General features: G+C 42.0%; 1 protein-coding gene across 7 annotated transcripts; it reads left to right on the top strand.

Annotated features, from left to right (window-relative positions):
- The first annotated feature begins 452 nt into the window (after positions 1–452).
- Positions 453–27,898, top strand: LOC129817391 (transmembrane protease serine 2-like). 7 transcript variants are annotated; one of them, XM_055872601.1, is made up of 16 exons: positions 464–585; positions 2,230–2,552; positions 4,315–4,498; positions 4,647–4,702; positions 11,171–11,363; positions 13,988–14,080; positions 14,552–14,668; positions 16,358–16,487; positions 17,024–17,137; positions 17,330–17,370; positions 23,018–23,186; positions 26,239–26,411; positions 26,664–26,759; positions 26,860–27,002; positions 27,240–27,392; positions 27,606–27,898. In XM_055872601.1, exons 4-16 carry the CDS (start codon positions 4,688–4,690, stop codon positions 27,612–27,614), a joined length of 1,446 nt encoding a protein of 481 aa, XP_055728576.1. In that variant the 5' UTR covers positions 464–585; positions 2,230–2,552; positions 4,315–4,498; positions 4,647–4,687; the 3' UTR covers positions 27,615–27,898. The 7 variants fall into 7 exon arrangements, with proteins under 7 accessions (XP_055728550.1, XP_055728576.1, XP_055728583.1 ...); XM_055872608.1 differs by lacking the exon at positions 2,230–2,552 and adding an exon at positions 1,338–1,569; XM_055872627.1 differs by lacking the exon at positions 2,230–2,552 and having other exon boundaries at positions 4,383–4,498.
- Positions 27,899–60,948: the final 33,050 nt, after the last annotated feature.

The following is a 60,948-nucleotide window of genomic DNA, read 5'->3' as shown; positions in this document are numbered from 1 at the left end:
CCACTTCCCTCCAAATGATCTAAAGAAAATCGGTCTGTTGTTATCAAGATTGCCTCAAAAGCCCAGGCTTCTCACGTTCCAATAGTTGAGTCAATGAGACACGTTTTGGAAGGATGGAAGCGAGATAAGTAGCCCAGTGTTTCTTTTTGAGGTTTCATGCGTGGTCATCATGCCATAGGGAATTTAGGACTGACTTGCTGTCAGTAAAAACTTTTATTTTATTACCTCAGTCACCTCTCATCCATGGTTTAATTAAATAAAACAACCAGTTGATTTAACTGAAAGAAGAAAGCAAAAGTTCATCCCACCAATGCCAAAGATATGTCAAGTTGTTCTGTCCCATTAGGCCTATATATTGTTTCCCCTTCTTTCCAGGCAGAGAACTTAGTCATAGTTAAATATTGACTGATACGTAGTGTATCAAAGTCCTGAGGCCATAGAGTTTCAGTGTGTAGACATTTCAAGGGCCTGTTGTGTGTAGCTATCCTCTCAAGAACCTGGTCAAAATGCCTTGCCTGGTTATTGATTAACAGTCAAGAAGAAAGACATAACATGTCCAGAGAACCCGGGGCCTTTGTATACACAGTAAGAACAACTATTTCACCATCTTTTCACGTCATTCTATTGAATTTATTTAGGTAATGTGGGAATGTACTTAGGTAATGGCGGTCCCATGTGGCTCAGTTGCTAAAGCATGTTGCTTGTAAAGCCAGGGCTGTGAATTCGATTCCCATGGGGATCAGTATGAAAAGAAGTGTGAAAAATGGATAAGAACGTCTGCTAAAATACTAAAATGTAATCTAAGAAGGAGAGGTTTTTATGTATATAATAATTGTATAATATTTATTTTTTTGTAACTGATGTATTTTTTCAGTTAGAGTGTAAACAATATATTGCACGTGATTTTATACATTCAAATGGCCTTTTCTCAATTACATACTCCTCGAGTCCACTCTCCTCATCTCCTTCTCAAACCCAATGGAGGGGAAGGTCAGAGAGGGACCTCTGGCATTCTCATCTAATGTGTTTTGAGATGGAGACGAGGAGACAGGATGCGAGGAGTGTGCAATTGAGAAAAGGCCCATGTATGGTCATTGGGGAGACATGTGACCGCCTACTTCCGGTCCTAGACAACAGTGTGTTAGTGCTATCGTTTTCATTGGTCAGAAGCTTTGTGGTCTCGTCATTTTCTTTGGTCAGTATTTGTTAGCGATCCGTGACGGTGGCACTGTATTATCCTCATAGCGGGCAAAGAAGGTGTTTAGTTTGTCTGGAAGCGTGACATCGGTATCCGTGACATTGCTGTTTTTGTTTTTGTTGTCCGTGATTTCCTGTAGATCCTGCCACATACGTCTCATGTCTGAGCCGTTGAATTGAGACTCCACCATGTCCCTGTACCGGCATTTTGTTTGTTTGATTGCCTTGCGGAGGGAATAACTACACTGTTAATATTCAGCCATATCACCAGACCCCTTTCCATGGTTAAATGCGGTGGATCGCGCTATCAGCTTTTCGCGAATGCCACCACCCATCCACGGTTTCTGGTTAGGGTAGGTTGTAATAGTCACAGTGGGTACGACATTTTCAATGCACTTATTTATAAACGCACTCACCGAGTCAGCGTATAGATCGATGTCATTCTCTGAGGTTGACCGGAACATATTCCAGTCCGCGTGGTCAAAACAATCTTGGAGCGTGGCTTCCGATTGGTCAGACTAGCGTTGAATGGTTCTCGTCACTGGTACACACTGTTTGAGTTTCTGCTAATAAGCCGGGACGAGCAAGATGGCGTCGTGGTCAGATTTGCAGAAGGGAGGGTGGGGGAGGGCTTTGTATGCATCAGGGAAGTTAGAGTAGCAGTGGTCAAGAGTATTAGCCCTATGTGTTGTGCAATCAATATGCTGATCAAATTTAGGTAACGCTGATCTCAAGGTAGCTTTGTTAAAATACCCAGCTACAATAAATGCAGCTTCCGGGTATATAGTTTCCAGTTTACATAGAGTCCAGTGAAGTTCCTTGAGGGCCATCTTGGTATTCGCTTGAGGGGGGGGATGTACACAGCTGTGACTATAACTGACACGAATTCTCTTGGTAGGTAGAATGGCCGACATTTGATTGTAAGGAATTCTAGGTCAGGTGAGCAGAAGGACTTGAATTCCTGTTTGATGTTATGATCACACCATGAGTTGTTAATCATAAAGCATACACCCCCGCCCTTCCTCTTCCCAGAGCGGTGTTTATCTCTGTCGGCGCGATGCATGGAGAAGCCCGGTCGATGGACCGATTCTGACAACAAAGCACAAGAGAGCCATGTTTCCGTGAAACAGACAATGACAATCTCTGTCTCTCTGGAAGGCAACCCTTGCTCAAATTTCGTCTACCTTGTTGTCAAGAGACTTGACATTGGCGAGTAGTATGCTCGGGACCAGTGAGCGACGTGCCCGTTTACGAAGCCTGACCAGAAGACTGCTCCTTCTGCCCCTTCTGCGTTGCTGTTGTTTTCGGTCAGGTGCTGGAATTAGATCCCCACCCTTTCCTTCTCAGTGGCTGACGTGAGTAAAATATTTAAACATGTTAATCCTGCTGGCCCAAACGGCATCCCTAGCCGCATCCTCAGAGCAGACCAGCTGGCTGGTGTTTACGGACATATTTAATCACTCCTTATCCCAGTCTGTTGTCCCCATATGCTTCAAGATGGATACCATTGTTCCTGTACCCAAGAAGGCAAAGATAACTGAACTAAATGACTACCGCCCTGTAGCACTCACTTGTCATCATGAAGTGCTTTGAGAGGCTAGTCAAGGATCATATCACCGCCACCTTACCGGACACCCTAGACCCACTTCAGTTTGCGTACCACCCCAACAGGTCTACAGATGATGCAATCGCCATCGCACTGCACACTGCCCTATCCCATCTGGACAAAATAATACCTATGTAAGAATGCTGTTCAGTGACTACAGCTCAGCATTCTACAGCATAGTACCCTCCAAGCTCATCATCAAGCTGGAGGCCCTGGGTCTCAACCCCTCCTTGTGCAACTGGGTTCTGAACTTTGACGGGCTGCCCCCAGGTGGTGAAGGTAGGAAACAACATCTCCACTTCGCTGACCCTCAACACTGGGGCCCCACAAGGGTGTGTGCTCAGCCCTCTCCTGTACTCCCTGTTCACCCACGACTGCGTGGCCATGCACGCCTCCAACTCAATCATCAAGTTTGCAGATGACACTACAGTAATGTGCTTGATCACCAACAACGACGAGACAGCCTACAGGGAGGAGGTGAGGGCACTCGGAGTGTGGTGTCAGGAAAACAACCTCTCAATGTCAACAAAACAAAGGAGATGATCATGGACTTCAGGAAACAGCAGAGGGAGCACCCCCCTATCCACATCAAAGGGACAGCAGTGGAGAAGGTGGAAAGTTTTAAGTTCCTGGGCGTACACATCACAGAGAAACTGAAATGGTCCACCTACACACACAGTGTGGTGAAGAAGGCACCTTAGCGCCTCTTCAACCTCAGGAGGCTGAAGAAGTTTGGCTTGTCACCCAAAACCCTGACAAACTCTTACAGATGCACAATCGAGAGCATCCTGTCGGGCTGTATCACAGCCTGGTGCGGCAACTGCACCGCCCTCAACCGCAAGGCTCTCCAGAGGTTGGTGCGGTCTGCACAACACATCCCCGGGAGCAAATAACCTGCCCTCCATGACACATACAGCACCTGATGTCACAGGAAGGCCATAAAGATCATCAAGGACAACAACCACCCAAGCCACTGCCTATTCACCCCGCTATCATGCAAAAGGCGAGGTCAGTACAGGTGCATCACAGCTGGGCCCGAGAGACTGAAAAACAGCTTGTATCTCAAGGCCATCAGACTGCTAAACAGCAATCACTAACTCAGAGAGGCTGCTGCCTACACTGGACACTTTAATAAATGGATCATTAGTCATTTTAAACAATGCCACTAAATAATGCTACTTGGTAATAATGTTTACATATCTTACATTACTCATATAACATGTATATACTGTATTTTATACCATCTACTGCACCTTGCCTATGCCGCTCGGCCACCGCTCATCCATATATTTATATGTACATATTCTCATTCACCCCTTTAGATGTGTGTGTATTATGTAGTTGTTGGGAATTGTTAGATTACTTGTTAGATATTAATGCACTCTTTGAACTAAAAGCACAAGCATTTCGCTACACTCACATTAACATCTGCTAACCATGTGTATGTGACCAATACATTTTGATTTGATTTGATTTGTTATTACAGCTTTACAACTTGTACCGCCCTACAGTTCAGACTGTTCACACAAACTAAGGTGTGGCTATTTCATGGCTATTTACCATGGCTATTTATTGCAAGGAGTAAAGAGAGAATGGACTGAGTTAGAGGGAGAGAGAATAAGAAGAAAGGACGTCAAATCAGTGTTCAAAAGCAACAGTTGAACTAATCCAAGGTGAATCTGGTAAAGGTGAAAGGTAAAAACTCAAATTTAATCTACTGTAAAAAAAAAAAACTGTTTTACAAAGCTTTGCTGTACATTTATATGACGTTGTTGTTGTATTACCTTGATAAAAAAAATGTTTTACTGTGGCTAATATCAGAAGTTTCTTCAACCTTTTTCAGATTTGATAATATCTCATCGGAACATTGAAAGTGGTGTCGACATGACCAATACACAGGTAACTTCAGTTATACAGTGCATTCGGAAAGTTTTCAGACCCCTTGACTTGTTCCACATTTTGTTACGTTCCAGGCTTATTGTAAAATGTATTAAATAGATTTTTTCCCAATCAATCTACAAACAATACCCCATAATGACAAAGCAAAAACAGGTTTAGAAATTTTTACAAATGTATATAAAAAAAGGAAAAATCTAATTTAAAAAAAAAAAAAATGTAAGAAGCCATAACGAGGCTATATACAGTTGAAGTCGGAAATTTACATACACCTTAGCCAAATACTTTTAAACTCAGTTTTTCACAATTCCTGACATTTAATCAGAGTAAAAATGCCTGTCTGAGGTCAGTTAGGATCACCACTTTGTTTTAAGAACATGAAATGTCAGATTAATATTAGAGAGAATTATTTAGTTCAGCTTATATTTCTTTCATCACATTCCCAGTGGGTCACAAGTTTACATACACTCAATTAGTATTTGGTAGCATTGCCTGGAAATTGTTTAACTTGGGTCAAACGTTTCGGGTAGCCTTCCACAAGCATCCCAAAATAAGTTGGGTGAATTTTGGCCCATTCATCTTGACAGAGCTGGTGTAACTGAGTCAGGTTTGTAGGCCTCCTTGCTTGCACACGCTTCTTCAGTTCTGCCAACAAATTTTCTATGGGAATGAGGTCAGGGCTTTGTGATGACCACTCCAATACCTTGACTTTGTTGTCCTTAAGCCATTTTGCCACAACTTTGGAAGTATGCTTGGGGTCATTGTCCCTTTGGAAGACCCATTTGAGACCAAGCTTTAACTTCCTGACTGATGTCTTGACATGTTGCTTCAATATATCCACATAATTTCCCTTCCTTATCCCATCTATTTTGTGAAGTGCACCAGTCCCCCCTGCAGAAAAGCACCCCCACAACATGATGCTGCCAACCACGTGCTTCACAGTTGGGATGGTGTTCTTCGGCTTGCAAGCGTCTCCCTTTTTCCTCCAAACATAACGATGGTCATCATGTCCAAATAGTTATATTTTTGTTTAATCAGACCAGAGGACATTTCTCCAAAAACTAAAGAACTTTGTCCCCATGTGCAGTTGCAAACCGTAGTCTGTTTTTTTCATTGCGCTTTTGGAGCAGTGGCTTCTTTCTTGCTGAGCGGCCTTTCAGGTTATGTCGATATAGGACTCATTTTACTGTGGAAACAGATACTTTTGTAGCTTCAGCATCTTCACAAGGTCCTTTGCTGTTGTTCTGGAATTGATTTGCACTTTTCGCACCAAAGTACGTTCATCTCTAGGATACAGAACGCATCTCCTTCTTGAGCGGTATGATGGCTGCGTGGTCCCATGGTGTTTATACTTGCGTACTATTGTTTGTACAGATGAACGTGGTACCTTCAGGTGTTTGGAAATTACTCCCAAGGATGAACCAGACTTGTGAAGTTCTACAATTTTTTTATGTGGTCTTGGCTGATTTCTTTGATTTTCCCTTGAAAAAAAGGCACTGAGTTTGAAGGTAGGCCTTGAAATACATCCACAGGTACACCTTCAATTGACTCAAATGATGTCAATAAGCCTATCTTCTTATGGCTAGAGGGCAGTATACTGAATTGGTAGACTAATTGGTAGAATTAGATAGAAAAGACTTTGAAGTTTCTAAAATTGTTAAAATAATATCTGTGAGTGTAACAGAATTGATATGGCAGTAAGAAAGCAGAGGAAAATCAATCCAGAATTTTTTCTGGGGGGGTCACAGGCCTTTCCAATGCAAGTCTATGGGTCTATATATAGAAATTCATCACAGAATATTCCAAGCGGTTTAAAGGCACAGTCATCTTAGTGTATGTAAACTTCTGACCCACTGGAATTGTGATACAGTGAATTATAAGTGAAATAATATGTCTGTAAACAATTTTTGGAAAAATTACTTGTGTCATGCACAAAGTAGATGTCCTTACCAACTTTCCAAACTATAGTTTGTTAACAAGAAATTTGGGGAGATGTTGAAAAACGAGTTTTAATGACTCCAACCTAAGTGTATGTAAACTTCTGACTTCAACTGTACAAGGGGTATCGGTACCAAGTCACTGTGCGGGGGTACTGGTTAGATGAGGCAATTTGTACATGTAGGTAGAGGTGAAGTGACTATGCATAGGTAATAAACAGTGAATAGCAGCAATGTACAAAACAAATGGAGGGGGGTCAATGTAATAGTCAGATGGTCATTTTATTAATTGTTCAGCAGTCTTATGGCTTGGGGGTAGAATCTGTTAACCTTTCTAGGACACATGTTCCGGTAGCGGAAACTCCCCCACAACATTCCGCTGAAAAGGCAGCGCGTGAAATTCAAAAAGATTTTTTAGAAATATTTAACTTTCACACATTAACAAGTCCAATATAGCAAATGAAAGATAAACATCTTGTTAATCTACCCACCGTGTCCGATTTTTAAAATGTTTTACAGCGAAAAAACAACATATATTTATGTTAGCTCACCACCAAATCCAAAAAACACACAGCCATTTTCCCCAGCCAAAGATAGCTTTCACAAAACCCAGAAATAGAGATAAAATGAATCACTAACCTTTGAACATCTTCATCAGATGACACTCATATGACATCATGTTACACAATACATTTTTGTTTTGTTCGATAATGTGCATATTTATATCCACAAATCTCGGTTTACATTGGCGCCATGTTCAGAAATGCCTCCAAAATATCCGGAGTAATAACAGAGAGCCATGTCAAATAACATAAATACTCATCATAAACTTTGATGAAAGATACATGTTTTACATATAATTAAAGATACACTTGTTGTGAATCCAGCCAACATGTCCGATTTTTAAAATGTTTTACAGTGAAAACACAACATATATTTATGTTAGCTCACCACCAAATCCAAAAAACACAGCCATTTTTCCCAGCCAAAGATAGCTTTCACAATACCCAGAATTAGAGATAAAATGAATCACTAAGCTTTGAACATCTTCATCGGATGACACTCATATGACATCATGTTACACAATACATTTATGTTTTGTTCGATAATGTGCATATTTATATCCACAAATCTCGGTTTACATTGGCGCCATGTTCAGAAACGCCTCAAATATCCGGAGTAAAATAACAGAAATACTCATCATAAACTTTGATGAAAGATACATGTTTTACATATAATTAAAGATACACTGGTTCTTAATGCAACCGCTGTGTCAGATTTTTAAAAAACTTTAGTAAAAATCACACCATGCAATAATCTGAGACGGCGCTCAGATAGAAACAACATTTCTCCGCCATGTTGGAGTCAACAGAAATACGAAATTACATCATAAATATTCCCTTACCTTTGATGATCTTTCATCAGAATGCAGTGCCAGGAATCCTAGTTCCACAATAAATCGTTGTTTTGTTCGATAATGTCCATTACTTATGTCGAATTAGCAACTTTAGCTAGCATGTGTAGTACTCGTGTCCAAACACTGGCGCAAGTGAACGCCAACGTCGGACGAAAACTTCAAAAAGTTATATTACAAGTCGAATAAACTGGTCAAACTTAGTTGAGAATCAATCTTCAGGATGTTGTTATCATATATATCCAAAAACGTCCCAACCGGAGCATTTCTTCATGTCTGTAAAAGTAATGGCACACATTGACATCCCATGTCTAGCGTGCGTGACCAGGAACTGGCAATCTGCCAGACCAGTGACTCAAATAGCTCCCATCTGGCCCCACATCACACTAGAGGCTTCATTCCACGTTCTACTGACTGATGACATCTAGTGGAAGGCGTATGAAGTGCAAACAGATCCATAAATTACAGGGATTTGAATAGGCGATGACTTTCACATCGACCCTTTTCAGAATTTTCACTTCCTGTTAGGAAGTTTGCCTGCCATATGAGTTCTGTTATACTCACAGACATAATTCAAACAGTTTATTAAGAAACTTCAGAGTGTTTTCTATCCAATACTAATAATAATATGCATATATTATTATCTGGGACAGAGTAGGAGGCCGTTCAATTTGGGCACCAATTCATCCAAAAGTGAAAATGCTGCCCCCTTTGGTCCTAGAATTGACGCTCCGGTACCACTTGCCGTGCAATAGCAGAGAAAACAGTCTATGACTGAAGTCTCTGACAATTTTATGGGCTTTCCTCTGACATCGCATATTATATAGGTCCTGTATGGCAGGAAGCTTGGCCCCATTGATGTACCTTCTGTAGCGCCTTACGGTCAGATGACGAGCAGTTGCCATACCAGGCGGTGATGCAACCGGTCAGGATGCTCTCAATGGTGCAGCTGTAAAACCTTTTGAGGATCTGGGGACCCATGCCAAATATTTTCAGTCTCCTGAGGGGGAATAGGTTTTGTTGTGCCTTCTTTATGACTATCTTGGTGTGTTTGGACCATGATAGTTCGTTGGTGATGTGGACACCAAGGAACTTGAAACTCTACCCGCTCCACTACAGCCCCGTTGATGTTAATGGGGGCCTGTTCTGCCCGTCTTTTCCTGTAGTACACGATCAGCTCCTTTGTCTTGCTCACATTGAGGGAGAGGTTGTTGTCCTCTGACCTCCTATCTATAGACTGTCTCATCGTTGTCGGTGATCAGGCCTACCACTTGTGTCATCAGCAAACTTAAATGATAGTGTTGGAGTCGTGATTGGCCACGCAGTCGTGAGTGAACAGGGAGGACAGGAGGGGACTAAGTACACACCCCTGAGGGGCCCCAGTGTTGAGGATCAGCATGGCAGATGTGTTGTTACCTACCCTTACCACCTGGGGGCGGCCCTTCATGGTCCTTAGCTTAGTGATGAGCTTTGTGGGTACTATGGTGTTAAACGCTGAGCTGTAGTCAATGAACAGCATTCTTACATAGTTGTTCCTTTTTGTCCAGGTGGGAAAGGGCACTATGGACTGCGATTGAGATTGCTTCTTCTGTGGATCTGTTGGGACGTCCTGCAAATTGGAGTGGGTCTAGGATTTCCGGGAGGATGCTGTTGATCTTCTCAAGCTCTGTCAGGTTGGATCGGGAGCGTTGCTGCACAGCTATTTTCAGGTCTCTCCAGAGATTTTCAATTGGGTTGAAGTCCGGGCTCTGGCTGGGCCACTCAAGGACATTCAGAGGCTTGTCCCGAAGCCACTCCTGTATTGTCTTGGCTGTGTGCTTTGGGTCATTATCTTGTTTGAAGGTGAACCTTTGCCCCAGCCTGAGGTCCTGAGCACTCTGGAGCAGGTTTTCATCAAGGATATCTTTCCCTCGATCCTGTCTAGTCTCCCAGTCCCTGCCGCTGAAAATCATCCCACAGCATGCTGTCACCACCATGCTTCACCGTAGGGATGGTACCAGGTTTCCTCCATACGTGACGCTTGGCATTCAGCCCAAAAAGTTCAATCTTGGTTTCATCAGAGCAGAGAATCTTGTTTCTCATGGTCTAAGAGTCCTTTGTTTGCCTCTTGGCAAACTCCAAGCGGGCTGTCATGTGCCTTTTGCTGAGGAGTGGCTTCTGTCTGGTCACTCTACCATAAAAGGCTTGATTGGTGGAGTGCTGCAGAGATGGGAGAACCTTCCTGAAGGACAACCATCTCCACAGAGGAACTCTGAAGCTCTGTCAGAGTGAACATTGGGTTCTTGGTCACCTCCCTGACCAAGGTCTTTTTCCCCTGATTGCTCAGTTTGGCCAGTCGGCCAGCTCTAGGAAGCGCCTTGGTGGTTCCAAACTTCTTCCATTTAAGAATGATGGAGGGAACTGTGTTCTTGGGGACCTTCAATGCTGCAGACATTGTTTTGTACCATTCCTCAGATCTGTGACTTGACACAATCCGGTTTCAGAGCTCTACGGACAATTCCTTAGACCTCATGGCTTGGTTTTTAAAATGGCATGTGCTGTCAACTGTGGGACCTTATATAGACAGGTGTGTGCCTTTCCAAATCATGTCCAATCAATTGAATTTACCACAGGTGGACTCTAGTCAAGTTGTAGACACATCTCAAGGATGATCAATGGAAACAGGATGCACCTGAGCACAATTTTGGGTCTGAATACTTTATGTAAAAAGTTATTTGTGTTTTTTATTTTTATTTTGTGTGCAAATGTGTTAAAAAACTTATTTTTGCTTTTCCATTATAGGGTAGTGAATAAATTGATGAGGGACATTTTTTTATTTTTTAAATAAGCCTGTAACGTAACAAAATGTGGAAAAATGGAAGGGGTCTGGATGCTTTCCCGAATGCACTGTATATCTGTCGGATTCTAATTTTTTTATACCTGTGGGAAATGGACTGCTACATACAGTACATTGCAATACCAATCATTGAAGTTTAGTGGTAATTGCATGGTAAACATGACACCTCTGTTGTAATGTGTACTGTATGTTACCAAGTCAAAGTGCTCCAATGTATCAAATAATGCATTGATTTCTCTCATTGTAATTAAATGAAAAATCATTCTCCTCTCCGCTTTCCCCAGACACCAGGTCCCCAGTATGTGAACTATGGATTTCAAGAGGGGGCGGGAACTGAGGGAAGACCCCCTGCAAACGCTTCTGCCCTGCAGATGCCCAACGTCCCCCTCTCTATTTACCCTCAGTACACCCCTCAGACCATCAACACCCACCACACATTCACCCCTGGATTACCACATCCTGTCCCAGTACGAAAAGGTACAGTATTTACCCTTCTGCTGATATTCCTCAGTTGATAAACAATGCCAATATATCTGCAGTATACGTTTCATACACTGTCGTTTTTTGCCTTCTATTGTTTATTATAAAACATTGTCTGAGCAGCTTTGAGGTGTTCCATTTGGTCTTCATATCTGTTTTGCCATGGGATGTCTTGTCTTAATCTCTGTTTTGTCATATGCTATTATAAGGTTTACAGTGCCTTCAGAAAGTATTCACACCCCTTGACTTTTTCCACATGTTGTTGTGTTACAGCCTGAATTTAAAATGTATTAAATTGAGATTTTTGGCATTGGCCTACACACAATACCCCATAATGTCAGAATGGAATTATGTTTTTAGAAATGTTTACAAATTAATTAAAATGGAAAGCTGAAATGTCTTGAGTCAAAACGTATTCAACCCTTTTGTTATGGCAAGCCTAAATAATATCAGAAGTATTCATTTGCTTAACAAGTCACATACTAAGTTGCATGGACTTTTGAATGACTACCTCATATCTGTTCCTCACACATACAATTATGTGTACACTCTTAGAAAAAAAAGGTGCAATCTAGAACCAATAAGGGTTCTTTGGTTGTCCCCATAGGAGAACCCTTTGAAGAACCCTTTTTGGTTACTATTTTGGTTTCCATGTAGAACACTTTCCACAGAGGGTTCTACATAGAACCCAAAAGAGTTCTACCTGGAACCAAAAAGGTTAGCCTATGGGGACAGCCAAAGAACCCTTTTTTCTAAGAGTGTAAGGTTCGTCAGTCGAGCAGTGGATTTCAAACACAAAGACCATACAGGTTTTCCAATGCCTTGCAAAGAAGGGCACCTGTTGGTAGAGGGTACACACAAAAAAAGCAAACATTGATTATCACTTTGAGCATGCTGAAGTTATTAATTACATTTTGGATGGCGTATCAGTCACTGCAAAGATACAGGCATCCTTCCTAACTCCGTTGCCGGAGAGGAAGGAAGCCGCTCCGGCAGTTCACCATAAGGCAAGTGGTGACTTTAAAGCAGTTACAGAATTGAATGGCTGTGATAGGAGAAAATTAAAGATGGATTAAAATTGTAGTTTCTCTACAATACTAACATAAATGTCAGGGTTTACTAGGAGTGGTGGGTAGGAGTCAGGCGCAGAGAGCAGAGGGTTCGGTGAAATGTAATTATTTATTCTCCGGCACAAACGGTCACGCCAAATACAGGGCGCATAACACTGACCAGCCCAAACACGGGACAACCAGTCCGGAGAAATCAAAAACGAAAACACATCCCCAACCAACAGAGTGACAAATAATCCCGCACAAACCTAAGCGGGCCTAACAGGTTTAAGTAGACAAAAATCAAGAAAAACAAAAAGGAACAGGTGCCACTAATAAGACTAAAACCAACAGAAAAGGAAAAAGGGATCGGTGGCGGCTAGTAGACCGGCGACGACGACCACCGAGCACCGCCCGAACAGGCAGGGGAGCCACCTTCGGTGGGAGTCGTGACAATAAATGACAGAGTGAAAAGAAAGAAGCCTATACAGAATAAAAATATTCCAAGAACATGGATCCTGTTTGCAATAAGGCATTAAAGTAAAACTGCAAAATATGTGCAAAGAAATTAACTTTATGTACTAAATACAAAGTGTTATGTTTGGGGCAAATCCAACACAACACATCACTGGGTACCATTGTTCATATTTTCAAGCATGGTGGTGGGTATGCTTGCCATCGGTAATGACGAGGCAGGTTTTTTTAGGATAAAAAGAAACGGAACAGAGCTAAGCACAAAATCTTAGAGAAAAATCTGGTTCAGTCAGCTTTCCAGCAGACACTGGTAGACAAATTTACCTTTCAGCAGAACAATAACCAAAAACACAAATTGCTTACCAAGATGACATTGAATGTTCCTGAGTGGCCTAGTTACAGTTTTGACTTAAAACGGCTTGAAAATCTATGGCAAGACTTGAAAATGGCTGTCTAGCAATGATCAATAACCAACTTGACAGAGCTTGACGAATTGTTGTAATAATATTGTGCAAACATTGTACAATCCAGGTGTGCAAAGCTCTTAGAGCAGTGTTTCCCAAAGGTAAGCATGTTTTGGTTTTTGCCCTAAAACTACACAGCAAAGCTTGATGATCGCAGCCAAAGGTGATTATAACATGTATTGACAAAGGGGTGCGAATACGTATGTAAATCATATAGTACTGTATTTCATTTTCAATACATTTGTAAAAATGTCTTTAAACATGTTTTCACTGTCATTATGGGTTATTGTGTGTAGATGGGTGAGAAAACAACAACAATTTAATCCATTTGTAATTCATGCTGTAACACAACAAAATGTGGAAAAAGTCAAGGGGTGTGAATACTTTCTGAAGGCTCTGTATAGCGTGTTAAGTAGTACTGTTTTCACTTAGTAGCAGTCAACATTTGAAGCCACACAAATGCAAAACAAGCATTTCCATGTCTCCAGGGTGACAAAAGTAACCAATGGTCAAATGATATGTAAATATCTAGGTCTTGGGTTGAGAGTTCTATGTTAAAAAGTAGAACAAGAGAGCCTCTAGTTGTTTTTTTAAAAGTGTATTTTAAGTGTTGTTTGTTTCTAATCTCTTTCAGTGGTGAAGAAAAGTCGCTGTAAATGTATTGTGGCCTTAATCCTAAGTGTCTTAGTTCTCCTTGGGGCAGCCGGAGCGTTGGTTTGGTATTTCTGTACGTACAGTCTCCTCTCATACAATATCTCCATTGATGCTCTTGACATAAGTTGACATATTAATAATGTTGACATTCTTGATATGCTTTTTATGAAAAGACTAGTTGACATAAGCAAATTCAACTTGCGAATTCATCTTGCTATCCAAATACACAGTTGTCTACGTAGTTTATAGATGTATCTGGAAGCAAAGGAAAATGACCAAGTAGTTCTTAATCATTGAAAAGGCCAAGAAGAGTAACCTTATAGTCATGGTCAGAGCTGTGATGCACTGTCTTGTGTGTGTGTGTGTGTGTGTGTGTGTGTGTGTGTGTGTGTGTGTGTGTGTGTGTGTGTGTGTGTGTGTGTGTGTGTGTGTGTGTGTGTGTGTGTGTGTGTGTGTGTGTGTGTGTGTGTGTGTGTGTGTGTGTGTGTGTGTGTGTGTGTGTGTGTGTGTGTGTGTGTGTGTGTGTGTGTGTGTGTGTCCACAGTGTCCTACCAGTGTGTGTTGGGGAGGTCCTGTAGCGAGGGAGGTGTGTGTCTGAATGCCTCTCAGTGGTGTGATGGCATCAGAGACTGTCCAGGAGGAGAAGATGAGTCACAGTGCCGTATGTCTCCACTCAATCATGTTTATCATTATAAACTCAGCAAAAAAAGAAATGTCCCTTTTTCAGGACCCTGTCTTTCAAAGATAATTTGTAAAAATCTAAATAACTTCACAGATCTTCATTGTAAAGGGTTTAAACACTGTTTCCAATGCTTGTTCAATAAACAATAAACAATTAATGAACATGCACCTGTGGAACGGTTGTTAAGACACGAACAGCTTACAGACGGTAAGCAATTAAGGTCACAATTCTGAAAACTTAGGACACTAAAGAGGCCTTTCTACTGACTCTGAAAAACACCAAAAGAAAGATGCCCAGGGTCCCTGCTCATCTGTGTGAACATGCCCTAGGCATGCTGCAAGGAGGCATGAGGACTGCAGATGTGGCCAGGACAACAAATTGCAATGTCCGTACTGTGAGACGCCTAAGACAGCACTACAGGGAGACAGGACAGACAGCTGATCGTCCTCACAGTGGCAGACCACGTGTAACAACACCTGCACAGGATCAGTACATCCGAACATCACACCTGCGGGACAGGTACAGGATGGCAACAACAACTGCCCGAGTTACACCGGGAAGGCACAATCCCTCCATCAGTGCTCAGACTGTCTGCAATAGGCTGAGAGAGGCTGGACTGAGGGCTTGTAGGCCTATTGTAAGGCAAGTCCTCACCAGACATCACCGGCAACAACGTCGCCTATGGGCACAAACCCACCGTCGCTGGACCAGACAGGACTGGCAAATAGTGCTCTTCACTGACGAGTTGCAGTTTTGTCTCACCAGGTGTGATGGTCGGATTCGTGTTTATTGTCGAAGGAATGAGCGTTACACCGAGGTCTGTACTCTGGAGCGGGATCGATTTGGAGGTGGAGGGTACCTCATGGTCTGGGGTGGTATGTCACAGCATGATCGGACTGAGCTTGTTGTCATTGCAGGCAATCTCAATGCTGTGCGTTACAGGGAAGACATCCTCCTCCCTCATGTGGTACCCTTCCTGCAGGCTCATCCTGACATGACCCTCCAGCATGACAATGCCACCAGCCATACTGCTTATTCTGTGCGTGATTTCTTGCAAGACAGAAATGTCAGTGTTCTGCCATGGCCAGCGAAGAGCCCAGATCTCAATCCCATTGAGCACATCTGGGACCTGTTGGATCGGAGGGTGAGGGCTAGGTCCATTCCCCCCAGAAATGTCCGGGAACTTGCAGGTGCCTTGGTGGAAGGGTGATGTAACATCTCACAGCAAGAACTGCCAAATCTGGTACAGTCCATGAGGAAGAGATGCACTGCAGTACTTAATGCAGCAGGTGGCCACACCAGATACTGACTGTTACTTTTGATTTTGATCCCCCTTTGTTCAGGGACACATTTTTCCATTTCTGTTAGTCACATGTCTGTGGAACTTGTTCAGTTTATGTCTCAGGTGTTGAATCTTGTTATGTTCATACAAATATTTACAAGTTAAGTTTGCTGAAAAGAAACGCAGTTGACACTGAGGACGTTTCTTTTTTTGCTGAGTGTACTTACAGTATGCTGTTGACCGACGCTGTGTTCAGGAACCCACTGTTAAAATGAATGTAGATATGGGGGTTGTTCACACTTTGCTATGGTTAATTATATGATTTTTGTCTTCATGCTTTTCTCCCTGAACTGAACGCTGTTCTAACATCAGTCTCTACTTTCCAGTACGCCTTCATGGGTCTGGTTTTGAGCTGCAGAGTTACTCATCAGACAGTCAGACGTGGAAGCCAGTGTGTGCTGATAACTGGAATGACAACATTGGCAGGGCCACCTGTCAGCAGATTGGATACAGCAGGTGGGTCACCAGGAGAAATAGGATCACATACTATACATGTCATAGAGGATCAACTGTGATCACTTTCAAATCAAATCTTATTGGTCACATACACATGGTTAGCAGAAGTTAATGCAAGTGTAATGAAATGCTTGTGCTTCTTGTTTCCGACAGTGCAGTAATATCTAACAAGTAATCTAACAATTCCCAACAACTACCTAATACACACAAATCTAAAAGGGGTGAATGAGAATATGTACATAAATATATGGATGAGCGATGGCCGAGCGGCATAGGCAAGGTGCAATAGATGGTGTAAAATACAGTATATACATATGATATGAATAATGTAAGTTATGTAAACATTATTAAAGTGCCATTGTTTCAAGTGGCCAGTGATTTTGTCTCCATGTGGGCAGCAGCCTCGCTGAGTTAGTGATTGCTGTTTAGCAGTCTGATCACTTGTACAGAAGAGTATATTATATTCTGTGCTGAACATTTTGTACATAACATAAATAATATTTGAGGGGCTGACCATACCTATCTCTGTTTCCAAGTGGGTCCTATGTTCGGTTCTCACAAAAGAAACCAGGCTCCTTGGCCGTTGATGGCTATATGAAGCTGTCAGGCTTTGACCCTCATTCCCTTCTACAGGGGCAGCTAACCAGCAGGTGATGAGAACATGAATACATCTCATTCAGTCCAACTTTTTTAACATAACAACATTTAAAAATACAAAATACCTTTTTTGAGTGGGGGGGAATAAATAAAAACAGTCTTCATGTATTGAATTTTCTTTTTTTTATACAGAATTGCTTCTGTAAACCTTTATATGACTCTCATGATGTAATTTCTTCCTGCAGTCCCTACTGCTCATTACAAGCAGTCTCCCTGCAGTGTATTGGTAAGTCATTACTTTACCATAACACTGATTCTCTGCGCAGACACAGCTGACCTTCAGGTTAGGACAAAGCTTATAGAAACTCAGTCAGGAAGGGGAACTCAACAGAAGTTATTTGTATTATCGGCAGCAGCTACTCTTCCAGGGGTTCAGCAAAATTAAGGCAATTATTTAAAAAAAAATAACATTACAATACATTTACAACAGATTTCACAACATATTAAGCGTTTGCCCTCAGGCCCCTACTCTACTACCACATGTCTACAACACAAAATCCATGTGTACGTGTGTGTATAGTGCGTATGTTATCGTGCGTTTGTATGCATGCGTCTGTGCCTGTTTGTGCTGCTTCACAGTCCCCACTGTTCTACAATGTGTATTTTTATGTTTTTTTTTAAATATAATTTTACTGCTTGCATGAGTTACTTGATGTGGAATAGAGTTTCATGTAGCCATGGCTCTATGTAGTACTGTGCACCTCCCATAGTCTGTTCTGGACTTGGGGATTGTGAAGAGACCTCTGGTGACATGTCTTGTGGGGTATGCATGGGTGTCCGAGCTGTGTGCCATTAGATCAAACAGACAGCTCAGTGCATTCAACATGTCAATATCTCTCACAAATACAAGTAGTGATGAAGTCAATCTCTCCTCCACTTTGAGCCAGGAGAGATTGACATGCATATCATTAATGTTAGCTCTCCGTGTCCATCCAAGGGCCAGCTGTGCTGCCGTGTTCTGAGCCAATTGCAATTTTCCTAAGTCCCTCTTTGTGGCACCTGACCACAGGACTGAACAGTAGTCCAAAACTAGGGCCCATAGGACCTGCCTTGTTGATGGTGCTTTTAAAAATGCAGAGCAACGCTTTATTATGGACAGACTTCTCCCCATCTTAGCTATTGTTGTATCAATATGTTTTGACCATGACAGTTTGCAATCCAGGGTTACTCCAAGCAGTTTAGTGGCCTCAACTTGCTCAATTACCACATTATTCATAAAAACATTTAGTTGAGGTTTAGTGAATGATTTTCCGCAAATACAATGCTTCTAGTTTTTTTTTGTATATTTAGGACTAACTTATTCCTTGCCACCCATTATGAAACTAACTGCAGCTTTTGTTAATTGTTGCCTCCATTTCAGTCGATGTGGTAGCTGTCATGTATAGTGTTGAGTCATCCGCATACATAGACACTTTACTCAAAGCCAGTGGCATGTCGTTAGTAAAGATTGAAAAAAGTAAGGGGCCTAGACAGCTGCCCTGGGGAATTCCTGATTCTACCTGGATTTGTTACTTTACTGACTTTATTGTCCCCATGGGGAAATTGTGTTGCAGTGCCATGTACACGTTTAAAGTGGCGTTTAAATACAAAACAAATTGACAATACAACTTTCATAAATTACATACCAATAAAAAGAGACAAGCCTGCTGGCCTTACTGGGTCGATAGGAACATTAGCTTGAGCTATTTAGAGTGATATCTCACCTGGCACAAATTATTATCTAGTTCTGTTTTTTCTGCCGAGGGATGCCCTACACCTGCGCCCAGAGGGGAGTAGTTCAAAGTCTGGGTTCAGGGGGTGGCTTGGGTCTAAAATTATTTTTGGAGCCTTGTGGAGGGCCCTGACCTTAAAGATCTCATCCAGGCCTGTCTGTTTGATTCCAAGTACCTTGCTTGCTGTGGTGATAATCCTTCTCAGCATATTTCTCTGGCTGATGGTGGCATTGCCAAACCAACAAATACAAAAAGTTAAAATACTCCCAATGAAAGATTTGTAAAACAGAGTCCGTATAGTACAATCAACAATATTTTTATCAGCATTATGAGAAAGTACAGTTTCTGTTGACTCTTTTTGTAGATCAGGTCTGTACCTTTACTCCACTGAAACTTATTGTCCAAGAGGATACCCAGATATTTGTATTCCTCTACAATCTCTATTTCTGACCACTGATAGATGTTGCAGAGGTAGGTGTTGTACACTTCCTGAAGTCTATGCACATCTCTTTGGTCTTGTTGGTATTGAGAACCAAGTGTGATTCGTCACACCACTTTACAAAGTAATTTAGGACCGGGTCATGGTGTTCCTCATCATCATGCAACAGGCTGATCAATGCAATTTCATCCGCAAACTGAATGAGGTGTCTGTCAGGATGGGAACTAGTACAACCATTAGTGTACAAGATGTAGAGGAGTGGGGACAAAACACATCCCTGAGGAGAGCCTGTGTTGGCCTACTTCGACCCGCTGTGATCTCTGGCTCAGGAAGTCCAACAGCCACAAAACCAGGAGAGGCTTCCATTATAGAACACCCTCTGTGTTCTGTTAGACAGGTAAATCTTTATCCACAATATAGCACGGGGTGTAAAGCCATAACACAAGGTTTTCCAGCAACAGACTATGAACGATAATGTTAAAAGCCGCACTGAAGTCTAACAAAACAGCCCCCACAATATTTTTATCATCAATTTCTCTCTGCCAATCATCAGTCATATGTGTAAGTGTTGTGATTGTTGAATGTCCGTCCTTCCCTACAAAACGTGCCGAAAGTCTTGTCAATTTGTTTACTGTAAAATAGCAATGTATTTGGTCAAACACAATTTCTTCCAAACGGATTGCTGATTGGTCGGCTTTTTGAGCCAGTAAATGGGGCTTTACAATCCTTAGGTAGAGGAATAAGTTTTGTTTCCCGCTAGGCCTGAGGGCACACACTTTCTAGTAGGCTTAACCCTCCCATTGTCCTTGGGTCAAAATGACCCGCCTTTGTGATCAACCCTCCCGCTGTCCTCGGGTCATTGTGACCCGCCTTTGTGATCAACCCTCCCGCTGTCCTCGGGTCATTGTGACCCGCCTTTGTGATCAACCCTCCTGCTGTCCTCGGGTCATTGTGACCCGCCCTAGTGTTTAAATTGAAGATATTGCAAATAGGAGTGGAAAATTCTCCACTATTATTCTCAGTCATTTTCCATCAAGTTGTCAGACCACAGGGGCTTGTCATTGTTGATGGACAATTATTTTTTCACCTCTTCCACACTTACTTTACAGAATTCAATTTGGTCAGATATACTTGGATGTATATTGTCATCGTTTGTTGCTGGCAGTCACATGATTTCTGAATTTGCAGTACGTTTGCCAACGGTTGTACAGCCATACCTATTTGCCATTTATTTTGCCTCATCCTTCTCATCCATACAATTTTTCAATTCCTCATCAATCCACGGGGATGTAACAGTTTTTACAGTCATCATCAAGAAATGGGTGCATGCTTATTAGTAACTGGGATAAGCAATTTCATAAATGTGTGAAGTGCAGCGTCTGGTTGCTTCTCATTACACATCACGGACCAACAAATTTTCTTTACATCAACATAGGAATCACTACAAAACTTATTACACACTATGTTAGGCCCAGCCTTTGGAACTTTGGTTTTCCTAGATATATCTACTATATTGTGATTACTGCATTCGATGGATTTGGATACTGCTTTCAAACACATTTCTGCAGCATTAGTAAAGATGTGATCAATACATGTTGATGATTTCATTCCTGTGCTGTTTGTAACTACCCTGGTAGGTTGATTGATAACCTGATCCAGGTTGCAGGCGCTAGTTACAGTTTGAAGCTTTCTCTTGAGTAGGCAGCCTGATGAAAGCCAGTCAATATTTAAATCACCCAGAAAATATACCGCTCTATTGATATCACATGCATTTCACACGTCATCCAGATGCTGACTGTTAGCACTTAGCAGCTTCCCACAAGAATGGGCTTTAGGTGAGGCAGATGAACCTGTAGCCATATTACTTCAACAGTATTTAACATGAGATCCTCTCTAAGCCTTACAGGAATGTGGTTCTGAATATAAAAGAGCCACACCTCCACTTTTGGCATTTCTGTATTTTCTGTAGATCTTATAAACATGTATTGCTATCACTGCATCATCAAATGTATTATCTGAGTTTCAGAAATTGTCAGAATATGAATGTCATATTTCATTAACCTTGTTTTTAAGCTGTTAATGTGGGCTAATTTTAACACTTTTCTGGGACGCTTTAATGTTTTTCTTGCTTTACTGGAAGCATAGCAGAGGTAGACATGCTTGGGTTATTTACAGTATGTTAGTGCAGGGTGAGCTCCACACAGTGGAGATTCCTGCTTGGGCACACCACCTCAGTGCTAACAGTGCTAACATAAATAAGTTACTGACATTGTGTCTTCCAACACCCCCGGAATAATGTACATTTGCTGAAGCATTATGACAACTCAGCGACACAATGGTAGAGATTAAATGAGCTGGGCTTGAGTCATTGATAAGTCATTGTCTCAATGCAGCCTTGTAATGCTGTGAAAGGATCCAGGAACCCAAATGATTCGGGTGGATCTCATCCTCATTATTGACAGGAGATTGACAACCTTGACATTTAGATTATCAGTGTTACATGTAGCTGGTTTACTGCTCTGGTCTATAGCTTGACCAGGTACTTTGGGTTGGCTATGGAAACATGAAGATGATATAGTTTCTCTTAAGTAGACAACCAAACTGAAGTAAAAACACTAAATCTAAAAGTGCCACCAGGTGGAAATGTGGAAATGACCCCATCGAAAGCCTATTTTTGATCGTTCTGAAATTGTAGGACTCTGTCAAACAACTAGTTAAAGACCAAAAAACATGTACGATTTCTGTGTCAATATGGGGGAAAGAAAATACTCTTTTGAATTCTAGTTGGTAGGCTAAACTGAAACTGTTGACTCAATCATGCATTTTGTGATAAATGCACGAAATTTGGCACAGACATATAGCCTGTCTACCCATCCAAATTGCTCCCGCCGAACACGCCCGCTAGCGTTTCTTCTTCACATTGACACTGGATTTGCTTTCCTCCCTGACATCTTATTGAATGCAAACAAATTCTGACCATTCTGATTGGTCCCAGATACAGATGGGTTGGACCAGAGCTGGGGCCAGAGCCATCATTAGCTTTGATACTCTAATTGGTTAGAGACGATCTAAACGCTATTTGGTTTTGTACAATGCCCCTCAGTTTGATGTGAGCACAAACTTATAGGATTGCAGCAACAATAACAAAAAAAAGCAATTGGAACTTAGTTGATACCTCAAAGTATTCCAAAGTTCGAGCAAAATGTGTGATGGCACCGGCGCCCATATAGCCGATGTCACCCATATCGGTGGCCATCTTAGGTTCTTAAGGTTTGTCATAGCTTATTAAATCGCCAACTTCTCAACCTCTAAGTATCACAGAAACACAACACCTTGAATGAATAACAGAAAAATGTTCATGATAAATTGCTATGGATAAAATGTATCAAAATAACTTCAAAACATGAAATGTTTTTGTGTTACTGCTTGACAGACAGTCTCTTTGCAATCATTACCAATTTAAAAAATGACCGCCGTTGTCGCTTTAGGGTTACAAATATGTTGGCGCTTTTAGGATTAAAACCCTCTTATCCACCAGAGAAGTGATCCCTGTTTTGTTCAGTTTGAACCAGACTGGCTACCACTCTTTGCCCTAAAGTAGCCTAAAAGACTAGCTGAGATTTGGCTCTGGGTGCCCAGATTACTTTACAGTTAATCTTGGAAATTAGAAAATTGGGTTAGATTCTGTAATGTTTCTCTGTGTGTTGTTGTCTTGCTTCCAGACTGTGGTGTGAGTGTCGCGCCCACTAGGAGCCGTATTGTAGGAGGCGACATAGCGGTGAGCGGGGCTTGGCCCTGGCAAGTCAGTCTGCACTCCAACTACCAACACCAGTGTGGAGGCTCCATCATCAGCCCTGAGTGGATCATCACTGCAGCCCACTGTGTAGAAACGTGAGTGTGACTCAATCTAAACTCGTACCAAAGCTAATTTATTACTTACTACTAAAGACAGAGAGCCGGGTGGTGGACGAGACTCAATCATTTGTTCCTCTCAGAGGAGATTCCTCAAGGGAGGTAGAGGAATATTATAGTTCTCAAAATTTTTATGAAAAAACATACAAAATAAAAATGATTTTAAAAAATCCTTGTAAATTAAGCTACAGCATGATTTTGTGGTGGGAGCACTACAACAATGAAACCAGCAGAGGGACTTACTATTGTCTGTTTCCTCTGCGTCCTTCTATATGAATTAAATAATTTTCTGACTGAACCCATTTCATTTAAACAAAACCTTCCATGCATGTTTGCCCATGTTTGCCCATGGTAGTAGCTACTTTTTGGACTGGATTGCCTAAAACATTGGTTCCCAAACTTTTTAAAAGTCCCGTACCCCTTCAAACATTCAACCTTCAGCTGTGTACCGGGGTCAGCGCACTCTCAAATGTAGTTTTTTGCCATCATTGTAAGCCTGCCACACACACACACACACACACTATACAATACATTTATTTAACATAAGAATGAGTGTGAGTTTGTCACCAGGCTCGTGGGAAGTGACAAAGAGCTCTTATAGGACCAGGGCACAAATATTAATAATCAATAGTTTTGCTCTTTATTTAGCCATCTTACATAAAACCTTATTTGCTCATTAAAAATTGTTAATAACTCACCACAGGTTAATTAGAAGGGTATGCTTGAAAGGATGCACATAACTCTGCAACATTGGGTCATATTGGAGAGAGAGTCTCAGTCTTAAATCATTTTCCACACACAGTCTGTGCCTGTATTTAGTTTTCATGCTAGTGAGGGCCGAGAATCCACTCTCACAGAGGTACGTGGTTGCAAAGGGCATCAATGTCTTAACAGCTTGATTTGCCAAGGCAGGATACTCTGAGCGCAGCCCTAACCAGAAATCTGTCAGTGACTTCTGATTAAATTTAATTTTCACAGAACCGATTGTTGCAATTTCGATGAGGCTCTCATTCAGATATCAGTAAGTAGACTGGAAGCATGAAAGGGATAAAGAATCCAGTTGTTTGTGTCGTCCATTTCGGGAAAGTACCCGCGTAATTGCGCACCCAGCTCACTCAGTTGCTTCGCTATAAATCACGTTTGACATTGTCCGTAAGCTTGAGTTTATTTACACACAAAAACAATCATACAATGACGGAAAGACCTGTGTGTTGTCCTTGTTAATGCAGACAGGAAAGAGCTCCAACTTCTTAATAATAGCCTCAATTTTGTCCTGCACATTGAATGTAGTTGCAGAGAGCAAATGTAATCCTAGATTCAGATCATTCAGGTGAAAAAAAACATCACCCAGATAGGCCAGTCGTGTGAGAAACTCGTCATCATGCAATTTGTCAGACAAATAAAAATTATGGTCAGTAAAGAAAACTTTAAGCGCGTCTCTCAATTTAAAAAACTTGTCAATACTTTGCCACTTGATAACCAGTCCACTTCTGGATGTTGTAAAAGCGTTACATGGTCTCTGCCCATATCATTGCATAATGCAGAAAATACACGAGAGTTCAGGGACCTTGCTTTAACAAAGTGAACCATTTTCACTGTAGTGTCCATAGTTACCACTCCACTATGTCTCCCTGTCATGGTTTTTGCACCATCAGTACAGATACCAACACATCTTGACCACCAAAGTCCATTTGATGTCACAAAGCCGTCCAGTACTTCAAAAATATCCTCATGTTGTCCTGGTTTCCAGTGGTTTGGAAAGGAAGAGGATGTCTTCCTTAATTGACCCCCCATAAACGTAATGGACATATACCAGAAGCTGTGCCAGGCCCGCCACGTCTGTTGACTCATCCAGCTGTAATGCATATAATTCACTGGCTTGTATGCGACGCAAGATTTTTTTTTTAAAACATCTCCTGCCATATCACTGATGCGTCCTGAAACAGTATTGTTTGATAAAGGCATTGTCTGTATAGTTTTTTGGGCCTTTTCCTCCAGCATTGTCCCAGCCATATCCAAGGCAGCAGGAATAATTAAGTCCTCCGCAATAGTATGGGGCTTGCCTGTCCTAGCCACTCGGTAGCTCACAATATAAGACTCGTCTAGCCCCTTCTTATTAAATGGTATTTGTTGCTTTTACACGTCTTACTACTTAAAAGTCGTCTTTATTCTCGCTCAAAAAACTTCTGTGGCTTATTTTTGAAATTGTCATGTTTCGTTTCTAAATGTCTGAGCAAGAGTGAATGTTTCCCACCAGAGAGTAACGGTTAATGTGATTGGATGTTAATTATTTGACACGGCTACCTGTATTTGACATTGTGTTGTTATTTCGCTGAACACTAGATGGTTCACTTTATTTTTGGCTGTCAAACGAGGTTATTCATGCGAGGGAAAAAAGAACTCACCCAAATGTATAGCCCCGTTTGACAATATAAATGTACTGTTTGAAAATGTGAAGAAAAAAAATTATAATTTAACTTACAAACAGGGTTGTCCAACTATTCTGATTTCTTGAAAAAAAAGTAAAAAATAAATGTCTAACCTTTAACGTCAATTATTTAAATATGTTTAAGTTAAATACACATTTTCACAAATGTTGTAGCTTAGACCCTATTTTATATAAACTGAGTTGTTCGTGTTGTGCCCATCATCGGTTGAGACATAGCATACTCTTGAATACAGGGTGGGAGTTTACACGTTTTTAGATCATGTTAAAAGGTTAAAAAATATATATATATTAATAATTAAAATCATTAAATAGTTTGACAACCCTGTTTGTAAGTTTTCAAATGTTATCATACCCAATAAATTTTTTTCACTGATGAACACATGGATGTCTCATGGTAGGGTTGGGTATGCAAAATGGGTCATCTTTGAGCACCTCTATCTCCTGAATATTTTGACATTCATGTCCAAAAAGTCACTTTCTGACCACTTCAACCATTGGTAAAGGTTTTGTTCAAATTAAAGGGTGCAGTCAGAAAATTATTGAAATCATATGGATCAACCCCTCTGTCATTTTGCATGGTAGGCTATCACAGCCCAGTCAGTGGACGGTGTATGCTGGCTATTTGATCCAGATACAGATGGCTTATGCCACTGGCAATACAGTGGGACGCATCATCTCTCACGAAAAATACGACAAGGAGACTAAGGATAATGACATCGCTCTTATGAAACTCAACACACCCCTCACTATGTCAGGTAAGTCACTGGTCGATATCAAACATTTGAAACACATGTTCCAATGGCAAATTACATTGGGGGTTTGGAAAAATAACAGTATGATGTGAATTGTCACAAATGCATAGTAAAGTTGCATTCAACCTTTTCAATTTTGTGAAGGAGCCCTAACACGGTTAATATTATTATTTTTTTTTAATGTCAATGTCAATGTCTCGGAAGTCATATTGGAGTACAACACTCCAAGCCAGTCTTAAATGTTTTGTGTTGTAGATAAGGTGAGACCAGTGTGTCTGCCCAACTCCGGAGTGAATCTGACTCCCCAGCGAGAAGCCTGGATCTCTGGATGGGGGTCCATTAGGAGTGATGGCAAGACAACTTTTATTACAGGACCAATGACAGGTCATCAGAATAAAATCTATTTGTTGTATTAAATATTTATGCTTGACAATCATTGTGATGACTCCAGGGTTGGTGTCAGAAAACCTGCGTCAGGCCCAGATCACCATGTACAGCAGACACACATGTAACGCACCGTTGGTGTACAATAGACGTGTCACCACCTCTATGATCTGTGCTGGGACACTGGCAGGAGGAGTGGACTCATGTCAGGTCAGATTCACACTTAAAATATTTTGTAATAGATATTCATGGGAAGTTTTTTTACTTCCTACTTGATGCAACATGTATTCTTTCTTATTTGATATCATCTTTTGATTTGCTGTTTTCTTATTGTGTTATGATAGAGCGGATGGTGGTATAATGAAGAAATTAACATACTCTGGAAGGTATAAAGTTATGATCCCATGACGTAATGCTAACTTGGGGGGTAACTTTTGTGTCTTGCAGGGAGATAGTGGAGGACCCATGGTGGCCAAGGAGGGTTCATTATGGTGGCTGGTAGGGGACACTAGCTGGGGTATAGGTTGTGCTCTGAAGAACAAGCCAGGAATCTATGGCAATGTCTCCCACTTCCTCCCCTGGATATATGAACAAATGCAGGTAGGTACTAACAGTAACTAACAGTTGATTTATTGTAATATAAGAAAATATAGCATTTTATTGTCTCTTTTCACATACATATGTTTTGCATAACTCCATACAGTACACAAAACATACATAAATATAGAGGGCAAGGGGCTTTACAAATTCTGTGGATCCAGTGAAGCATTATTACCTTTTAACATGTTTTATCCACTTTGAATTTCCTTGCAGAAAAATTGATGGAGATACCAATGATGATGGCCTCTTTTGCTAATCAAATTCACCTGTCTGAAATGTGGCTTCTAAATAAATGACACGTACACTGCTTTCAGGGATGATTTTTGGTGCCTGTTGACTTATAGGCAAAGGGTGGCTACATTGAAGAATCTAAAATATATTTTGATTTGTTTAACACTTTTTTGGTTACTACATGATTCCATGTGTGTTATTTCATAGTTTTGATGTCTTCACTATTATTGTACAATGTAGAAAATGGGAAAAATAAAGAAAAACCCTTGAATGAGTATTTGTGTCCAGACTTTTGACTGGTACTGTACGTATGATTGTCACGTTCCTGACCTGTTTTCCTTTGTCTTGTATTTATTTAGTTGGTCAGGGTGTGAGTTGGGTGGGTTTGTCTATGGTTGATTTTCTATGTTGGGATTTTTGTGTTCGGCCTGGTATGATTCTCAATCAGAGGCAGCTGTCAATCGTTGTCCCTGATTGAGAATCATACTTAGGCAGACTGGGTTTCACGTGTGTTTTGTGGGTGTTTCTTTCCGTGTTTGTGTTTTTCACCACATGGTACTGTACAGGTTTCTGCACTTCGTTTATTTGTTTTGTAATTCAGTGTTCAGTTTTTGTTATATTAAATCATTATGAACACTAACCACTCCGCGTATTGGTCCGATCCGTCTCGCCTCTCCTCGTCCGAGGAGGAGGACGAATATGAAAGCCGTTACAATGATACACAAAAAATGCTAGCAACTGTTTATATCTGTGATTAATAAGGGAGTGTCTGTTTTCTGTGAATTCATTTCCTGGAGCTGTTTCTGTATGGAACACAAAGACATGACTGCTTCCTTATGTGCTCATGTGCCAAGATGTGGACTGGGAGTGACTCAGCTAAGGTTTGTGATACCTCCCTCTCAGACCATTGCTTTGGAAGTGTTTTCTTTTCACCTACTGAAGGGTAAAAGTCCTGAATGTGTTTCTGTGGAAAACATTTATTGAACATATAGCTGTAGCCAGCCTCTAACTCAGTGTTTCCCAAACTCGGCCTTGCGGACCCCTAAAATATTTAGTTTTTTTTGGCCTAGCACTACATGGCTGATTCAAATGATCATAGCTTGATGATTAGTTGGTTATTTGAGTCAGCTATGTAGTGCTAGGAGGCACCCCTTGGGGTCCCCAGGACAGAGTTTGGGAAACCCTCTTCTAGCTGTAAAATTCTACATTTTATTCGTACAGTTGAGGTCAGAAGAGATGAACGTATTTTGGTGTGAAAAGTGCAAATCAATCACAGAACAACAACAAAGTACCTTCTGAAGATCCTGGAGGAAACAGGTCCAAAAGTATCTATATCCACAGTCAAACGAGTCCTATGTCGACATAACCTGAAAGGCCGCTCAGCAAGGAAGAAGACACTGCTCCAAAACCACCATAAAAAAGCCAGACTACGGTTTGCAACTGCACATGGGGACAAAGATCGTACTTTTTGGAGAAATGTCCTCTGGTCTGATGAAACAAAAATAGAACTGTTTGGCCATAATGACCATCGTTATGTTTGGAGGAAAAAGGGGGGAGACTTGCAAGCCGAAGAACACCATCCCAACCGTGAAGCACGGGGGTGGCAGCATCATGTTGTGGGGATGCTTTGCTGCAGGAGGGACTGGTGCACTTCACAAAATAGATGGCATCATGAGGGAGGGAATGTTTATGGATATATTGAAGCAACATCTCAAGACATCAATCAGGAAGTTAAAGCTTGGTCTCAAATGGGTCTTCCAAATGGACAATGATCCCAACGATACTTCCAAAGTTGTGTCAAAATGGCTTAAGGACAACAAAGTTAAGGTATTGGAGTGGCCATCACAAAGCCCTGACCTCAATCCCATATAAAATGTGTGGGCAGAACTGAAAAAGCATGTGTGAGCAAGGAGGCCTATAAACCTGACCCAGTTACACCTGCTCTGTCAGGAGGAATGGGCCAAAATTCACCCAACTTATTTTGGGAAGCTTGTGGAAGGCTACCCGAAACGTTTGACCCAAGTTAAACAATTTCAAGGCAATGCTACCAAATACTAATTGAGTGTATGTAAACTTCTGACTGGGAATGTGATGAAAGAAATATAAGCTGAAATAAATCATTCTCTCTACTATTATTCTGACGTTTCACATTCTTAAAATGAAGTGGTGATCCTAACTGATCTACGACAGAGAATTTTTACTAGGATGTCAGGAATTGTGAAAAACTGAGTTTAAATGTATTTGGCTAAGGTGTATGTAAACTTCCAACTTCAACTGTATGTTTATCAATAAGATATCGTACACACACCAGGGACTGGACCGTACGGAGAGTGCTATGATCAGGTCCCCCCTGTAATCTTATTCATTATAGTTAGGCAAAACTGATCCTAGATCAGCAACTATGCTGAGATAGTTTATGAATTATGGCCATGTAGTTTTGGAAAAAATAGTAAAAGATATAGGCCTACATTTCCTGATCTCACCACAGGGTGGTGCTCTAACATCTACACCAGGAAACAACATTTGATTTTGCAGTGCATACCACCAAGTCAACCCCCGAGCCCTGTTTTGTATTCTGTTGACTTAAATATTTCTCACTTTTCCCTGTGTCTTTCTCTTCTCTCCCCCTCCCCTTTCTCTCTCTCTCCACTCTCTCCTCCCTTCCACTTTTCTTTATCCCTCTCCTTTCTCTCCTCCCCTCTCTACTTTCTCTCCCTCATCAGCATGGCTGCCTAATCACAGCTCATTGAGACTGGCTTGCTAATTGGAAGATGCTCATTCACAGAGGCTGCATCTGCTACCTGTTTGTACCAATTAACAGGCCCATGACACAGCACTGACACCTCTTCAATGGGTTAACAGATGCTGCAATTAGACACTAATTTGAATGGCCGCCCGTTTAGCATGAGGGCCCTCTCTCTCTCTCTCTCTCTCTCTCTCTCTCTCTCTCTCTGAATCTCTCTCTCTCGAGCCGTGGGAAGGGAAACCCTAACTCACCGTTAACGCTCAGTGGGCATCTCGAGTGGCGCAGCAGTCTAAGGCACTGCAGTGCTAGAGGCGTCACTACAGACCCTGGTTCGATCCCAGGCTGTGTAACAGCCGGCCGCGACCGGGAGACACATGAGGTGGCGCACAATTGGCCCAGCGTCGTCCGGGTTAGGGGAGGGTTTGGCTAGGCCGGGATGTTGTCCCATTGCGCTCTAGAGACTCCTTGTGGTGGGCCCGGTGCATGCATGCTGACTTCGGTTGCCAGTTGTATGGTGTTTCTTGCAACACATTGGTGCGGCTGGCTTCCGGGTTAAGCAAGCAGTGCGGCTTGGCTGGGCTGGGTTGTGTTTTGGAGGACGCGTGGCTCTCGACCTTCGCCTCTCCGGGAGTTGCAGCGATGGCACAAGACTAACTACCATTTGGACATCATGAAATTGGGGAGAAAGGGGTTAAAATGTACAACAACAAAATAAACGCTCAGCAATGAGCTAAATGTGCCCTCTCCTTGTTGTGTGATACTCAGTGACTAAGAGTGACTGGCAAGTTAGAAAAGGGGTTATGTACACTGTTAGTTTGGGTAGGTAGATAGAATCATGACTCTTGAGTTTTCAGTTCATCGTTCGCAAGGTAGGGGGTGGTCCAGCGTGCTCTGGGCATTATTGACTCAAATGAACAAAATTAGTTTGTTCTTTGTTCTTTTGACTGAAAAAGTCAAAGATCAGTGTCAGTAAAAAGAGCCGAATGTCTCATCACTACTGTATATCCAGTTTACCGTTTGTCTGTATACTTATTGTGGCAGCACCATTTCACCAAGTCAAATGCCTGTACATGCAAATGTATTGGCGAATAAAGGTGATTCTGATTTGGAAGGCAAGAAGGGATTCAGAACCCTTCTGAATCTGACTAAGCTTTTTTATTGTAGTCGGCCTTTCTTTTAAATAGTGCTTGAGCAGTATTTTTTTTCTTCAACATCAGAGGTTTGAGAAATCTGATACATTTAAAAATATAGGTGTGATAATGTTTTAAACTATATCTACAGTATATGGGAATATTTGTGCGTCATTTTACATATACAGTACTGACATAGTTGCCATGATTTCTGTCTTTGAAATTAGTATTTTCTGTGATTTGATTGAGCAGAGTAGGAGAATAGAAGAGAGTACACAGCAAATCAGCCAGTTTTACCTAGAGTTGATTTTTCAGTGTAACATTTCTAGTGTTGATTAAATTAACTTAACACTTAGTCATGTAAAATAACCCCAGTTCTGGTGTTAATAACCAGAGTTGATTGCGACTGTGTCATTTTTACAATGTGTAGGCTAAAACACACAAAACCATGACCATCATTATCATATTTCCCAGCATGCTCTATTGCATGTTGATTTGAGAATTGTTTGTTTTAATATCTGTGTTTTGCATGTACATTGATTGGTTGATTCATCTTTTGCTACACAAAGATACATAATATACATTGTTCTAAACTAATCCAACATGTTAGTAGATGGACTTGTTGCACCCCTTACTAAAATCATTGTTGCAGTTAAGTGAGTTAGGTAGTCTCATCAACCAACCTATATAGCCCATGGTTTTAACCTACAAATAACTTTAAAACCACCTAACATTTTAATGCACCTGGTATTTTTTATATGTTATAGTGTGCACTGGAGGCAACCTTTTTAAACCATTTTTACTTTCTTATGCTTAAGGCTGTTTTTAAGAAATTTTAAATGGAAATGGGCATACCCCCTTTTAACCCCTAACAAAGTCTATCCTGCTTACGACCCCCCGGCAGTGGCGGGGGAGTCTGGGCCTCCCTCTGGCATGCTGTGCCCTGTGAGGGCACTGGCTGCCTATGTGGAGCGGACACGGTCATTGAAAACAACAGACCAGCTCTTTGTCTGCTATGGTGAGAGTCCTGGGAGCTGGGCTATCAAAGCAGAGGCTCTCACTGGATCGTGGAAACGATTACGACAGCATACCGCCTGGCTGCCATTCCAGTGCTGGGATCTGTGGTGGCACGTTCAACACGAGGTGTGGCTACGTCCTGGTCTCTACTGAGAGGAGTGCGGTGAGATCTGTGCTGCGGCCAGCTGTGCTTCCTCTTGCACCTTTGCTTGGTACTATCGGGGAAATGTGGCACCTCCCTCTGTATGTAACCACGGTTATGTGAGCTATATGCAGGCGCCTCAAAAATGATGTCAAGAACGTGTCGCGGCCATGGGGTCTATATATAGAGGCGGATCCCAGCCGTGATACAGGTACACGGGAGTAAATCTGTAAACCTCACCTCGGATGTATCCCTCTGCCGCGGAGTGATACCAATATATTGGAGTGATCCATATAGCTCACATAACCGTGGTTACATACAGTGGGGAGAACAAGTATTTGATACACTGCCGATTTTGCAGGTTTTCCTACTGCAAAATCTGCAAATCGGCAGTGTATCAAATACTTGTTCTCCCCACTGTACGTAACCTTTGTTTTTCCATCCCCCCCACTTTCTATTTTTTATAAAGTTATTTACCCCCAACCCAAACCCCTTACCCTAAACCGGGTTCATTCCCTCTTCCCAACCCCTCCCCCTCAATTAAATAAATGAAAAATTAAAAAATTCAATAAAGTTTTTTTAATCAAGTCGAGAAAGACAAAAGGAGAACTCCACCACCCCTCCCCCTTGTACCATGACAAGCATCAACCGAACAGATACAATGAGAAGAGCGCTATGGAGTATGATGTCATGAAAAAAAACTATTAATCTCCATCGTCAACCTTTCGATATTTCCAATCATTTCAATGACTATTTCACTAGTAAAGTGGAAAACTGAAATAAGTGAAATTACAACATTTAACAGTGAACCATAATATTTTTGTATGAAAGATCTAAGAATTGAATGATTGCTGTTTTGAATTACCCTTAAGTTTGTGTGGGAGAGGTGGAATAACTACTGTTTTTCATCAAAAATTATAAGCTACCAGGTATAGACAATCGTGATGAGAAACTCTTGAGAATTGTAATAGTGTATTGCTACCCCTATTTCCTATATCTTTAACTAAATCGTAAAGGAATGTGTGTCCCTACAGGTGATTTGATTTGAAGGAAGCTAAAGTCATTTCACTGACTAAAAGTATTAAAGCACCCTTTACTGGCTCCAACAGCCCCCAATCAGTGTTCTGTCTGTTTTTAGTAAACTGATGGAGAGAATTGTTTGACCAAATACAATGGTATTTTTCTGAGAACAAGTTAAGTACTGACTTTCAGCATGCATAGAGAGAAAGGCACTCAACATGTACAGCACTAACTCTGATGACAGATGATTGGTCAAAATAAATGGATAATAAGTTGGAGCTGTATTTCTAGATTTCAGTGTAGCCTTTGATGTTATGGGTCATAAATTGTTATTGAAGAAACTCACATCACCTGCCATCACATGGTTGGAGAGTTATTTATCCAATAGAACCTACAGAGTGTTCTTCAATGGAAGCTTCTCTAACATCAGATATGTACCATGCGGTGTCCCTCAGGGCAGTTGCCTTGACCCATTACTTTTCTCTATTTTTACAAATGATTTGCCACTGGTCTTACACAAAGCTAGAATGACTATGTATGCGGATGATTCCACACTCTACATGTCAGCATTTTTTGTTGTTGTTACAGTCAGTATCAGAATGGGTGATTAATAATAACCTACTAAAACGAAAAACATTGTATTTGGTTCTTAAGATTCTATAAAAACCTAAACCTCCGCTGGAGTTGTGTATAAAGGGTGTGTGACCATTGAGCAAGTTGAGGAAGCTAAACTCCTAGGTATATTATTGGATGGTCAATTATCATGGTCAGGTCATATTGACAAAGTTGTTGTGAAGATGGGGAGGGGTATGTCTGTTATAAAAAGATGTTCTGCATTTTTGACACAAATAAAATGTACTAGTTGTTGAGGTTCTGGTCTTGTCCCATCTTGATTACTGTCCGATAATATGGTCAAGTGCAGCAAAGAAAGACCTAGCAAAGCTGCAGCTGGCTCAAAACAGAACAGCATACCTTGCCCTTTAAGGTGCAATATGCAGAAACTGCTCCAACATTTTCTGGTTGTTAAAATTCGAATAGTTCGCCTAATTTCAGTTTGTGACAAAACAAGCAGTCATTGAGTAAAGAATCATGGAATCATTGTACCATCTAAACCGCTGTAAATTATATTTTCCATAATCAAAAATGTTGTATTTTCAGTTGTTTGAAGCTGGTGTACAAAACCGAAAGTAAAAGACGCAAAAACAAAACTTAAGAACGGGAAGCATAGAAATAGTGCACATAGAACAGACCTACTGCTTATATACTTGCTTTCAATGAGAATGACATGCATTTACGAATGCTCAACACCCGTTGAATATGGCCGTAGTCAGTAAACATTGGCAAAAAAGCATAATTAAATTGTTGCCAGCAGTACAGTTACAGTCACTAACGATCTGGATAACATGAAAACAGCCTAACCAGCTCTGCTAGGGTGAGTAAAATGGTCAGAGTGGGGTGTTCTCTCATTTGTGACTGGAAGTAGCTAGCCAATGTTAGCCAGTTAGCTTGGGTGCTTGACTGCCGATGTGAGATCAGAACGTTCAGATCAAACCCTACTCATTGGCCAGAGCGTCCAGTGTGCGCTCTGAACGCTCCAAGAGCTCTGAATTTACGAATGGACAATCTGACAGCACAGTTGCAGTCACCAACGCTCTCGATAACATAACAGCCTGACCAGCTCTGCTAGGGCGAGAAATGTTCAGTGAGCTGTTCTCTCATTTGTGTCTGGAAGTAGCTAGCAAGTTAGCTTTGGTGCTTGACTGCTGTTAGTACAGAACACTCGGATCAACCCTTAAAGAGATGGGTGGGGCTAAAGCTTAAGAGGGTGTGAACAATGCTGAATGAGTGTAGACAATGAAAGGCTTTCCAGTAGTAGTGGCTTGTCACCCAAAATCCTGACAAACTTTTACAAATGCACAATCGAGAGCATCCTGTCGGGCTGTATCACAGCCTGCTACTGCAACTGCACCGCCCTCAACCACAAGGCTCTCCAGAGGGTGGTGCGGTCTGCACAATGCATCACAGGGGGCAAACTACCAGCCCTCCAGGTCACCTACAGCACCTGATGTCACAGGAAGGACAAAAAGATCATCAAGGACAATAACCACCCAAGCCACTGCCTGTTCACACCGCTATCATCCAGAAGGTGAGGTCAGTACAGCTGCATCACAGCTGGGACCAAGAGATTGAAAAACAGCTTGTATCTCCAGGCCATCAGACTGCTAAACAGCAATCACTAGCACATCAGAGGCGTAGACATAGATTAGGAATCACTGGCCACTTTTAGAAATGGATCACTAGCCACTTTAACAATGTTCCGTATCTAGCATTACTCATCTTATATGTATAAACTGCACACCACACTATTCTACGGTATCTTAGTCACTTTAATTGTTTGTAAATATTGCATCACCCATCTCATATGTATTTACTGTACTCTATACTATGCCACTGTATCTTAGTCCAATGCCACTCTGACATACACTACCATTCATAAGTTTGGGGTCACTTAGAAATGTCCTTGTTTTGAAAGAAAAGCAAATGTTTTTGTCCATTAAAATAACATCAAATTGATTAGAAATACAGTATAGACATTGCTAATGTTGTAAATTACTATTGTAGCTGGAAAAGGATGATTTTCAATAGAATATCTACATAGGCGTTGTGGCAGACCAGGGGTTTTGGTCAAGACGTTTACATAGATCAGACACGGACAGAGTATGATTAGCTCGGTTTCAAGGGTGTTTATTAAATAATAAATCAAAAGAAAAGGACAGGTCTCCCCCACGAGACCCTCTCCGGGATACCTTCTCCTGGGCTCCGGGTCTTTCTGTCGGACGCACAAACTCAACTCCCTCGTGTAACTGTATCCAACCACCTGGAAGTCACCTCACTTCCATTAGTCCTCCTTGTGTGCTGCCCTTCTGGCAGCTTTATGGGCCTCACACAGCTGGTGAGCAATCCGCCCTTGATTACTCACCAGCTCCCAATCAGCCCCAATTAGTCCTGTCCGGAGAGCCCTGGCACATCCAGCAGATGGAGCCACCGCCTCATGATGTATACTCCATCTGTTACCAGGCCTCGACGAGTCTTCCCCTGGTGGCTGACCTGCTGTACTCCACAGCGTACAGAGGCCCATTATCAGCAACCATCACTCCTGTGTTCCAATGGCACGTTTTGGTAACTAATCCAAGTTATTTTAAAAGGCTAATTGATCATTAGAAAACCCTTTTGCAATTATGTTAGCACAGCTGAACTGTTGTTGTGATTAAAGAAGCAATACAACTGGCCTTCCTTAGACTAGTTGAGTATCTGGATTCTTGTTCTGAGAAAGGAAGGCTATTCCATGCGAGAAATTGCCAAGAAACTGAAGATCTCGTACAATGCGGTGTACTATTCCCTTCACAGAACGGCACAAACTGTCTCTAACCAGAATAGAAAGAGGAGTGGGAGGCCCTGGTGCACAACTGAGCAAGAGGACAAGTACATTAAAGTGTTTAGTTTGAGAAACAGATGCCTCACAAGTCCTCAACTGGCAGCTTCATTACAGTTTTTCCCAATTGCTAAAACACAATTTTGCAAACTAGGCTGGTTTTATCAAAATACTTAACACAATTCACAAAACCACACACCCAAACTGCAAAATACCTCATATCCTGCTAAATGAAGCACTGCAACTAAAACTACATATAGCATTATCAAAATCAAACATTTGCACGAAATGGCACACACTTCATTCATTTTTGTCTAACCAACTACACACTGTTGGGCATAATCAAAAGCACTCATCTTTAGTATGCTTTGCCATAATAGTTCAAATTGTAGAAAATTCTTCAGATGCACAGAAATATTTGCAGATACACACACATGCTGTTGAAACATTTTCTTTTTTTACCAAATAAGTCAGTGCAACATATGCACAGCAGATATATTTACATTGGACAGAAAAAAAATATGCTCACAAAAAAACAGTAAACTGAAAAAGAAAATTGCAGAAAAAATGTGCAGAAAAATATATAGAAAAAAAGAGGCAAGAAGAATAATTAGGCAGAATCTTGCCACACAGCTGGGTCTGGCCACAACACCTCGTCCACATCACAGCTGGGTCTGGCCACAACGCCTCGTCCACATCACAGCTGGGTCTGGCCACAACGCCTCGTCCACATCACAGCTGGGTCTGGCCACAACACCTCGTCCACATCACAGGCAATATCTTCCCTTGCCAGACATCGAGGGAAGAAGCGCCTTGAGTGCCGTATCCATCCCTGAATCGCACCCACATCAATCTCATCACATGCCTCTTCCATAGCCTGCACAAGAGGCAAGCGCACCAAGGGCTGCCGGTCGTATACCTTCCACCGCCATGCCGAAAATAACTCTTCTATGGGGTTCAGAAAGGGTGAGTATGGTGGGAGGTATTGCACGAGAAATGGTGGGTGGTCAGCAAACCAGTTTTGGACTGGGGCTGCACGATGAAAGCTCACGTTGTCCCATACTACCGGGTTCTTTGATGGTCTGCATCATTCATACGCTCTGGTGGTATGAGAATGTTGTGGAGTCTGTCCAGAAATGTGAGAATATGGGCTGTGTTGTATGGTCCAAGGTTGGCATGACGGTGGAGGACACTATGCGTATTGGAGATGGCAGCACACATTGTGATGTTCCCACCACGTTGGCCAGGAACATCTATAATGGCTCTGTGGCCAATGACGTTTCTCCCCCTTCTTCTGGTCTTTACTAGGTTGAACCCAGCCTCATCTATAAAGATGAACTCATGTGGGATTGCATGAGCATCCATTTCCAGTACAAAGAACAAAAGCAGTCAATATGGTGTTATCCAGTACACTGGGAAACAATGTTGCGTGTAGTGTACTGCAGTCAATATTGTACTTACATCCACTTATGCTCGTCTGACCTCTTTGTTTCTTTGAGAGTTTCTCTCAAACGGCACCTTATAAAGTTGTTTCATTCTGATTTGGTTTCACTTGAGAATGCGAGCCAATGTGGACAGACTGACTCGTTGAATGTTGTTGAATATGGTGTTGTCTTGGATGATGTGGCTTTGAATTTCTCGTAATCTGATTTCATTATTTTCCAAAACCAAGTTTACAATGGCAGCTTCCTGTACCCCGGTGAACATTTGGCCCCTTCCTCCACCATGGTTGCGTCTCTCAGTCCTTTAGAAAAACAAAAAAACTCAAATATAGGGTTTGGACAATGCAGCCTAAAGATATTTCCCCCACAGTAGAGTAAATTCTACAGGAGATTTGTGCAGTTAGTGTATGACATCAGCCATTCATGAAGTAAACAGGTGTCACCCAACTGATACACTATGACATGGGGTGTACTACATAGTGTGAAAGAAATGTTGGTTACATACCTGTACTCCAGTCTAAATGTCCGGATGACACAGGCGACAGTAATACAGCTCAAGTTGGGCTGCACTCTCTGTCCAGCCTCTCGCATTGTCAGCCCATGGTTGATGACATGATCAACTAAGGTTGGGCTGCACTCTCTGTCCAGCCTCTCACATTGTCAGCCCATGGTTGATGACATGATCAACTAAGGTTGGGCTGCACTCTCTGTCCAGCCTCTCACATTGTCAGCCCATGGTTGATGACATGATCAACTAAGGTTGGGCTGCACTCTCTGTCCAGCCTCTCTCATTGTCAGCCCATGGTTGATGACATGATCAACTAAGGTTGGGCTGCACTCTCTGTCCAGCCTCTCACATTGTCAGCCCATGGTTGATGACATGATCAACTAAGGTTGGGCTGCACTCTCTGTCCAGCCTCTCACATTGTCAGCCCATGGTTGATGACATGATCAACTAAGGTTGGGCTGCACTCTCTGTCCAGCCTCTCACATTGTCAGCCCATGGTTGATGACATGATCAACTAAGGTTGGGCTGCACTCTCTGTCCAGCCTCTCACATTGTCAGACCATGGTTGATGACATGATCAACTAAGGTTGCCCTAATTCCAGCCTCTCTCATTGTCAGCCCATGGTTGATGACATGATCAACTAAGGTTGCCCTAATTCCAGCCTCTCTCATTGTCAGCCCATGGTTGATGACATGATCAACTAAGGTTGCCCTAATTCCAGCCTCTCTCATTGTCAGCCCATGGTTGATGACATGATCAACTAAGGTTGCCCTAATTCCAGCCTCTCTCATTGTCAGCCCATGGTTGATGACATGATCAACTAAGGTTGCCCTAATTCCAGCCTCTCTCATTGTCAGCCCATGGTTGATGACATGATCAACTAAGGTTGCTCTGATTCCAGCCTCTCGTATTGTCAGCCCATGGTTGATGACATGATCAACTAAGGTTGGGCTGCACTCTCTGTCCAGCCTCTCACATTGTCAGACCATGGTTGATGACATGATCAACTAAGGTTGGGCTGCACTCTCTGTCCAGCCTCTCACATTGTCAGCCCATGGTTGATGACATGATCAACTAAGGTTACTCTGATTTCATTTGAAAGTTGTTGTCTTCTTTGGCCATGAACTCCTCTACCAGCTCTACCCCTACCTCTCACTCTTCCTCCCCCTCTCATTCTCCCCCTCCCTCTTCCTCTTCCTCTTCCTCTCTCTGCAACGGCTTCCATTGTTGTTGTAAAACAAAAGGTGCTCACCTGTGGTCTTTTCATAGTGCTTACTTCCTGATTGAAGTGGTAACAATTAACCATTGAGGTGTTTGGCCAGGTGGCACATGTATTGGCCAATTAGCTCATGTAGTGTCATTTTGAATGCCAGTGTTTTGAAATGGCAAACATGTGACTTTATGTCAGATTGTTGTGTCTTATGCAGAGAACCGTGTGCCATTTTGAATTGCAAAATGTGTGTAAAGCAGAAAATGTGTTTAGACTTTTGGAGACTTGAGAAGAGGTTTTGCTCTCTGTGTGTCAGTTTAAATAATTGTGCTCTGCATGTCATTTTAGTGTGTTAGCAATTGGAAAAAACTGTAAATAGTACCCGCAAAACACAAGTCTCAACGTCAACAGCGAAGAGGCGACTCCGGGCTGCTGGCCTTTCCAGCTACAATAGTCATTTACAACATTTACAATGTCTACACTGTATTTCTGTTCAATTTGTTGTTATTTTAATGGACAAAAAAATAGCTTTTCTTTCAAAAATAAAGACATTTCTAAGTGACCCCAAACTTTTGAACGGTAGTGTATATGTATATATATTCTTAATCCATTCCATTCTTAGATTTATGTGTATTTTGGGTATATGTCATGAAACTGTTAGATACTACTTGTTAGATATTAATGCAATGTCGTAGCTAGAAGCACAAGCATTTCGCTACACCCGCAATAACATCTGCTAAACACGTGTATATGACCCCAAAAATATTTATTTGAAAAGAAAAAATCATTCATCAACCAGGAGTTTCCTAACACCACTTTGTTAGGGAATAACTAGGCCCTCCCAAAAAATGGCCTTATGATATACACTGAACAAAATATCAAAGCAACATGTCAAGTATTGTTCACACATTTCATGAGCTGAAATAAAAGACCCCAAACATCTTCCAAAAAAAGCAAAAAAAGCTTCTTTCTCTCAAATATTGAACACAAATTTGTTTCCATCCCTTCAAGTGAGAATTTCTCCTTTGCCAAGATAATCCATCCACCTGACAGGTGTGGTATATCAAGAAGCTGATTAAACAGAATGATAATTACACAGGTGCTCCTTGTGCTGGGGACAATAAAAGGCCACTCTAAAACGTGCAGTTTTGTCACACAACATAATGACATATGTCTCAAGTTTTGAAGAAGTGTGCAATTGGCATGCTGACTGCTGAATGTCCACCAGAGTTGTTGCCAGATAATTGTATGTTAATTTCTCTACCATAAGCCACCTCCAAAACTGTTTTAGAGAATTTGACAGTACGTCCCCCTTTTTGTGGGGAAAAAATATTTCTGATTGGCTGGGCCTGGGTCTCCAGTGCGCCTTTGCCCAGTTATGTGAAATCCATAGATTAGGGCCTAATACATGTATTTCAATTGACTGATTCCCTTATATTAACTGTAACTCAGTCAAACCTTTGAAATTGTTGCATTTATATTTTTGTTCTGTATATGTAATGTATTGTCATAAACAACGAGTTTAAGTTTAAAGGCTAATAAGACTGGTGGAACCATTCACAGAGGGTTCGAGGAAGAACCCTTCAAAGATAAAAGGGTTCTTGGTAGAACAATTTTGCAGGGTTCTATAAAGAACCTTTAGAGGTTAAAGAGTTCTTGGTTGAGCCCTTCTTAGAGGGTTATGGGTAGAACCATTTACACAGGGTTCTATGAAGAACCCTTGTTACGTTCTCAAAAGACAAACTCAAAATGTCGTCGCTCACAGACGCAGGGAACTTAAATGACTCACGGACAACCAAATTGAAATGGCTGGAGTTTTAGAATGTGTTCTGAAAGGCATCCATGGGAGTGCCTACTGGGTGCTGGCCAAGAAACTCGAGTAGGGTCTTAAAAGACACCCACCGGATTTGCCTGAGAACAGACAAACACAGTTTCTGCGGGTTTACGCTCCTTCCTTCTACTTGATTGATAAATTAAGGTCACTAATTAGAAATTAACTCTCCACACCTGGTTGTTTAGGGCAAACTCTACAGGATCGTTGGGTGCCCCGCGGGATGGTTGAGCTAATATAGGCTAATGTGATTAGCATGAGGTTGTAAGTAACAAGAACATTTCCCAGGACATATACATATCGGATATTGGCAGAAAGTTTAAATTCTTATTTATCTAACTGCACTGTCCAATTTACAGTAGCTATTACATTGAAAGAATACCATGCTATTGTTTGAGGAGAGTGCATAGTTTTGAACTTGAAAAGTAATTCATAAACCAATTAGGCACATTTGGGAAGTCTTGATACAAAATGTTGAACATAATTGCAATGGTTCATTGGATCAGTCTAAAACGTTCTACATACACTGCTGCCATCTAGTGGCCAAAATCTAAATTGCGCCCAGGCTGGAATAATACATTATGGCCTTTCTCTTGCGTTTTAAAGATGTACAATGATTTTTTTCTTTGATTTATCTTTTACCAGATCTAATGTGTTATATTCTCCTACACTCATTTCACATTTCCACAAACTTCAAAGTGTTTCCTTTCAAATGGTATCAAGAATGTGCATATCCTTGCTTCTGGTCCACACACTGTGTAACGCCCTGGGTGTCGGGGGGTGCGAAGTCAGACGCAGGAACAGCAGAGCTTCAATATGTTGAGTCTTTAATACCCAACTAACAAACGAAATGTCCAACACGGACGTACTGGGTGTCATACACAACGGTCCAATGACACGCGAAACAAACCCAGTCCACAATAATCATAAACACTCCCGAAATCCCAAAAGCTACAATGAAACAATCCCGCACAACGAAGCGTACGGGCTGGCTGGCTAATAAAGCCACACTAATAAAACTAACTGAACACAGGTGATAAAAATAAACAATTAAGGAGGGGGAGGAAAAAGAGTCAGTGGCAGCTAGTAGGCCGGTGACGACGACCGCCGAGCGCCACCCGAACGAGAAGGAGAGCCTGCCTCGGTTGGAGTCGTGACACACTGAGCCACAGGCAGTTAGATTTGAGTATGTCATTTTAGGTGAAAATTGGAGAAGAAAACAGGCGGATCCTTAAAAGGTTGATTAAAGGAAAAATCAAAAAGCTGCAGACACTAGGCCCTCCATGGAATGAGTTTGACACCCCGGAACTAAAAGGAAAACCCACACCAACCTAGGATAGGGCAGCATTTCCCAAACATGGTCCTCGTGACCCCAAGGGGTGCACATATTGGTTTTGCCATAACACTACACAGCTGATTCAAATTGTCAAAGCTTGATGATTAGTTGATTATTTGAATCAGCTGTGTAGTGCTAGGTCAAAAACCAAAACGTGCACCCCTTGGGGTCCCGAGGACCGAGTGACATCACCGAAGTCAAGGATCGGTAGGATAGTCAGTTTTACGAGGGTATGTTTGGCAGCATGAGTGAAGGAATAGGAGGTGAGTGAAGAAATAGGAGGCTGATTCTAGATATAATTTTGGATTGGAGATGCTGAATATGAGTCTGGAAGGAGAGTTTACAGTCTAGCCAGACACCTAGGTATTTATAGTTATCCACATATTCTAAGTCAGAACCGTCCAGTGTAGTGATGCTAGTCGGGCGGGCAGGTGTGGGCAGCAATCGGTTGAAGAGCATGCATTTCGTTTTACTAGCATTTAAGAGCAGTTAGAGGCCATGGAAGGAGTGTTGTATGGCATTGAAGCTTGTTTGGAGGTTAGTTAACACAGTGTCAAAAGAAGGGCCATATGTATACAGAATGGTGTCGTCTGCGTAGAGGTGGATCAAAGAATCACACGCAGCAAGATCGACATTTTTGATATATACAGAGAAAAGAGTCGGTCCGAGAATTGAACCCTGTGGCACCCCCATAGAGACTGCCAGAGGTCTGGACAACAGGCCCTCCGATTTGACACACTGAACTCTATCTGAGAAGTAGTTAGTGAACGAGACGAGGCAGTGATTAGAGAAATTAAGGCTGTTGAGTCTGCCGATAAGAATGCGGTGATTGACACAGTCGAAAGTCTTGGCCAGGTCGATGAAGACGGCTGCACAGTACTGTCTTTTATCAATGGAGGTAATGATATCGTTTAGGACCTTGAGCGTGGCTGAGGTGCACCCGTGACCAGCGCGGAAACCGGATTGCATAGCGGAGAAGGTACGGTGGGATTTGAAATGGTCGGTGATCTGTTTATTAACTTGGCTTTCGAAGACTTTAGAAAGGCAGGGCAGGATGAATATAGGTCTGTAACAGTTTGGGTCTAGAGTGTCTCCCCTTTGAAGAGGGGGATGACCGTGGCCGCTTTCCAATCTTTAGGAATCTGACGAAACGAAAGAGAGGTTGAACAGACTAGCTTCTGATGTTAACATGCATGAACCCAAGGCTTTTACGGTTACAGAAGTCAACAGATGAGAGCACCTGGGGACACACGGGGCCTGGATTAAACTCTACATCACCAGAGGAACAGAGGAGGAGTAGGATGAGGGTACAGTTAAAGGCTATAAGAACTGGTCGTCTAGTGCGTTGGGAACAGAGAATAAAAGGAGCAGATTTCTGGGCATGATAGGATAGATTCAGGGCATAATGTACAGACAAGAGTATTTTAGTGTGCGAGTACAGTGGAGGTAAACCTAGGCATTGAGTGACGATGAAAGAGGTTGCATCTCTGGAGGCGCCAGTTAAGCTAGGTGAGGTCTCTGCATGTGTGGGGGGTGGGACAAAGGAGCTATCTAAGGCATGTTGAGCGGGACTAGGGTCTCCGCAGTGAAATTAAATAATGAGAGCTACCCTAAACAACAGTATACAAGGCATGTTGACATTAGAGAGAGGCATAAAGCAATCACAGGTGTTGATTGGGATAGCTAAGACAACAACAGGTAAGACAACAACGGGTAAACAGCTAAGACAACAACAACGGGTAAATGGCGATGAATGGGCAGAGAGGGTCAGTTAGCTACACACAGGGCCTGTACCGCATAGGGTAAGAGTTGAGTACCCTTGTTCTATGAGTTCTGGCAACATCTCTCCAACTGAATTACCAGCTGGACCTGCGCAGGTGAAATGCATCATGACTAATGAGATGACTCACTGGGCCAGCACAGGTGAAACCCATCCTGACTAATGAGGTAACTCCCATCTGTGCGCACCACAACATGCTAACGTGCTAGGTTACAAATGCTAAAATGGAGAGAAAAGTCGAAGCCTGTAACACACTACCTGAGGGTTTTAGGTAGAACCTTCTACAAAGCACCAAAAAGGGTTCCCCTACATGACAAACCGAAGAACATGGGTCTACTTAGCACCCTTTTTCTAAGAGTGTAGGGTGGCCGCAGGGATCATGGATGACAGCTCGGCATGATACAGAACAGGCATGTAGCATGTGGACGGCTGAAGTCATTATTTTGACACTGTAGCTGGGAGACAACCATTCAGAATGGATCAAACAGAAATGCATGTTCTTCTATATCTGTGGGAAGACGATAACAGTTCTGCAGAGTCAATACGCACTACATAACATCTTCATTAACCTGCTGGAAGTGCAGACAGTGTCCATAGAAAAAGTAAAGGTACATTTCAATGAAAGTGCATGAATTTTAAGAATAAACCAAAAATGCAATGAAAATTAAGCCAATAAAACGTTCAGTTAAATGTCTCTTATCATTAAAACATATCACTTAAATATTATTATTCATTACATGAACCATATTTAATTATCCACTAAATTACAATTCTCAAACAATCATCTAAAAATGGATTACATTTTGTGACGATAGAAAATCAACAAAGTTGCACATTTTCATTTTCTATACTTTATAACAAAAAGTTATATAAATAGAGTTTAAGAGTTAAGAGGTAATGGTAGCCTGTTTTGAAAGTCCCCCAATAGGAAGAGTCTAATGTTAACATTAAGTATGAAACATCCTGGGTGAGATCTGTAAAAACAAAATGACAACACTTCTATCCAGGGGCTATGTGCTAATCTTGGGTGAGGAAAAACACTAAATTCTCAGAGGAGATTTAAGTAAAAAGATGTTCACCGGTGTGATTCTGCCCCAGTTTTCACCAGTGTGCATGTGTGAGAGTGTGTGTATGCAGGGCCGGCTATTGCCTTTTGGGGGCCCTAAGCTAGATCTCACATCTCACAACTAAATATTTGAGTGGCCCCCTCATGACTGTTTTAAAGTTCATTTCCTGCAATTCTACACATTTTTCAATGGGGGTAGAGAAAATGTTGCAGTTTTAAAGCAAGTCTTCTACAATTCTACACATTTTGGCATGGGGCTGTGAGAAATTGTTGCAGTTTTAAAGCAAGTCTTCTGCAATTCTATACATTTTGGCATGGGGTAGAGAGAAAACATTTGCAGTTTTACAGATCATTTCCTGCAATTCTACCCATTTTACCATGGGGTGGAGAGAAATGTTTGCCGTTTCAAACCCAATTCCCTGCAACAAAAAAAGAAGACTTATGCCATGTTAATATGATATCTGAGTACGAATGACTAACAAAATCAATGGGGGGAGGCCCTGGAGGTCATGGCCTGGGCACGTGCCCTGTGTGTCCGGTCGGTATTCAGACAGGATTACTAGAAGTTTAGATGACTGGCTACACTAACTACCAATCAAAAAATGGGTAGCTGATATGCCTAATTGAGTGACGGTCAGTGACTGACATATAGTGCTGAGCGATTGGTACTTTTTGAGGTCGTTTCGGTTTTATTATGCATTATGTGTTTTGAATATTGTAACAACACAGAATATAACAATTAATACAAGTCCCATGATGGTAGTGACTACCCATCATTGATTATCACTTATTAACCATCATTTATTCACATTATTTTACTCTATAAAATATTTCTGTTGTTGTGTATATTACATTTGTTTTATTTGATGACTTAATTATTAAATTCCAAGATGCAAGCTGCATGCTGCCTACGCTGTCGGACAAATCACTATTTTAGTAGTTCTTCAAAGTAAATAAGGCATACTTTTATGACTGCTGAATACCAATCATGTATCATGTATTTTCATGTATTTTCAGGTATCATGTATTTTCAGGTAGACATACCGCACGAAGCTACTACTCTCGAGTGCACATTTTTCTGTCTCTTTTAGGTGGCACGCGTAAAAGAACCACAGACCGGACAAATAGGCGTGCAATGGATTATGGTCATTGTAGTTAATTACCAAATATTCTGCGCTGAACTATGTAGAATATTGGCCTGTTGGAAACTACTACATCACACAGTTCGGGCTTGATCTGATTTATTTCTAGAAAAACTGTGCAATGTAGGCATTGAGCTCGCAGAAAAAAAAGAAAAGAAAATGGAATTCAAATAATTGATCCGACTTTGGTCCATTAGTTTTTAAAAATACAAAATATAATGTTTATTGATTTTGGGACGGGGCCCTAAGTAACCGCTTATGTCGCTTATGCCTGGAACTGGTCCTGTGTGTGTGTGTGTGTGTGTGTGTGTGTGTGTGTGTGTGTGTGTGTGTGTGTGTGTGTGTGTGTGTGTGTGTGTGTGTGTGTGTGTGTGTGTGTGTGTGTGTGTGTGTGTGTGTGTGTGTGTGTGTGTGTGTGTATTAAACGGAGTGTGTCATTAAGTTCAATGGGTATGATCAAACCAACATACATTCCTTCGCAGCCAATGGAGAGACAGCGCTTGTTACTGGGCAGTTATGGGTTTATTTTTTTATTCTGTTCTTTTGTGAGGTCGATGTCAAGCCTCAAGCCTCATAGAGTCTTGAAGCAGCATGAGTCTTTACGACACACCAGAGTCGTGCGGTTGTGATGAGCATCAGCAATCTCACTGGTTTTGTAGGTCAACCAGTATTGAGCTACGGGTGCAGCTCAGCTTCTGCCACACAGCCTTGTATGCAGTGGCTTTAGACAATGTACATAGATCAAAGGTCACACTATTCATGCGTATTAGTCAAGGTAGTCATGCAACAATCCACTGGGTATCGATTTAAACAGATTCCCATTTTATAATTTTTTTATTTTATAAATGTCGTATTTGGCATTATTTTTCTGTTCTCAAATGTTTGCTTTCAGTGGCTTTATGTATCTAAAGTGGCTGTTCGAGAAACATATTTTTTTTTACAGTCAAAACGTAGGACATTTTGAGAAACAATTATAATGCAAGGATTCCCTCGTTGGATTCCAATCAGTGACAATGTCATTTTCTTTTGCGCTCCCACTCCTGACCAGGGGAGGGCACTTTTCTGTATTGACATCTACATCGGGGTTTCCCAAATGTGGTCCTGGTGGCCCCTCTGGGTCCACATTTAGTTTTTTGCCCTAGCTCTACACAGCTGATTCAAATAACCAACTCATCATCAAGCTTTGATTATTTGAATTTGGGAAAACCTGGCCTACATTAGAAAGCACACACACACCCACTGTCCTGATTTGGACTTTGCTGACAGAATTTTCTGTGGTTCCAGATTCTCTTTACTTGGTCAGTGAGTCAATCTTAATGAACTCAATACTGCATTAGATGACTCGTTTACTCTTAAGAGCAATATCAACAAAGACAACTGTCATAATCTCCAAAGAAACAATAAGAAGATATCCAACAACAGAGGAATTAATCACCAAGTAAGACAGCCAATTAATGGCTATCCTCTTCCCAAGCAAATCAACACATCAAGATCTTTCCCCTTTATCACCCAATTTCAGATATTTTATTGAGATAAAAGAATAGTGAATTATACAAATTGGATTTAAATAAATGAACTGTATCTGAAAAGGTGATTTTGATTTGGAGACTTGATTAATTCTTGACTATTTATTTCCCATGTGCCCTTTTTTTAGATGGTCAATGCGTTGCTGTCGACAGTTTTGTATTTAGGTCAGTGTGGCCCCCTCAGGCCCTGACAAACCACTTTCTCCCAGAGTCACAGTGACTGACATATTCTCTGATGGCAAATGAAGTCCTGTGCTTCTCAGGTTTTGAATTCTTGATGAGTAACATGTCACAAAATACAACACAGGAGACCATTGTTGCTACTCAGTATGATTTTAAAAAATCCCTCAATATCCCATCAATAGGAGAGTTTCAGCAGCCTTCAACCACAGAATGGATACGAGGAACTTGGCTGTGAACAGAAATATGTTTTCCTCAAATTACTTTTGAATATTTCTTACACATGCATTAATCAGTCAGTTCCTCTGGCCCCACAAATACACAGATGTTCAAGATACACAGATTGAAATCCAAGATGGCGTAGCAGTCAGACGTCTTTGTCTTTGTCCTGTCGTGTCCCTTGTATATATCTTTTTATATATTTTTCTCCGCATATCTTTTAAAAATATTTTCCTAAACCTCTACTTCTAAATACTCTCCTGCAACCCGCCTCACCCAATGTGACATGGATCTGTTTTTTTCCCTAAAGTATTTATATTTACTTCGGATCAGGAATCCCTCAACTGAAGCTAGCCAGCTAACTACCTACCAGCTATCAGTCAGGAAACCACTGCTAGCGGTCATCAGCTAACCTTTAGCTCAGAAAGCTTTCGCCAGTTCATACGTGACTCAAACCAGAGCATAACGGACCTATTTTTTTTCTCTCCATATCCCCGGATTCCTACCGCAAACTCTGAACATTTTCATCTGGATCTTCGCAACTAGCTAACCGCAATCCCGGGTGACTACTCCTGGCTAGCTTTTCCATCCAGGAGCAAGCACCAATTAGCCTGAAGCTAGCCTAGCTAGGGCTCCTGGGCTACCACCGAAGCCCACTCCTGGGCTACAATATCCGGACCTCTTCTACTGCCGGTACGGGGCACGGAACCCCACCGATCCTCTACGACTGGAATACCAACATAATCTGCCCGAGGATTCCAACAGGCCCCTCAGGCGCGACGTCAGCTGAAGGCACATTCTGCTAACAGCGGCCTGCTAGCTACCTAGAGCTACTTGGAACCCTACTAATCCACGACTGGTCTATCGACGTCACCTCACGAAGAGGCAAAAACAGACTTACCTCCATCGCGAGGTCCCCCAAAGGCCCTTCTGCTAAATTGCTAGCGCCGGTCAACTAACTGCTAACTTGCTAGCCCTGGTCTGCTAACTGCTAGCTTGCTAGCTCCGGTCTGCTAACTGCTTGCTTGCTAACCCGGTCTGCTAATTTCTAGGTTGCTAGCCCCGGTTTGCTAACTGCTAGCTTGTTAGCCCCAGTCTACTAACTGCTAGCTTGTTAGCACCGGCCTGCTAACTGTCTGAATCGCCGTGTTCCCCAGCCAGCCCAACCATTCACTGGATCCATATGTTCACTTGGCTACGCATGCCTTTCTCTAATATCAATATGCCTTGTCCATTACTGTCCTGGTTAGTGATTACTGTCTTTTTTCACTGTAGAGCCTCTAGTCCTGCTCAATATGCCTTAACCAACCATGTTGTTCCACCCCCTACATATGCGATGACATCACCTGGTTTAAACGTCTCTAAAGACTATATCTCTCTCATCATTACTCAATGGTTTACCTCCAATGTACTCACATCCTACCTTACCTTTGTCTGTACACTATGCCTTGAATCTATGCTATCATTCCCAGAAACCTGCTCCTTTTACTATCTTTTCCGAACATGCTAGACGGCCCTTATCCTACTTCTCCTCTGTTCCTCTGGTGATGTAGAGGTTAATCCAGTTCCTGCAGTGCCTAGCTCCACTCCTACTCCCCAGGCGCTCTCATTTGTTGACTTCTGTAACCGTAAAAGCCTTGGTTTCATGCATGTTAACATTAGAAGCCTACTCCCTAAGTTTGTTTTACTCACTGCTTTAGCACACTCTGCCAACCCGGATGTCTTAGCCGTGTCTGAATGGCTCAGGAAAACCACCAAAAACCCTGAAATCTCCATCGCTACCTATTACATTTTCCGCCAAGATAGAACTGCCAAAGGGGGCAGTGTTGCAATCTACTGCAAAGATAGCCTGCAGAGTTCTGTCTTACTATCCAGGTCTGTACCAAACAATTCGAGCTTCTACTTCTAAAAATTCACCTTTCCAGAAACATCTATTCCATCTATCGTCTGAGCTCGTGCTACTAGGTGACCTAAAGTGGGACATGCTTAACAACCGGGCCATCCTACAATCTAAGCTCGATGCCCTCAATCTCACACAAATTATCAAGGGACCTACCAGGTACAGCCCCAAATCCGTAAACACGGGCACCCTCATTCATATCATCCTAACTAACTCCACCTCCAAATACACCTTTGCTGTTTTCAATCAAGATCTCAGTGATCACTGCCTCATTGCCTGCATCCGTAATAGGTCCGCGACCAAACGACCACCCCTCATCAATGTCAAACGCTCCCTAAAACACTTCTGCGAGCAGGCCTTTCTAATTGACCTGGCCGGGGTATCCTGGAATGACATTGACCTCATCCCGTCAGTAGAGGATGCCTGGTTATTCTTTAAAAGTGCCTTCCTCACCATCTGAAATAAGCATGCCCCATTCAAAAAATGTAGAACTAGGAATAGATATAGTCCTTGGTTCACTCCAGACCTGTCTGCCATTGACCAGCACAAAAACATCCTGTTGCGTTCTGCATTAGCATCGAATAGCCCCTGTGATATGCAAATTTTCAGGAAAGTCAGGAACCAATATACACAGGCAGTTAGGAAAGGTAAGGCTAGCTTTTTCAAACAGAAATTTGAATCCTGTAATACAAACTCAAAAAGGTTCTGGGACACTGTAAAGTCCATTGAGAATAAGAGCACCTCCTCCCATCTGCCCACTGCTCTGAGGCTAGGAAACACTGTTACCACCAATAAATCCACTATAATTGAGAATTTCAATAAGCATTTCTCTACGGCTGGCCATGCTTTCCACCTGGCTACCCCTACCCCGGTCAACTGCCCGGCACCCTCCACAGCAACCCGCCAAAGCCCCCACCATTTCTCCTTCACCCAAATCTAGATAGCTGATGTTCGGAAAGAGCTGCAAAATCTGGACCTCTACAAATCAGCCGGGCTAGACAATCTGGACCCTCTCTTTCTAAAATGATCTGTCGAATTGGTTGCAACTCCTATTACTAGCCTGTTCAACCTCTCGTTCATATCGTCTGAGATTCCCAAAGATTTGAAAGCTGCCACGGTCATCCCCTCTTTAAAGGGGGTGACACTCTAGACCCAAAATGCTACAGACCTATATCTATCCTACCCCATCTTTCTAAGGTCTTCGAAAGCCAAGTTAACCTGTTTGGGCTGCACGCTGAATATTGAAAAAACTGGAAAATGTGTGCACATTTTCAAACGGCCTCCTAAGAAACTTTTTATTTTCCAATATGCATATATTTACTACTGTTGGATAGATAACAGTCTGTAGTTTCTAAAAAGGTTTGAATTGTTTCTCTAAGTCGAACAGAAATATTTTTACAGCCATTTTCCCAGCCGAATTGAGTTTCCCAAAATGCGATGTGTCTCTTTAAGACCTTCTCTATAAAAGGCCATTTGACTTGGGACCATATTAACACGTCAGAGGCGTTCGTCAGACTGTAATGCGGAAGTGAGAATTGAAAGGAGTCGAATATCTCGTCCCTGGACTGAATAACAGAACTTCTTGTGAGACCTGCGCAGTTAAAATAAAAATCCGGGCGCGAAGGATAATTTGATCTCGGCTTCTGGAACAAGGTAGATAACGTTGAATATGATGCCTGACTACGATATTATTTGCTACATGTCACAAAATCATCCTAAAGTAGGTTTTTTCAATATACTTTAATTATATTATTGCAATTTATTCTGGACTTTAGATGTGAAACGACGGAAGAATTTTTTGAAGAAACGCTTTCTGGCGCAGCAATGCTACCGTGCTAGCTAACCAAAGAGGGAAATCATTCGTTCTGGAACCCAACTAAAGACTCTACTGGACATTGGACCCCATTACAACATTCTGATGGAGTACCAAGAAAGATAAGACCCAATTTGGGATGCTTTTTCATATATATGTCGAACTGTTGAATGCTAACTCTGCTAACTATGCTAGGCTAGCGCTTGACTAGAATCAATGCTGCCTTATGCTAGCTTATGATGTTAGCTAATATAACGATATATTGTGTTTTCGCTGTAAAACACTTCAAAAATCGGAAATGTTGTCTGTATTCACAAGATATCTGTCTTTCATTAGTTATCCACCATATGTTTTTCTGAAATGTTTTATGAGGTGTAATTAGTAGCCGACGTTGGTGTATGTATTTTCTCTGGCTACTCCCGGCTGGATTCAGACTGTAGCTATGTATTAGCATTTTTGGGTAGCATCAATGTAAAACAGATTTATAGCTAAAATATGCACTTTTTATGAACAAAACATAGATTTATTGTGTAACATGTTACATGACTGTCATCTGAGGTCGTTTTTTCTGGGCTCTTTAGGTTGGTTTTAGTTTATTTCGGTTGGTTGTGCATGCTACTTCAATCATAATTCATACTTCATAATCATAATTCATACGTGTCTGTCCACTTTTGTATTTGGTGGTGAGCTAACATAAATATATGTGGTGTTTTCTCTGTAAAACATTTAAAAAATCGGACATGTTGGCTGGATTGACAAGATGTTTATCTTTCAAATGCTGTATTGGACTTGTTAATGTGTAAAAGTTAAATATTTTAAAAAAATAGATTTTGAATTTCGCGCTCTGCAGGGGTGTCATTTTCGGTCCGAGGTCGGGCTTGCACCCCAAACAGGTTAACAAACAGATTACCGACCATTTCGAATCCCACCGCACCTTCTCTGCTATGCAATCTGGTTTCAGAGCTGGTCATGGGTGCACCTCAGCCACGCTCAAGGTCCTAAACGACATCATAACCACCATCGATAAGAGACAGTACTGTGCAGCCGTATTCATGTCAATCCCCACATTCTTATTGGCAGACTCGACAGCCTTGGTTTCTCAAATGATTGCCTCGCCTGGTTTACCAACTACTTCTCTGATAGAGTTCACTGTGTCAAATCGGAGGGCCTGTTGTCCCGACCTCTGGCAGTCTCTATGGGGGTGCCACAGGGTTCAAATCTCGGGCCGACTCTCTTCTCTGTATACATCAATGATGTCGATCTTGCTGCTTGTGATTCTCTGATCCACCTCTACGCAGACAACACCATTCTGTATACTTCTGGCCCCTCTTTGGACACTGTGCTTACTAACCTCCAGACGAGCTTCAATGCCATACAACCCTCCTTCCGTGGCCTCCAACTGCTCTTAAATGCAAGTAAAAATAAATGCATGCTCTTCAATCGATCACTGCCCGCACCTGCCTGCCTGTCCAGCATCACTACTCTGGACGGTTCTGACTAAGAATACGTGGACAACTACAAATACCTAGGTGTCTGGTAAGACTAAACTCTCTTTCCAGACTCACATTAAGCATCTCCAATCCAAAATTAAATCTAGAAAGCATCCTTCACTCATGCTGCCAACATACCCTCGTAAAACTGACCATCCTACCGATCCTCGACTTCGGCGATGTCATTTATAAAATAGCTTCCAACACTCTACTCAACAAATTGGATGCAGTCTATCACAGTGCCATCTGCTTTCTCACCAAAGCCCCATACACTACCCACCACTGCGACCTGTATGCTCTCGTTGGTTGGCCCTCCATCATACTCATCGCCAAACCCACTGGCTACAGGTTATCTACAAGTCTCTGCTAGGTAAAGCCCCGCATTATCTCAGCTCACTGGTCACCATAGCAGCACCCACTCGTAGCACGCGCTCCAGCAGGTACAGTATATCTCACTGGTCACCCCCAAAGCCAATTCCTCCTTTGGTCGCCTTTCCTTCCAGTTCTCTGCTGCCAATGACTGGAACAAACTGCAAAAATCACTGAGGCTGAAAACACATATCTCCGTCACTAGCTTTAAGCACCAGCTGTCAGAGCAGCTCACGGATCACTGCACTTGTACATAGCCCATCTGTAAACAGCCCATCTATCTACCTCATCCCTATAGTGTATTTATTTATTTATCTTGCTCCTTTGCACCCCATTATCTCTACTTGCACATTCATCTTCTGCACATCTACCATTCCAGTGTTTAATTGCTATATTGTAATTACCTCTCCACCATGGCCTATTTATTGCCTTAACTCCCTTATCTTACCTTATATGCACTCACTGTATATAGACTTTTTTTTCTTTTTTTTCTACTGTATTATTGACTGTATGTTTTGTTTTTTCCATGTGTAACTCTGTGTTGTTGTATGTGTCGAATTGCTATGCTTTATCATGGCCAGTTCGCAGTTGCAAATGAGAACTTGTTCTCAACTAGCCTACCTGGCTAAATAAAGGTAAAATAAAAATAAAATAAAGTCAGGCTGTAGCCAGCCGCCTTGTTATGTTTTGCTTTAACCATGGGGAGCATGGAGCCATAACGTTGTCAACCTGTTGTCCCCCATCACACCCCCATACAATGTGGTCATAATCAGCGGCCTGGTAGAAACCAGCATTACCAGGACATCCACTAAGCACATAATGCATGTCTTAGACAGTGAACATCTGTTGGCATTTCCACGTGGTATTAGATACAGAGTAATTACAGGCTAGGGGAAGAGGAGGAGAAGAGGGACCGGATGGGATTAAGGAGGAGAGGAGAGGGGGAGGAGAAGGATGACCTGACCACATGCTCCTCCTGCCGTAAATCTTATTTATTGCCTCTGGCCCTTTGCTTTGCTGGACTCTGGATGGCCATTCCAGGTCAGACCCCCCTTGATGGTGATCCTCCAACCTCTTTGGTGCAATCTACCTGCAGTCATCATCACCAAAGTCTCGCCTCTTTGTTTTCTCTCTCCCTCTGTGTCTCCCCCCTGCTCTGACTGTCCTAAATGACCACACATATCTATATATTTACGGCCTCGTCTTGGGTGGCCTCCACCTCCTGCTGAGAGAGAAAAGGGTATCTTAGTTAAATGGGACACACACATTCCACTTTATGGTTATGCTATTCCTTTGTTTGGCAGAAATTACGTTTGGATCACATTCAGCTTTTTCATTGCCCTTTGACATGACAAATCAAAATGTTGTATATCTGTGTCTGGTCCAGGTTCTGTGTCAAATTTGGAAAGAGAGGAGTAAAGATGGCCACAGAATAGAGAAGAGAGGGACACATTTTTCTGTTTACACTGTAATATTGTTCCCAATCAGTGTGAGAGGAAAATTAACATGTTTACCTGCTTTGTTTAATATTAATAGTTAACAATTATAAACTCAGCAAAAAAAGAAACGTCCCTTTTTCAGGACCCTGTCTTTCAAAGATAATTCGTAAAATTCCAAATAACTTCACAGATCTTCCCTGTAAAGGGTTTAAACACTGTTTCCCATGCATGTTCAATGAACCATAAACAATTAATGAACATGCACCTGTGGAACGGTTGTTAAGACACTAACATCTTACAGACAGTAGGCAATTAAGGTCACAGTTCTGAAAACTTAGGACACTAAAGAGGCCTTTCTACTGACTCTGAAAAACACCAAAAGAACGATGTCCAAGGTCCCTGTTCATCTGCGTGAATGTGCTTTAGGCATGCTGCAAGGAGGCATGAGGACTGCAGATGTGGCCAGGGCAATAAATTGCAATGTCCGTACTGTGAGATGCCTAAGACAGCGCTACAGGGAGACAGGACAGACAACTGATCCTCCTCGCAGTGGCAGACCACGTGTAACAACACCTGCACAGGATCGGTACATCCGAACATCACACCTGCGGGACAGGAACAGGACGGCAACAACAACTGCCCGAGTTACACCAGGAATGCACAATCCCTCCATCAGTGCTCACACTGTCCGCAATAGGCTGAGAGAGGCTGGACTGAGGTCTTGTAGGCCTGTTGTAAGGCAGGACTACCAGACATCACCATAACAACGTCACCTATGTGCACAAATCCACCGTCGCTGGACCAGACAGGACTGGCAAAAAGTGCTCTTCACTGACGAGTCACAGTTTTGTCTCACCAGGGGTGATGGTCGGATTCGCATTTCTCGTCGAAGGAATGAGCGTTACACCGAGGCCTGTACTCTGGAGCGGGATCGATTTGGAGGTGGAGGGTCTGTCATGGTCTGTGGCGGTGTGTCACAGCATCATCGGACTGAGCTTGTTGTCATTGCAGGCAATCTCAACGCTGTGTGTTGACATCCTCCTCCCTCATGTGATACCCTTCCTGCAGGCTCATCCTGACATGACCCTCCAGCATGACAATGCCACCAGCCATACTGCTTGTTCTGTGCGTGATTTCCTGCATTTTTCCGCTTGCCATGTCAGTGTTCTGCCATGGCCAACGAAGAGCCCAGATCTCAATCCCATTGAGCACGTCTGGGACCTGTTGGATCGGAGGGTGAGGGCTAGGTCCATTCCCCCCAGAAATGTCCGGGAACTTGCAGGTACCTTGGTGGAAGAGTGGGGTAACATCTCACAGCAAGAACTGGCAAATCTGGTGCAGTCCATGAGGAGGAGATGCGCTGCAGTACTTAATGCAGCTGGTGGCCACACCAGATACTGACTGTTCCTTTAGATTTTGACCCCCACTTTGTTCAGGTACACATTATTCCATTTCTGTTAGTCACATGTCTGTGGAACTTGTTCAGTTTATGTCTCAGTTGTTGAATCTTGTTATGTTCATACAAATATTTACACATGTTAAGTTTGCTGAAAATAAACGCAGTTGACAGTGAGAGGACGTTTCTTTTTTTGCTGAGTTGAGTTATTTCCAGTATGCTGACCAGTGGGAGTGAGATCCGTATCAACATGATGGTGTTTTGTACTAATGAAAAATGTTTTCCGATTTAGATTGCTGATAATTTCATAACAATATTTTAATGTTTATATAATTTCCAATGAAGGATAATTTTATGTTCAGGTTAAAGGCTCAATGAGCCAACGGATGGTCATTTACCATGGTGGTATACTCGTGCAAGGAAGTTTTTTCCCCCTATATGTTTTAGTTAGAAGTGGTTTGATGTTTTATGTGTATTAATGTATTTTTAAACATTGTAATTTTCTTTTAAGTTGAGAAAAATCTCAAAATGGAGTGATGTGAGAGGAAAATGAACATGTTTACCTGCTGCTTGTTTAATATTAACAGTTAACAATTATATATACTTAACAAATAGTAAGACATTTCTGTTCTACTAGTGCTGTGTTTTGTTAGGGTGCATACTCTAGTTCCCTGCAGCTGTCTAGGTGTGTGGTCAAGGACATGGGTTTTACTCGAGATAGCGGTATCTGGACCTTTAATGGGTTGGTAATAAACATACAGCATGCATTTCATAGAATGAGTTGGTGTTTGTGTAATGTAAGGTACCAGGGAGAGATGGCTCGGGTATGGATAATGATAAGAGGAACCTTGTCTTAGGGGCTAAACTCTGGTCTCTACAATAAGCACAGTCTTCATAGCAAATGCTATCTAGCTGGGGTATACTCCTTTCCCCTATATCAAGTCTCACCTTGTGACCCATTCCACACATCTGCTGTTTTTTCATGGAGACTAAGAGGGTGCATCGTTGCTATAAAATATATTTTGTATTTGTTGAATGTCAGGCTGCTCGGCCCAACAGTCAAGGGTGTTGGGTTGACTAGTTTCATTATTGCAATAATGAATCGATATTAAATAAAGATGATTGTTTGAAGAAATGACAGTATGAATTTCCACGACATCAGTTGTTCATGGACCTTATAAGGAATCTGGTTATTGTTGATATAAAATTTTGTTTCGCAGCAAATATGGGAAAAGTTCATCTAGTCTGTTTTTGGTAACATTACAGTTAATGTTCCGATAATAAACTCAGACTTATCTTCATCTGAATAATTCGATTCCAGTCATTGACATGTTTGACACATTTCTATTTCTATATGACATTTCTATTGGTGCTTTTGGGGAAAAACAAACCACTGGAAAGCCTCTCTGGGAGTCATTCTGATGGAGATTGTCACCTTGACACCTTGTTTCTGACAGTATTATGAGTAGATGCTTAGTTTTTGAACTAGTGAACTAAATAAGCGTAGAACATTCACTATCCTTTTCATGCTCACGTATGGGTCAAGTTCACACTGTTCTACTGCAATCTTGCCTATTCAGCTATACATTACAATCAACCTCATCCCTCTAACTGTACTCTCCTATGATCTTCCCGCTTTGCTCTCCTCTGGCGCTTCTCTGCTGAAATAACCCAGAGGATACAGCGTTTTACAGTATGAGGAGGTGACTTTCTCTCTGACAGGTTCTCTGCTGGGTAAAGACAAGAGATGCCCACGGGCAGTGTGCCAGTGCCAGGGCCAGATGGGATCACCAGCCAGCCCCTACTGTACCTGCCTGTCTGCCTTCACTTTCTTCCCTGTCCCCTGGTGCCCGTCACACTTGCCTGCACCATCTGTGCCCACTAACCTGCCCATCCCAAGCACTGACTGTCAGCCTGAGAAGAGGGAGCGCCCGGTTGCATATGGCAGCGGTGACGGCAGACCCAGCTGTGCAGATGTTGTCCCGGCGACAGGGCAGCAGAGCAGGCAGATTGAGGGGGAGTGAGGGAGAGACAGCCATTCCAACATCTGTGTTCCCCGTGGGAACGACGGAGCAGCACTTTGCAGAAAAGCCAGCCTGGTGGTGTGATACCCTGAGCCCCAGTAAGAATGCGCTATCTGAGACACTGACAGACAGGGTGGAATAGTACTTAGCACAACAAATTGTTCAGGTGCTGCTCTCTGCTCTGCAGACCTGGGTTCAAATAGGATTTTATTTTCTTCAAATACTTTAGTTGTGCTTAATTGAGCTTACCTGGCACAATAATGGACCAACTGGAATAGTCCCAAGCGTAAACCCTGCCTACTTGGCACTCTAGGTAAGCTCAATTGAATGCTCTAAGTATTTGAAAGAGAGAAAATAGTATTTGAACCTAGGTCTGATTCTCTGAGACATAATGGTCAGATCCACAGTTAAGATATACAGTCAGGTCCAAAATGATTGGCACCTTTAATAAAGATGAGCAAAAAAGACTGTATAAAATCAATAATAAAAATACTGAGCTATATTGTATGCTCAAATTTTTTTTAAAGTATATTTTATACTAATACAATTGCTCATAGAAAGAAATTTTGTGTAACAAGTAACACCTTTTTTTATTGGCTCCCCTGTTTTCAATACTCCGGCACCCTCCACTTGCCAGGATAATGGCACTGAGCCTTTTTCTAACATGTTTTATGAGATTGGAGAACACATTGGGGGGGGGGGGATCTTAGACCGTTCCTCCATACAGATTCTTTCCAGATCTGTAATATACTTCGGTCTGCACTTATGGACTGACATCTTCAATTCAAACCATAGGTTTTCAATGAGGTTCAAGTCTTGATTTTGTGGTCAATCAACCATTTCTTTGTGGGTTATTGTGTGTGCTTAGGTTTATTGTCTTGCTGGAAGATCCACTTGCGGCCAAGTTCAGCTTCCTGGCAGAGGCAACCAGATTGTTGGCTAAAATGTTCTGGTACTTGGTAGAGCTCATGATGCTGTTGACATCAAAGATCCATCGCCACATTTCAGAGTAGCTTCTTTTCTGCATATGCATCCCTCTTTCGACGCCAAACCCACCACTGGTGTGCGTAGCCAAAGAGCTCTAATTTTGTGTCATCTGAGTTTAGCACGGGTTCCAATCGAAGTGCCAATGTAGGTTAGTTAACTAAAGATGTTTACATTTGTA

The sequence above is a fragment of the Salvelinus fontinalis genome, chromosome 2, assembly GCF_029448725.1.
Source record: "Salvelinus fontinalis isolate EN_2023a chromosome 2, ASM2944872v1, whole genome shotgun sequence".
Classification (NCBI taxonomy): Eukaryota; Metazoa; Chordata; class Actinopteri; order Salmoniformes; family Salmonidae; genus Salvelinus; species Salvelinus fontinalis.
Note: the sequence above shows the minus strand (reverse complement) of the source record. Positions and strands in the feature narration are given on the sequence as shown.

Excerpts from the sequence above, each read along its gene's own strand:
- LOC129817391 (XM_055872575.1), top strand. The coding sequence starts at position 553 with ATGTCCAGAGAACCCGGGGCCTTTGTATACACA. Across the intron at positions 17,138-17,329 it reads CAGGGGCAGCTAACCAGCAG|TCCCTACTGCTCATTACAAG; the intron begins GTGATGAGAACA and ends TTCTTCCTGCAG. Across the intron at positions 26,412-26,663 it reads CACACCCCTCACTATGTCAG|ATAAGGTGAGACCAGTGTGT; the intron begins GTAAGTCACTGG and ends TTTGTGTTGTAG.